General features: G+C 47.0%; 1 protein-coding gene across 1 annotated transcript; it reads left to right on the forward strand.

Annotated features, from left to right (window-relative positions):
• Nucleotides 1–6226: 6226 nt before the first annotated feature.
• On the forward strand, nucleotides 6227–45279 carry ETF1 (eukaryotic translation termination factor 1). Its single transcript, XM_065409425.1, has 10 exons — nucleotides 6227–6328; nucleotides 29007–29182; nucleotides 30330–30469; nucleotides 35593–35731; nucleotides 36781–36971; nucleotides 37521–37650; nucleotides 38911–39066; nucleotides 39705–39769; nucleotides 41150–41297; nucleotides 43119–45279. The coding sequence occupies exons 1-10, from the start codon at nucleotides 6243–6245 to the stop codon at nucleotides 43199–43201; spliced, it is 1314 nt and encodes a 437-aa protein (XP_065265497.1). The 5' UTR covers nucleotides 6227–6242; the 3' UTR covers nucleotides 43202–45279.
• Nucleotides 45280–71761: the final 26482 nt, after the last annotated feature.

Below are 71761 nucleotides of genomic sequence, written 5' to 3' on the forward strand. Positions count from 1 at the left end.
TCTGCCAAGGAACCTCCAGCAGAGGATTGGCAAGTGCATCCAGGAAAGTTTCCTAGAGATCTTTCTGGAGGATTCCAGTGAAATCTCGGTGTGCATCAACATCCTGTTCTGCCATAGTGTTTAGCTGCATGGGGAAATGTCCAGCACACAGAAACACAGCCAGCCTTGTACATGTCTATGCCCTCAACCCACCTGCGCACTTCACAAAGCAAAACCACTTATCGGCGGTCTCCTCTCCTGCTTCTTGCTCGCTGGATTGCAACTGCCGAGACTGGCTAGACACCTCCGGGGTGGAGAACAGCTCCTGACTGGACGAACCACTGGGCAATCCTGCCTTGGTCTCCACATTGTCATCCTCCTCCACCTCTTGGTCAGTGACTTCATCCTCAGAGCTAGGTCCACTTTCTCCCCGCTCCAGCCCCACCGAAGTATCCACAGGATTCTTGGCGGTGGAGGTGGGGTCGCAGCCAAGGATAGTGTCCAACTCCTTATAAAAATGGTTTGCCTTCCTTACCTTCTGATACGCCTGTGTCAACTCCTTGATCTTTGCTGTGCAGTGCAGTGTGTCCCAATCATAGTCCTTTTCGTGCAAGCTTCGAGAAATCTGCCCGTAAGTATCATAATTCCTATGGCTGGAGCGCAGCTGGGACTGCACAGCCGCCTCTCCCCAAATGCTGAGCAGATCCATCAGCTCCCCATTAGTCCAAGCATGAGAGCGTTTGCTGCGTGGAGCCACCATGGTCAGCTGGGAAGATGAGCAAACAGGAAGTGGAATTTCAAAAACTCCCGGGGCTTTAAAGGAGGAGGGGCGGACAGTTGCTTACCTGGCTTCAGGGCAGCAGAGTTGGAACTGTTGACCAGAGCAGTCATGATGGACATTGTGGGACACCTTCTGGGGGCCAATTATAGCAATAAAATCAAGTGTGGTGTCTACACTGGCACTTTGATGACTAAACTTGTGCATAAAAAGCTTATGACTCTCTTTGAGGTGGCTTTATTTTGTCACCGAAACTGAGGAGTTTTGTCACCGAAAGTGGCACTGCAGTGTATACACATCCACTGTTTTGTCGCCAAAAGCTGCCTTTTGGCAAAAAAAGCTTGGCAGTCTAGACAAGGCCTTAGATATATGCAAGGTCTCAGCTCTCCCGGCCCCTGCTCTGATTTCTCTGACCTTAGAAATTAACATGGACACTTATGAATAAAAGCCTTCATCAATCTATTGTTAAGATTGGAATTTAAACTCAAAAAGCCAGGAAATTCAGCAATCAAAGGTCAATTCCTTTTTCTTTCATGGCATCTCCACCACAAGAGGTTTCCAGCCATGGTGGCTCATTCTGTACGGTCCTCTGCTAATCTCTTTGTGGATGAATGGTTCTTTTGATCCACCCAGGTTTCCATCCAAGATCTTCTTTTTCTGCAATCCCTGTAATTGCCAAATTCACACATCTGGTTCACACTGAGGGTCAATCAGCTTGCATGGCAGTTGCGGATTACTAGATCAGGTTATCACAGTATAACTTTGGGGCTAATCCTGCACAAGGACCCCAAGAATCAAGTGTAGACAGTTTTTGGGGGTTTGAACCCTACTCTTCGCCCCACAGCCGGCTTATTGAATGGCAGCCTGCACTCGCTGTGTCACAGGGCCAGCCTTGGACATTTGTACCATTTTATAGAGACAGCAGTGGCATCTGTTGCTCCAGTGCACCCTGTTAGTACTGGCGTCACTTGTTCATGACTGCTCATTTGACAGGTTCCCCTGCTTATGTCACAGCTAGCCGTCCGATCTGGGGGCGTTCCACGGAGGTGCTCAGTGGCAAAAGACACTGCCCAAAAGGACTGCTGTGCACTGGACTTTGGCACCCATCAGGCCCAGCCATGGCCATCCTTGCCCTATGCCCACACAACGACCATGCATCATGGTGCAAATCTAGGAGGAATGGGGGCAGTTCAATAACATGTGCAATGTGGATATCTGGGGAATAAATCCCTCTGTCCACTCGCTCTGCCACCCTGCACAGGCTCTGTGGCAAGTTTGTCTGCACAGCGCAATGGGAAGCAGTAGGCAGTGGCTAGTTCACAGCAGGCTATAATATAGTAAACTGGCCCCGCTGCCATAAGAGGTCAGACGCCTTGAATTTAGGATCCAGTGTTGCAGAGCTCAATCCCTATCCCAGGAAGTCTTTAAGGCTTCCAGAAAGAAGGGGGGGTATTCTTTTGGGCTGATGGCAGCTATTGAGGAACTGCAAAATCTGTAAGAACTGCAGAAGCAGGAGCATGAGAAAAGAGAGCTCATTAACATGAATCATTATGGGCTGCTGCGGAGACTGAAAACCCGCTGGACTGATCCCATGACAAAACTCTTTTGCCAGAAATGGAAAGAACGTGCTCTCTACAAAATGGAATGGTGTGGCATCGACTTGCATTCGTGGAGGGATGGACGAGGACAAGCCAGACAAAGGTGACAAAGGTGATAGAGGTTGACCTGTATCCCGTGGAACTTTACAGCCTGACAGCAGAGATACCGAAAACAGTACTGTACTCTGACAACTCAGAGCTCTGGTAGGCTTTCTGTGGGGCTAAGGAGGGGAGCCTGTGGGAGGGACTGATTTGCAGAGTGGGGGATTGATGCTGGGGCTCCTGGGTTGTATTACTAAACTCTGCTGCAGACTCAGTGCACGACCTCAGGCCTGATTTACACTTAAAAGTTAGGTCGCTATAGATGCATGGGTCAGAGGTATGAAAAAACACCCCTTGAGTGCCATAGCTATGCTGATCTAACCCCCAGCATACATGCAGCTATGTTGACAGAAGAATGCTTCCGTCGACGTAGCTCGTGTCATTCGGGGAGGTGGTGTTCACTCACCAATGGAAAACCCCCTTCCATCACTGTAGTCTGCATCTACACTAGGGGGTTAGGCTGGCATAGTTACGGAGAACTAGCTATGCCAATATAGTCTCCATAGTGTGTATATACCCACAGACAGACCTCATCGGCATTCATCACTGCATCTATCTGTGAAATGGATCTGATAGGATTGGGGTTGTGAGCCTGGTCTACACATTTTGTGCATTGCTTTTAGTCAGCTGGCTTCTGAACTGATTACATTAACTCAGTGTAATACCCCTAGTATGGACACTATTAAACCAGTTTAAGAATGTCCACACTATGGGCCTGCCTACACTGACAAAAAAGGTGAATTTTTCAGTCGAGTTAGCTGAATGCCATTGAACCCCCTCCAGCAATTTAACACCTTTAAGATCCTTTGAACTGGTTGTGTTGTAACCTAGCTGGCAAGTGTTTTGTGGACAGGACTGAGGGGGTTACACCGATTTAACTCAAAGTAGTTAAAAAAGTGTACAAACTGGGAATAGAGCATCCCTTAATTATGAGTGTTTAGAAGTAGTTTTGAGATCCTGAGCTGAAAGGCAAAATGTGGTTCTTATACAGTATTTAAACTAAGAATGCAGGAGTACGGCCTGTAGGAATGGCTGAGCTCAGCAGAATATTGGTAACTGATAGCGACCCGGCTGTATGGATCTACAGAATAAAAAAGTCCATTAAGATACATGTTTGGCTCCAGTGTCCTGTATTGTCCAGCATCCCTCTTCCAGGACTGGTACTGGGTATGTTACTAAATATACCAGGTTCTTAGCAGCACACATAACACTTTTCCATGGGGCTCTCATCCAGATGCTCTGGGGAGCGTAATGTCAGGGCAAGCTGCTGTCATCTCAGATCTCAAGAAGAACATGGTCCCATCTGTCTATGGTCACTGTCCACACTCAAAAGCAATGCCCCACCTGGCAGACATTAGCCACGAGTGCGGCACACCACTCCAGCAGTGGTGCTGGGAGCCTGACCAGCCCCTACTAGTGAGCAGTGTGACGAGCAGCTGACCTCAGTCTCTGGGTCTATGACACCTTGCAAAAGCCGCCTCAGGCACTTCAGGATGGTTTTTAAAAAATTAGCAGAAATCTATTTTTTTTCTGAGCAACTAGTGAGCAACTGAACATTTACTCTGGCTCCCATTTTGAGATAATGGCTTGAAAAGACGCTGACACCAAGAGACCGATAAGAGTTCCCAGGGAATTTTGAGAGTTAGGCTGTTTCACTCCCAGTTCTCACTGGGTCCTCAAAAGACTAAATGAAACCCACTGCTGCTGGGAGCTGTAGCAGGAAGTGTGGAATAAATACTCACAGAGCATTGTGACTGCAACAGTGTAGTGTAGTGTTATGATGGATGTGGGTCAAAACTGCAACCATTTGTCTCCCAAAGCAGATTATGTAGAGACAGTACACTGCAGGGTTGGTACCTACAACAGTGCTCTTTTACTGGTTCAGCTACCAATGATGCAGTTTTCCAGGGCAGACGCAGCCTGATTTGCGCGAGGTTATGCAGGTTGTCTAAGGCAGAGCTAGGAGCTGAAACATTTCCTGACTCCCAGTCCAGTGTCTTCACTGCAAGACCAAGTTTCCTCTTGCTCTGCTCAGTAACTTAAGGGCCAATCCTGGACAAGGAATCTTTGAGTAGGACAGCCTTTTGTTGGTCATATATAAGTTGAAATGCGCAGCTGGAAAATACAGGCCCCTGCTGCATATTCCTCTTACTCCTGCAATGGAGATGAATTATTGTGTGAAGTCCTCTGATCTGTATGATGCGGTGTCAAACTAGATGATCATAATTGTGACTCCTGGCCTTAATGAATCTGTGGTGCAAGGATAATGGTTTTCCAGCTGGTGTGTAGTCATTTTGACATAGGGAACTTGGTGCAACTATGTCCCTGTCAGGCCACATTAACTGTCAGACTAGCTGTTCTCCAAGTATCAGTGACTGAGTAGGTGTGTGACACGCTTCTGTGGATGTTTATGAACATAAGAACGGTCATACTGGGTAAGTCCAATGATCCATCTAGCCCAGTATCCTGTTTTCCGACAGTGGCCAATTCCATGTGCTTCAGAGGGAATGAACATAACAGGCAATCATTGAGTGATCCATCCTGTTGTTATCCACTACCAGCTTCTGGCTAGAGACAGCCAGAGCATGGTGTTATGTCCCTAAGCATCTTGGCTAATAGCCATTGATGGACCTATGCTCTATGGCTCCATGTGTGGGAGACAGTAGCTCCATATAGGTGGAAAAGTAGCAACAAGAGCTCCGGTTTTCATGCAGAGGCCGCTGGGAAGGAATGATGGTAAATAATGACTAGCGAGAACGAAGTGGCATTCCAAGTATGTGCTCTGTGCCCGTGACAGCATGTTGCCTGAGCAGCGTGATTCTAACGTGTGTGTGTGTGTGTAGAGCTAGGTAGGCCCAGCTCCTCAAAGGTATTTAGATGCTTCGCGCTCACTGATTTCCATTGGGCTGCATGGTTTCGCTGCACTCAGCTAGGCACACACCCGTGAGGAGAACAGGAGGGTGCAGGGGGGTCCGATCCTGCCACCTGCTCTCAACCCCGTGGCATGGGGCAGCCAGGCTGGCTCTGGCAGCACAGGGCAGGATCGGACCCCGCCTGCACCTAGGTGGGACGGGTGGCACTGTTCCAGCGGGGCTGGGGCTGGCGTGCAAGGCTGCTATGTCCTGGATCTTCTCCCATAGCTCCCGCCACGTGGGCAGAACCCCGCCCTGGCCCGGCAGCGAGTCCCTCCCGCGCCAGCTGATGCTTCCCCACACGTGCGCCTTGCCCTTTAAGAGCCATCGCTTGGCCTGACGCGGCATTGCTGAGACATCGCGAGATCCGGGCCTCTCCCTCTGTGACCAGCTCTGCCCCCTCGCGGCCCAGGGAACTACAAACCCCGACATACGCTGCACAGGGGGCGGAGGCTGGCTTGAGTAGCCAGCCAATAGTGATGGGGAGAGCGCGGCCTGGCGGGACCAGCCAATGGCGGAGAGCGAGCTGAAAGGCGCCGATTGGCGGAGCCGGAGGGTCCCGCCCCCTTTTATCCTCCCCGCCCTCTCCGGGGTCCCTCGGAAGTGATGTCACAGGCCCCATGTGAGCGGATTGCAACACATGCAGCGCGGAGAGGGGGAGAGAAGCCGGTTTCCGACGTCAGAGCCGCCGCGAGCCCCGAGCCGCCCCCGCCGCCGCGCAGGGAGGAGCCGCCGCTGCCGCTGCCGGGGGGACAGGGCCTGAGGTGAGCGCCGCTCCGGGCGGGGTCGCGGGGCGCGCGGGCCGGGACTAACCGCTGTGCTCTGTGTGTCCGCCGGCCCGGCCGCCGCAGGGAGGAGGCGGAGGAGGAGAAGATGGCGGACGACCCCAGCGCTGCCGACCGGAACGTGGAGATCTGGAAGATCAAGAAGCTCATCAAGAGCCTGGAGGCGGCCCGCGGGTGAGCAGCGGCGGGGAGCGGGCGGGGCCTGGGCGGGGCCGGGCCTGAGGGGGCCCGGGTGGGGTCTCCCCCTGTCCCGCCTGGGAGGAGGCGGGCGGCCGCCGCTCCCGCGTGTCCCCGGCGGGGTGGAGGCTCGGTCTTCTCGTTCCGTTGGTCCTGGGAGGGCCCCGCCGCTGGCCTGCGCGGGGCAGCATTTGAACCGAAACCCGGGCCGGGCGCGAATCGCTCGGGGCAGAGTGAGCCCCACCTGGGTGGAGGGGGCCTCGCCGGCGCCAGGCGTCCCGGGCAGTGGGCCCCCGAGGCTGCTCCGCCCTGGACGATGAGGGTCAGGGGGACAGGTTATTAGGCCGCCCTCCTCTCCCTGTGCGTGGCTCCCACGGGCTGGGAGCGGCACTGCCGCCTCGCTCGGGGAGTAGGGCGGGCAGCTCTGCCAAGGCCCAGTACCGGGGCGATCGTGTTATGCTTATCGGTGCTGGAGCCCTGCTGACGGGCCGGCGGCTTCCTGACTGGAAGGGCCACTGCTTGGTGGGATCTGAAAGCAAAGGTGTCCCTGTGTGAGGACGGCCAGGGTGGCACAAAACATGAGGTGGAATTGATCAGGGTAATTAAATTTTCGTGCCTTGGGGTTTAAATCAATGAGTCTTCCCATGCGGACAAATGACCCCATAATAATCCTTTAAGGGTGCCCTGCAGCTTCCTCTGAAGAACTAAGTACTGAGCGCTACTGTACAGGATACTGGACTGGATGGCTCCATGGTTTGATCCCATGTAAATTCCCTGTGTGTCATGGCATTCTCCCTTAAACATTTGCATAGGCGTCTAGATAAAGTTGGGGATCTAGGACAGTTGGCTCTCCAAATTGCCCAGGAGTTCAGAAATGTGCAACATGTGATGCTTTGGGAGTCAAGATACAAAGAGCATTTTGATGATAACTGAGGGGAAAGGAGGTTTAAGCTGGCTGTGATACCTTAACTAGCTGCTGGCATATACTAATAGCAACTGGATACTTTCTTGGCAGAAAGTAAGCTATCCTAGCATTAGTAGCTTGTAACTCGAGACGTGCACATATCACTGAGTAAGTCTGGCAGTTGCCATGTGGTATGCATTTTGGTTAGCCCTGGTTTGAGATGAAGTTCCTAAAAGCTGGCATTTTCTCAGCAGAGCTAAAATGTGGGGGAATGTTAGGTGTGTATAGTGAAGTAGCCATTTCATACCCACACTAAGCTAGAACACTGAATGTCTGTTCCAGCTCAGGGAGCTGTAAGATACTTTCCCTTCCCTTGCAGTTGTTCCAGTATCACCAGCTGGGAAGGGGGTGGGGGGGAGGGGGAAGGGAGGCAGGGAATCTTTAGCAGCCTCTAATAATGTGTCTAAACAGACTGTTGAAACAAACAGGTGCCTTCAATGTTTCAGTTGATTTGGGCTGAAAATAAAAATCTGTGTTTAAAGGCTGGAGTATTTTAAATGCAAGCAAGTGGGGCTGGAAGGGAGAGTGAAGTGCTCCCTGTAGAGAGACACTGATAAAACTTTAATCACAAAAGTAAAGCATGGAATTTATTTATTTATTTATTTATTTGGGGGGGGGGGTAAAGAGAAGTGCAGTATCTTCCTCAAGGCACCATTGTGAGCCTAGGAAATAGGTTTGTGTTGCAGTTGGTAGGTCTGTGACTTGCTTCATTAAGCAAAAGCTCTCTACAGCTGTTTGCCCATGGAAACACCACAGGTCCTCTGTGTTTTTCAGCACTGAAGACTAATCCTGCGCATCTAAGGGAAGCGGGGAATCGCCTGAACGCTGCCTTTCCTGGTGGCTGCAGAGCATCAGGCTGAGCATTCCAGGGGCGCAGCCCTCCTCTTGAATGGGGTGGAGCTAGGAACACCTAATGGCCCAGTTGTCATGTCAGCTGGATTTTAAGAATGTCAGCTTCTAGTCTGTGGGGTTTGCGGAGGCTTGTACAGACAGTCCTATTGCTGGGTTGGGTTTTACCCTAGATGCAAGGGCAGTCAGGAGAAAAGGGGGCTCAGGGCTTGACTTTTGCTCAGTTCTTCTGCGGTCAGCTAGGTAGAGCTTTATATACTGCCTCTACTTTCTTTGGTGTGAGTGACTAATGGGAACTTTCCTCTTTACTATCACAGCCAAAAAGTGACTGACTCCCTGTGAGAGAACGAGGACCCCTGACTCCCCCAAAAGCTGGCAGCTAACCCTTCTCAGAAATGTATGGTCATATTATATTATAAGCCACTGAGTCCATCTGTGCCTCAGGCCCTTTCTGCAATGTTTTTCCTTAACAATTTCAGTGCAAAAAAAAAAAAAAGGAAAATTGTTTGAAGCTGCTTGGCCTGGATGTTGAAAAGAAGTCAGAGTTCTTCACCCCTTGTTTGACTCTGATGATCTTACAGAGACCAGGTTGGTGAGGTGATATCTTTTATTGGACCAACTACTGTTGGTAGAAGAGACAAACTTTTAGGTGTGTATAGTGAAGTAGCCATTACATACCCACACTCATCTAGAACACAATGTCTGTTCCAGTTCAGGAATCGGTAGGATTCATAGATTCATATTCATAGATTCTAGGACTGGAAGGGACCTCGAGAGGTCATCGAGTCCAGTCCCCTGCCCGCATGGCAGGATACTTTCCCTTCCAGTTGTTCCAGTATCACCAGCTGATACTGAGCTCTTATTCAGAGCTGTATGTTTACCTGGGGGTGGGGGGTTGTTATGGTCCTGGGTTAATGTGACTAACCAGCATATTTTTGCTGATTATATAGTCTGGCTCCCTAGGAGCCTGAGCTATGTCTACAGTGCAGCTTGGAGCGAGCCTCCTAGCTCAGGGGGAGTCACTAGTGCTAGCTGTGTGAACATTGCAGCCCAGGCAGCTTGGATGCTCAAGCCCACAAACCCCCCCAGAGTCTGAGCTCAGGTGGCCAATCCAAGTCTCTGCTGCATTTTTAACACACTAGCTCAAGCCCTGCATGGTTGGGAGAGCGATGGGTATTAGAGCGCTTGTGTAGCTAATGAAGACAGCTTGTTTCTTTGAATTCAGAATGCAGTAGGAAACTAAGCAGGTATGGGGGGTAGTACAGGTGTGCACTAGAGTTTCCTGTTAAACTGCTTGTGAAGTCAGCCACTGTGATTTAGTGTCCCTCACTGTTTAGAGAGATGCTGATCATAGCTGGGCTGCATGGAACATTTACTAGCCATCATGTACTACTAGCATTCTGGTGCTCAGAGTTTCAAAGTATGTTGGCATAAGCAGGTTTAGTCCAGAAAGGCAGTTCTTTGGATTTTCTTTGTTTGCAGTAGATGGCTGTTGCAAGGGTTAGTAGTGAGAGATCTCAGCTAAGCACAGAAACCATAAGCCTCAGAAAAAAGGCAGCGTGGAAACCAGCAGAGTGAATGCAGTTAAGGAAAAGAGTTTTGCACAAAGGATAATATCCTCTAACTAAAGTGTTGGTGCAAAGCACCAGGCTGTGGACTAGAGAAATAAGGGACGCAGTGGATGGAGGAAGAGGAGCGTGTTGTGTTGGCTAATGTATAGTAAAATCCTAGTGAAGACAAGGTAGTTTAAGTTAAACTTGTGCTAGCAGGCCAGGGAAACACCGGATTCTAGGATTCATCTAGCTCTGCAACACGTGTTAGAACTGCAGCTACCATGTCTTCATTAGGATTTTGCTTTGGCTTGGTCTGCACTTAAAAGTTGTTGTCATAGCTACGCTGGTCAGGCTGGTGGGGAAAAAAGAACACTCTGACCGACACAGCTATGCCAACAAACCCTCTAGTGCAGATGTACTCCTCTACCCCGATATAACACAAATTCTGATATAACGCGATAAAGCAGTGCTCCGGGGGGAGAGGGGGGCTCCGTGCTCTGGTGGATCAAAGCAAGTTCAATATAACGCGGTTTCACCTTTAACACGGTAAGATTTTTTGGCTCCCGAGGACAGTGTTATATCGAGGTAGAGGTGTAGTTGTGCTGGCAGAAGAGGGCTTCTGTTGATGTAGCTAACGCTGTTCAGGGAGGTGCTGTTCCTATGCTGACAAACTTCTGTGGGTGTAGGCTGTACCTATGCTATGAGTATGTTGACGGCTATGCTGGCATAGGCTCCATAGTGTAGACCAGGGGTTCTCAAACTTCATTGCACCGCGACCCCCTTCTGACAACAAAAATTACTGCACGACCCCAGGAAGGGGGACCGAAGCCTGAGCCCTGCCGCCCTGAGTGGGGGAGGGCCAAAGCTCGAACCCCACAGGCAGACCGAAGCCGAAGGGCTTCAGCCCCAGGCAGAGGGCCTGTAACCTGACCACTGCTGCCCAGGCCTGAAGTCCTCAGGCTTTGGCACTAGGAGGTGGGGCTCAGGCTTCTTCCTCAGGCCCCACCAAATCTAAGCCAGCCTGTGACCCCATTAAAATGGGGTTGCGCCCCACTTTGGGGTCCTGACCCACAGCTTGAGAACTGCTGGTATAGACATACCCATGGTGTGTGTGTGTGTGTTACCACATGTTAACTAGAGGGTCTGAGACTGAGATAGGTCTTTTAAAAATATGTTAACTAACGTGTTGTAAAGAGCCTAGTGTAGACAGGACAAGTTATGCTCTAATGTGTTGGTTGCAGGAACCCATAAGTTGATCCCTGTTGAACACATTGTATCTTATACAGCCCCTTAGATGGGGATAGGCTCAGCAACTCTTCTCGACCTAGGAGCGCTAAGTTCTTCAGCACAAGAGAATTGAACCAGTGGAACAGGCTTTTCCTGTCCTCAGGAGTCATTTCCTTTCCTTGTGAAGTTGGAGGACCAGCTCTGAGAATTCTAGGATGGGTGGGTGGCAGGCATAGTCCTGGAGAAACAGGGTGATGCAAAGGGCAGGGACTCAGAAGTGCATTAGTAAGAAAGGGTGGAGATGCGGTAAACAGTAACCAAAAGCAGTGTCCTAGTTCCATGTGCTGGGTGTTACTGAGGTGGGTCTAGGTCTGTACAGCACAAGGTAATAAGTAGACACATGATGGCAAAGCTATTCTGGCTCTTCTTTGACCACTTGTAACAGCTCAGTGAAATCTGCAGGGTGTTCCCAAAAGGGTTAACAACTGAGTGCGATGCCAGGGAATACTTTTATCATGTCTGTGGAATAGATGAGGTAAGCAGCAGGGATGTGGCCAGAAAACTGAGGGAATGGAACACAGGACTCCATATTTACCAGATGCTGACTAGGCAGAGGCCAGTACAAAAGAGGGGTCCCACCAGATAGGTCTAGGGCAACATTCCAGAGAATACCAGCTCCTGGGAAGGTGGTGGAATTCCTGTCAAGGTGCTGTCCCTGGACCCTGCTCTTTCTCATCAGCATCTGGCTAGTAAGTACCCACTGAATCAAATTTCTCTTCCCTTTGCTGCTGGAAGGGAACAGCTGTGGTCAGACACTCCCTGACAGTCCAAACTAGCCATGTCTTATTATTAGTTACTCCCCTTTCTTCCAAGTTAGATGAGCTGCAGATTGATCTTGTAAAAGTTAATGAGGCAGTCTCCTTAGGGAGTGATGAAGGAGGGAGAGTAGCTATCTGCTTCTTATTGTGAGAGTGAGAGCAGGCAGGGCCTGAAAACCTAGGTACTTGTGACCCTGGTGACTAAACTTCTACTAGCCAATAGCAGACAGGGGCTGGGGGCCAGTAAGGTGAATGCAGTATCTTGGAGAGAAACCCAGCCCCTAGTCATCTCCAGCTGCAAGGGAAGGGGAGAGTGCTGAAATTCTTACCAAGGTGCAGTGCTTGGTCATCTTTTTGGATCATCTTTGGCTATTGCATTCTTGTATAACTGACTCTTCACATCCTCCATGTGCTGGGAGAGCAGCTTTCTTCTTTGAGCCTCCTGGCTGCTGCAGCAGTGGGACAGTGTCTCCACTCCTCTAGCCATTCCTATCCTCTGTAGTCTGGCTGCTGCAGAGGGCAGAAGAGAAATGGTATTGGCCACTGTACTCCTCCCTAGCCTCTTTTTATTTGGTTGATCCTCTTTCATCCCTCCCCCTTTGAATAATTCCCTTGCCTGCCTCTGTTGCTGCTCACAGCTTTCCCATTAGCAGCATAAAGCTGATACGATATTTGAATTTTCTTGGTGACCAGGGTACTGAACTAGATAGCTGTGAAACTGCCAGACTCATTAACTTCAACTGCTGCTTCTTGGTAAACCTGAATAGTGGCTCAGTTTCTGCAAACCGTCTTGATCACGCTCTTATTAAACTTAGGTGATGCCGCCGTCCCCTCCGGGGGGGGGGGGGGGGAATGGATTTTCAAACCCAGAGTAAGGGAGTACAAAGGAGTACTGATAGAGGAGCTGTCCTTCCTATAGAAAGCAGGAGCACTTCTAATAGTGCCTGTACAGCAGAGCCTGATGACATGAGCATGTTGGCCACCTAAAACCATCAGATAAACTGAGGGTATTTTGGGGGAAGGGAGATGATCGTGAGGATGAACACTGACTAGCTAGCAAATCATCTTCAACAACCGCATGCAGGACTGCTGAGCCTGTGAGCCCTTGTGTGAATCCATCGTTATAGGCTGGAAGAGAAGGGTGATGGAGGGACAGCTGTAGTGAAATTGCTCCTGCAGGGCTTATAAGCTCTGCTCCGGCCAAACATCTGTGCAGCTCTGCACCCAAGTAGAGGGATTCCCTTTCAGGGGAAATAGTTCTTACTAAATGTTGAAATGGGGGGCAAAGCAGAAACGTGGAAGGAGTGTTGTGGGGGCTGATGTGGTTTGCAAACACAAGTAAGGCTGACAAATGGGTGGGTAAGAGTTGAGGGCAGTAGCTGGTGAAGTGACTGGAATACCCATGGCTCTCCAGGATTGTATAGTCGCTTTACTGGCCCATGATTCAGGTTTGCATTTCTTCCAAATTAAGTAAATAGCCTTAAAGAGAGGGGTTCACTTGGGAACTAAAGCAGAGACTTCCTTTCATAGCAAGAAGAGAAATTGACCTGTTCAGAAGCAATTCTGCAACTAATCATAAGAACTAAACCAACCATGGGGGTGGGGGGGAGGCTTAGTGATCGGTATCAACTCCATGAAGGCAAAGCAGTGCAGGCTCTTGCAGGAAGATGGATGCTATCCAGCAGGTCTCTTCGTGTCTTACATGTAGGAAAATAAACACAGGGTAAATACAAAGTGAGGTAAAAAGATTGAGGTTCAAAGGTGCATGCAGGAACGTCTGCAAAATACCACACTTAAGAGCTGACCTGTTTCAAAACTGGTTATACTTGAACACTAGCTGGGTGACTTATAACTTAACAAAGGTAGTACCCAGTATGTGTTGCAAAAAGCTGCCATTGTTTCTGAATTTTCCTGTGGCCCATCAGGCAACTTACTGACCCATGTGGAATGGCTCAGTTACAGGAGTAGCCTCAGGCTGCCATCGCTTTCCAGCCCTGTGTGACACTAATTGAAATCCGTTCTGGGTAACGGCACACTGTCAAAGCTGGGAGGGCTTGAATCAGATTTACATGCATTGTTTTGGTGCATGCTTGTACCATGCCAGTCTTGTGAGCTGGCAAAACTTTGTGGGCCCTTTGGAAGTTCACATACCCTGCTGGCTCTGGAGAAAAGGTAGATTTAATAGTGTGATATTGGCATGATGGGCCTCTTAACAAATGACCCATAACTTCTGTTAAGTAGTGGGGATTATGCTGCATAGTACTAACCTTGAACGGCTGACATTCTGCTCCTGTATGAATGAATGGGCACTCCGTTCTGAGTGAGAAGTCCCTTTACACTTTGGCCTAGTTCCTGTCCTGTGTGAGGACAGGGCTCTAGCTAAAGGAAAAGGTTCAGTAGGGGCATGCTGGCATTTTGTTGGTGTGCACTGGAGAGACAGTCTTGTGTCTGTTTTGATGAATATAATAAAGAATATATCAAAATTCAGCAACATGAGTATTTAAACTACTTATTGAAACAGCTCTTCCTGGCTGTAAATGGTCAACTCTGCCAATAGCAGGCATAGCATAAGGCCTTGTTAACACTGCGTTATTCTGCCTCAACTACACTGGTCTAGTTAATGCAGTACAGCCCTCCCTAGTGTGGATCCCCCCTGGCTATTCCTGTGTTGGGCGGATGGATAGGAGAACTGGTATAAGGCACCTTTTTATCAGTATAATTGCACCCACATGCGGGTTTGTACTGGTATCGCTATTTCAGTAACACCCCCTCCCCGCAACTGACAGTTATACTGACCAGGCCTAAGAAGGAACAAGCTGCAGTATCCTTTCTCATTTGCGCACACACTTTTGGCCATACACCAAGTCAATGTCACTTAGTGCTCCACCTACAACCAAAGCCCTTGCAGCCTGAATTGGTATCCTCATTTCCATCTTGACCCTGCCCCACCTCTGGATCCTGGTGAGCGGGAGCTGGAAAACTCACTATATCAGTTTGAATAGGAAACTTTCCCAGTCCTGAGTCTGCAGCTTTCCCTGAATGTCATCCACTTCCGCAGAATCTAAGCTTTCCTCTTAGCGTCCGTTGTGGAAAAGCTCCCAAAGGTGAGTGGGAGTGTAAACAGTTCTGTCTTCCTGAGCCTGCACTGCAGCCATCCAGCTCCAGTGCCCGTGCTGCTGCTCTGTCAAAATGCAGCAAAGTGCAAACTGACCAGAGCCTTGTCCATTGGTTCTGCTGCTGTGCATACCCCCAGGTGTAGCTGTGAAACTCGTTAAAAAAGCAAATAGGCTTTACCTTGCTGCAGCAGGTCAAACTCTGAGCAACAGAGGCCAACAGCGACAGAGTCCTGTGGCACCTTGTAGACCAGGGGTCAGCAACGTTTGGCACGCGGCTCACCAGGGTAAGCACCCTGGTGGGCCGGGCCAGTTTATTTACCTGCTGACGCAGCAGGTTCGGCCAATCGCGACCCCCACTGGCCGCGGTTCGCCGTCCCGGGCCAATGGGGGCGGCGGGAAGCCACGGCCAGCACATCCCTCGCCCGCGCCGCTTCTCGCCGCCCCCATTAGCCCGGGACGGCGAACCGCGGTGAGTGGGGGCTGCGATCGGCCGAACCTGCCGCGTCAGCAGGTAAACAAACTGGCCCAGCCCGCCAGGGTGCTTACCCTGGTGAGCCGCGTGCCAAACGTTGCCGACTCCTGTTGTAGACTAACAGACGTTTTGGAGCATAAGCTTTCGTGGGTGAATAAAACGTCTGTTAGTCTATAAGGTGCCACAGGACTCTTTGTCTCTTTTTACAGCTCCAGACTAACACGGGTACCCCACTGATACTAGAGGCCAACAGTAGACTGCTCACTGAGGAGAACCTGAAATCTGAGACTGGGGAAGGCTGGGTTTGCAGACACCTCATGCAGCGAGTGGAAGAGCTTTGGGGGGGGAGAGGATCACATAGAACAGCAGCCAGAGGTGGGAGGGAGATATCTGTATCACAGAGGCTACAAAATTGTCTGGGGATGGCACCCTGATAGGAATCCCAGCACTCCTAGGACAGTGTGGTTTGGCTTATCACCTAGGCGCTGCTCCTGGGCTATATAGCCCCTTATTCCAATGTAATCTTGTGCAGATTAGGTGACAAACTGCACTCTCTGTGTGAGGGGTGGGTTTGAGTGGGAGATGGAGGGGGAGAGATTAGCAAAGTTAGAAGAGCAGGGTTGAAAATTCAGGGGAGGGAGGTGTAGAAGGCAACGTATGGTGGGGAACAAAAGGGGTTTAAGGTGATGGAGAGGAAGGATGGACACTGGAAATAGCAGAGGAAAAGATAGTACCAAGATGTGAAGGCAGGAAGGAAAAACATATCTAATGGCATGTGTGGGGTGGTTGGAACAGGCTGGATTTTAAAAATGCAGTAAAAAGTTGACTGCAAACAGGACACAACTGTCATCCCGCAGCAGGACTTTGGGAGAGGAGTGCGGCAATATGCACATTCACTGAGGCTACTTTCCAAGCCCTCTAGTCTTCCCTGTCTCCCTCTCTGGGCTCAAGGGATTTGCAGCCCCCATCACAATCTGTCTTGAGGCTTGCAGGGTGGGGGAAGGAGGAGGAAGCGGGACGCTGGAATGTCTGTGTGGCCAGAGGAGTGCAGAAAGGAGATAAAGGTACTCCCGTCTGCACAGTCTCAGAGCATGCCTGCTTCCAAGCATCAAGCTTTAGGCATCGTTATCTCACTAACTGAAACCCCTCCCATGCACTGAACAGAGGAATCTGGAATTGTAACATGGTGGGATCACCTTTAATAAAACCCCCTTTGCCTGTACTTGCATCAGGGTTGGGGCAGTTCCAAAGTAAATGACTCCATATTCAACCTGAGAGAGAAGGCTTGAGTTAGGTCCCAAATATTATACATATATCTGCCAGGAATACTACATGAGATTTATCTTACTGAAGGGAAAATAAGTCTCTTGTTTTGGGCTTTCAGTCAAGTCTGTAGCATGTGAGAAGAGTTCTATGTTTCCTATTTCTCCTGAAGGCTCACCTAAATCTGTTCTTTAATAGAGATGTTGCTTAACTTCTAGGGAGTTCTCTGAATATTTACAGCTCTGGTATATGAGAGAAGTGCATTAAAAGTCGTACAATTGACGGTGATGACTATTAACCTTAAGGAGAAGCTTTAGACTCCATAACTTAAGTTTCATAATCATTAACCTAATTCCTGTCCCATCAGTCAGCTTTTTGGCATCTCTGTAAATCTCTCTGCCTTTGCGTACAGTGTCTTGCTGCTATGAGCTCTGTAGGAGGTAGCGCAATGGTTATTGTCCTGTTAGATGTTGCAGGTTAGCAAGAGACACTTTCTCCTTGAAGAAGAGGTAGAGGACTAAGAAACTGACATTCAGCACGTGCTCTCCATGTCAGTTTCCCTTGTTCCTAATAAACTTGTCATGTTAGCTTGAAGCAGAAGGGATCTGTTAAGAGAGGCACCAATGGAAGTAGACTTCCTTACTTTATGGTTACTCTTGTGCTCTGTGTTCTAATTGGATTGCTAAACAGCTACTTCAGTTACAGTGTATAAAGAGTGCTTTATGAAACCTGATGTTGGCCAACTTTGACCAGAGAGCCCATCAAACCTAGGCTGTTTACCCCAGGCTAAAGAGAGGGCTAAATGTATGTTGTGTGAGCTGGCCCACTCTTGATAAGAGGGAGTGTTTGTAGAAAGGGTATGGCCCTTTTGTGGTAGCCAGACTTCAGATTAGAGGAGGAGTTCTCAAACTTCATTGTGCTGCGACTCTCTTCTGACAACAAAAATTACTACAAGACCCCAGGAGGGGGGACCGAAGCCTGAGCTTGCCTGAGCCCCCCCGCCCTGGGTGGGCGGTTCAAAGCTGAAGCCCAAGGGCTTCAGTGCTGGGGAGGGAGAGCTATAACCTGAGGCCCGCCGCCCTGGGCAGAAGCCCTTAGACTTCGGCCCCAGGCAGTGGGGCTCAGTCTTTGGCCCCAGGCCCCAGCAAGTCTAACAGCAGCCCAGGCGACCCTGTTAAAATGGGGTCCCGACTCAGTTTGAGAACCGCTGGGTTAGAGCAAGGTTTTGCATCCCTGCCCCTCCTGACTAATAGGCCTTGATGGACCTATCCTTCATGAATTTATCTAGTTCTTTTTTGAACCCTGTTATAGTCTTGGCCTTCACAACATCCTCTGGCAAGGAGTTCCACAGGTTGACTGTGCGTTGTGTGAAGAAATACTTCCTTTTGTTTGTTTTAAACCTGCTGCCAATTAATTTCATTTGGCAACCCCTAGTTCTTGTGTTATGAGGAGGAGTAAATAACATTTCCTTATTTACTTTCTCCCCACCAGTCATGATTTTATAGACCTCTATCATATCCCGCTTAATCATCTCTTTTCCAAGCTGAAAAGTCCCAATCTTATTAATCTCTCCTCCATATGACAGCCATTCTGTACCCCATTTTTATTGCCCTTTTCTGAACCTTTTCCAATTCCAATATATCTTTTTAGAGATGGGGTGACTACATCTGCACACAGTATTCAAGATGTGGGCGTACCATGGATTTATAGAGGCAATATGATATTTTCTGTCTTATCTTTCCTAATGATTCCCAACATTCTGGTCACTTTTTTGACTGCCGCTGCACAGTGAGTGGATGTTTTCAGAGAACTATCCACAATGACTCCAATTACTCAGGAGGAGTGACACACATTGAGTACTACGCTTGCTCTTAGCTTATTTGGTCATGTGTATTGTTACCTAGCTGTGCACCTAGGTTACTTGGATGCTGGCCCTTGTGTTGTCCTTAGGCTTAGGAGTTAAATATGCAAATGGCTGAGTGTCCGCCATTCACCCCTGGGAGCTGATTCTGTCTAAGGCAGCATTACACTCTTTTATAAATGAGAGCTTGCCTTCTGCAGTCTGTCATGGAGCTGGATAAATATAAATCCATGGGGTGGGTGTCTGACACCCCTGTTCTAACTAGTCTTCCAGGACAGCAGTTTTCCTTGTGCCATGTGTTATCCAGAAGGAACTTGTAACTGTAAAGGGGAGCTGGCCATTTGCCCTTTCTTGTCTGTCAATTTCAGAAGTGTTTCTTTAGGCTTTTTTCTTCCCCTGCTCTTCATTTTTCTATTGAGCTATGCTAACAGTGCAGATGTGCTCCAGGACACCTTGTTGCATGTCTTTCATAGCTGATGCATTGGCAGTCAGTGTAAAGAACTCTCTGGGTGCATCTGATCGCTAAGCTCTGATGCCTCTGGGTTTGGGAAAACTACACCACATGATGTCAAGGAAAGGACTTTAAGACAAGCATTTGGAGTGACCTGTGTGCCCTGTAATCTTCCTTCACAATGGTGCATGAATCACTACCAAACAGCATGGTTCTTGCACAGAGCATTATTCACGAACAGATCATCACTGGAACTGACTTTTATCTGAAAGATAGACACAGCGAGAGGTGGGAGTGGGAAACTGAGAAGGGGACAACTTTCTGTGCTTACTGGTGAGTGCTTTGCAATCAGTTCGCTATTCCCCGTGTACCCCTGAGGCCTAAACATCTGAATATGCAAATCTGGCTGCCTTGCTTCAGTCATTCAGGGTACATCTTGCACCAAACTGACTGGCCTAATAGTGTAGTGCAGCTAAAATCTTTTGAAGTTGGAAAGTACAGTAATTGGTGACAGAGTATGGTGGCAGAACTAAGTCTGCTAGTGAGTCATCCGTGTCTGAAGTATAAAAGTGTTCACATGGGTTACCAATATCTGCCTCACTGCCCCAGGAGAACCCTGGTGCTCCGGGCCTGCAAGGTTCCTCTCAGAACATGCCCATACCGTGATGCTTTGAAATCCTTGGCTGAAAAGTGAATACAGCAAAGTGGCAGTAACTAATTCAGCTTCTGCTCCCCTGTATGGGAGCTATGGGATATAGAGAGAGCACTTTACCCACCACTGAAGTGCAGTGACCACGGGCAGATCAGTGGTTCCTTACCATCATACGTCCGTGCTCTGCAGTACATGGGCAGCCAAAAATGCCATAGCCCACTGGAACGGCAGGGCATTCAGGGCAGCAAAATGGAATTACCTGAGTTGGGATCTAGTGAGGAGACAAACTGGCAGTTGTCAGAGCAACAGTTGCAGCTTAGGGACCTCCAGAGGGGTGGGTGAAGGGAAGAGGCCAACCTAGAGGCTGCAGAGGGGAGTTGGTGGGTCTGACATGTCACAAGAGCCTAGCAGTGACACCTGGCCTAGTTCCTGCCGGATGGAAGTATGAGGAGGTATATGATCTGGTTCTTCTGTCACCTCTTCCACTCCACCCCCACCCTCCCCAGAGATGAGCCATGCATGCTGAGTGCAGGAGTCAATGCTGGCAGCAGGCCAGAAGCTGCTCAGGGGAAGCATTGCCTCTGGGTAGCATCTCACTGAGTGTAAGCAGTCTTGCCTCTGCTCCTTCACTCAACACCCACCTGACGCATCCTTGTGGGGCTCTCTCCCATAGGCCGGAATGAGGTCCCTGCCTAGACAAGGCGTTGGGGGAGAAGAACCTTGCCACTTAGTGTCTCTTGCTTGTTGGTCTCAGTGCTTGGCTCCCCAGCTTGCATCCAAGGGTTGTACAGCAGCTGGTGACTGTTCCCCCTGCTACCCTCCAGAACTCCCCTCCGTAGGGGGAGCATCTCTTCCCTAAGGCAGTCCTTGGTGGGACAGAGGAAGTGGGGGAGCTTGGACAATCCAAATGGTCCACGGTGTGGCATCTGTTTAGTGCTGCCTGATCTGGCACATGGGGTTGAGCAAGAGCAGGGATCAAGTTTACAGGGCTGGGGATGAGAACTATGTTGTGAGAGACTGGGCCCAAGCTGTCACTTCAGTCCACAGTGCTGTTAAGCATTGCAGCTCCCTTCAGTGCTGCTAAGCTGCTCTAGTTTGCCACAGGGTGGAGTGGGGCACTACAGGGCAGCTGGGGTACTAGCTTTGCACAGATCAGAAGTGCCTTTCAGGGCAAGGAATTCCATTTCCTTCAAGTTCCCGTTCTCCCTCATTATACCCAGAGCTACAGTTAGAGAAGGAATGTATCAGACTCCTGCCACCACAATCCCAAGCAGGTGGTCCTTCTCTTTCCCAACTGCTGTCGGATACTTGATCCCAACTTCCTTCCACCTAGCAACTGGCCCTTTTCTCGGTAGTTGAGCATAGCATTCCACCTGGTCCAACAAAGATGCTGCACAGAACGCTAGCAGCTCCTGCAACCTTCCTTTGGAAGGACGCTGTCCAGAACGTGGGGTGGTGCTCTGCATCTTGGTGCACTTGAGAAACCCACACAAACGGCAATGTATTGATGCAAGAGAACATGGGGCTTTTACTGAGTCTATATTGAGAGTTGTAAAACGTTTGCCACTTAGTGAATAAATGCTCCGGATGACCTGGGTTTGAGCTCAGCCTGCATTTGGGGCCCATCAGTTGTTGCTTGAAACTTGCACTGTCCAAACTGTTAGCTAATTTCTTGGCTCTCTTTAGATATCTTTGAATCGTTTGTCTACTGCTCAAGGGACATTTCAAGATTCTGATTACTTGGAATGGATCACATGGCATTTTGCCTGTTCCTGATTGGCTGAGACCATCTCAGGAAGGGCCAGTTCTGTAGAAAGCATTTTCACTTCCCTTCTTGGAGGTTGTGTTAGTTCCTCTCTGGCAGCAGATTATACCAGTTACTTGAAGACTGAGCCAGGGCTTTCTATTATTGGGTGCGTTTCAAAGTGATGTTGGTCTATCAAGCCCTGAATGGGTTTGGGCAGTGGCTACTTGAGACTGCTGCTCCTTGTTTCTGTGGCGGTGCTGGCGCCTACCTGGGAAATGCTTGCCCTATCTGCATGCACCCCAAAGCATGACATTCAGGGTACCATGTAGGTAGGATAGCATTGTCAGGTACTCATCCTATAATGCTAGGTGCAGAAAACAGACTGAATACAATTGGGGTATTGCCTAGTTGAGGGTGTGACTATAGGTATTCAGTAAAATGGCGTATGTGTATAAGACAGATTTAACAAGAAAACCAAGACTAGCAATGATTTTATTGAGATTTGTTTTTGCAAAATCCACGTTGAAGAACACCCATCCAGCGCTCTGAGCATAGGAATGTAGAGGTAAAGTAAAACTCCACCAGAGCGGCAGCAGCACCTCTTCCTCCCACCCAACCATAAATCCTTTGATTCTGAGCCACATGGCCAGCATGCGTTGTACTTTCCCACTAAACACCAGTCCAGCCCTCAACCCTTGCTCACGCAGTCTCTACTTTGTGCCAGGAAGGTCAGCAAATTCAGGCTGTTTCAGACCTTCGGGGGGCCAGAACATTCCAAAGGAAAGGAGGAGGCCTTACAGGACTACCAGCAGCTCCTGAGCAAGGGGATCAAGCTCAGGGGCCTCATTGCAGCTGTGGCAGTATGGCATGGGGAGAGGCAAGGCAGTATCAAGTCAGTGAGTTTCCAGATATTGTATACACCTCTACCCCGATATAACGCGACCCAATATAACATGAATTCGGATATAACGCGGTAAAGCGGCGCTCCTGGGGGCGGGGCTGCCTGCTCCAGCAGATCAAAGCAAGTTCGATATAGTGCGGTTTCAGCTATAATGTGGTAAGATTTTTTTGGCTCCCGAGGACAGCGTTATATCGGGGTAGAGGTGTGTGTGCAGAATCCTGCCTTTTCTGAGCCTTCCTCCCCCACTAATGTAGCATTCCTTGTTTTTGCCGTATTGGATTCTTGAATTTCATGGACACTTGTTGAGCCTCAAACACCTGGAGGCCAGTTGTGCCTATTGATCATTCAGAAATGTGGACGTCTGGATGAATGTGTAGTACTGACTGATGGAAGCCGTGCACTAAAAGTTTCAATCTCCCATTTGGCTATGGGACATGTGCCTCAGTGAGGCATAACCTGCAAGTCAATTATGTATGGCAGTGGGGAGTTCTTCTGCCCAGCCCATTGCCACCACATTAAACATGGAGGGACTTTGCTTGTATTCTCTAGTCCTTTTTTGGGGAAGAAAACACACAAGTACATCCAGGAAGGTGACTCTTCTAATAGCAGTATCTGGGCTTGATGGTTCCATAGAAAGTCTTCCAGTTACAGTATGTAGCTAGGATCACTTATCTGCATATCTTGTTTGTGGTAGGCTCTCTGCAGGCTCTTACAGTTAAAGAAATAAGGGCTTAGAGTAGCCCTTTGAGAATATTGCTCCCAGCTTTTATTACCTTCAACTAAAGCAAGCCAACTCTGCACTTGACTGACAGCATTTAGTTATTGGAGAGACATGGTGGGTGAAGGTAATATCTTCTATTGGACCAACTTCTGTTGGTGAAAAGGGCAAGCTTTAGAGCTCCCCACAGCTCTTTGCCAGCTCTGACTACTGACATTCCTTACATTTGCTGATATCTGCTCATTACACCTTGTGATATTAGAGTAAAACCATCTATTGTGGAACAGCTACTGCTCAATTGCTTTTTCTGTGTATCTAACAAAGGTTCCTCTGATATTTCAGTGTAGGCCACTAACTCCTATTTATTTAGCAAGGTTGGTTATAAACAGCTATAATCCTCCCTTGCCAGCATCAGGTCAGTAAGGCAGTCTAGAGTGAGCCTAGCTCCTCAGATTTCCACCTGTGATTGCTACTTGCTGTCCTAGCACTCTGAAAGATCCTGAGATGAGAATCGCTGTCACTACGAATGATCTGTGTGGTACCAAACCACATTGGAGTCTAGGGCAAGAGGCAGCCAGTTTGCTGAGGGGAGGCTGTGTGCCCCTTCTGGAAGAGACTAAACTGATTGCCAGCTTGGCTTATCCGTTGAAACTTGAAAATGTGAAAACCTGTTCAGCTCTGTCTAGAAACCAAATCCCTTCTCAGCAAGATGGCCGCCTCTGGTAGGAAGCTCAAATGCTGATCATAATGAAAGTAACCGTCTACAAGTACAGAAGGCAGCTTGCTCCAATGAAATGTGCCACTTGTCTTGTGAACGTTCATATGCTGGCTGTGCTCTTCCTTCAGACTGACTGGAAAAGACACAGAAACAAGTACAGCTTGGAGTTGCAGCTCCCCGGGCTGGACCAATTCAGCACAGCCATGCCAAACTAGTTGTCTAAAATGTCTGCTCTGGAAGTTTGGAAGTTCCACTGTTGCTTCACAAAAGAGCCCAGAAGACATTTTTTTCTGGCCCTGCAGATTCCACAACAGCCCCCAGAGGTTGCAGCGAGATGGATGAGGCACTTGGGGATACTCCGACTGGGAGGTGCAAGAGGATTTTATGGGGAGCAGGAATATCTTTAAGTGCAAGCTGTTGCTGAATGCCTCTATGCCTGATCAGTGGGACGCAAATCTGTGCTGCTCACTTTTTCATTTTTTTCTTTTCTTTGCAGAACTTGGCTAATGACCAAATAGAGCACATCCATTACTGGGAGTGGCAAGTGTTAACACTAACCCTGATGTCTTCCTACAGTTATTAGACTCTTGTATAGCACCATGTGGCCATATAGAAATTCCATGATTGTAATAAGACTCCAGGATTAGTTACTCTCCGGTCCCTTGGAGCTTACCATTTAAAACCTTAAAACAATTTGCTGTGTATAGGGAGAATAGAAGACATGTTACACTGTCCTAGTGACTTAATTCCTGGCAGTTGTGTCATAGGATCATGTTGGATCCTCAAACCTGTAGTGATTGGGGAAGGGTTTCAAACTCTGGCCCTTCTCCGGGTTCTGCTCTGGAACTCCTTATGCTGACATCTACTTAAGCCCTGGCCACACTTAAGTATGAGTTAATTGCTGATTGCTGACATGGTTGGCACACCAGGTGATAGGATGCTATGGTTACTAATCAAGTCTTAAGTGTTTCCTCCTTGTCAGAGGCTGGCACATGGCGGCTTTCCTGCCATGCAGTGTGGACAGGAGCCCCCTAGTATGTCTCTTTGGCTGGTCCTCACCCTGCTGCCCAGATCTGGAGGAATCCTGAGTTCATTGCCTCATCTGCTTCTCTACATGCATGCTCCAGAGAGCGCCCACCTCCTTGCTGAGCAAATGTCCCAGAATACTTCAGACTGAGTGCAGTGATATCACTGCTGAACTGTGACTACAGATGAACAGATGCCATTAAGAGGATGACAGGAAAGCTGCTGTGCAGACAAGCTGACCTGCCCGTTAACAGGAGACACTGTGCCTCTAACAGCTTACAAATGCCTGGTACAAAGGACCTTAGTACCATCCTTCTAGCAGATCTAGTATAACTTTTGTTGTGGCTCACTAAAATCAGAGGGGAATTCTTAAAATAACTGTCTTCAGTTAAATGAAAAGTCCCATGTGTAGCTAAGTAGGAGGGAATCTCTCTCTTCAGTCTTGGCCTTTCATGGGCGGCTATGAGGGGAAGGGAACAGGGAGAGTCAGCCGGAGTTTTAACACAGTGGTGCATGCTTAGCAACCAGTCTGAACACTCCATTAATTCAAACAACTTTCATGTCTCATGCCATGGCGTTGATACTTAAATTTCACTGTATTGAAAACTTTATTGTGGCGATCACTTGGTGGAGCACAGCTATTCTCAGCTACGGTAGGGGGTTCATGCCTTGCCGCATGCCATCTAGGTAGGAAATACAGTTACACAGTCATGTAATCAGTTGGTGGACTTTGTGCCCCTGTTTAGATTAGACCGCGTTCCTACCTGGATTCGCAATTGGCGCGCTTTCCTATACATAATTTCCACAATAATTCTGTCTAGAACACACAATTGGTATAGCAGTCAGAGGTCCAGTAAGATATGGGGTATTCAGAAATATTTGTCTTCTGGTGCCAGGGCAGTCTCGCTGTGACAGTATAGGGGTTGCTAGCAAACGTGATTTTCTGAGCCCAGATACAGTGCATATCACTGTAGAAAGAAACACTGTCTTCAGTGCATCTCAGACTCTGAGCTCAGTGTGTTAAACTGTAGAAAGAACAGTGCTTATCTGAAGATGACTTATCTCACATATGATTTCAGATTTACAGGAATAGCTTGGCCATGTAGCAGCATGACGAGTTACAGATATGTAATCGCTCTGAGACAGGAAAGCTGCTTTCCTGTGGTAAGCTATTGCTGATGCAGGTGAGAGTTCTGAGAACTTTGTCATCAGGGTCTTATTACCACTGTAACAGCCACAGCTCTCCAGCCACCATGGGATGACTCTTAATACACGTTCCTTTGAGCTGGTGTCTTACTGGATTTCTAGTTTCCTAGGTCCACTTAGTATTAAGTTACAGAAGCTGATGGTCCTGTCTCTCAGAAGCATTCATGGATCCCAGTTTGGGCAAGTGAAACTACTTCAGAGCAAAGAAAATCATTCTGAACCCAGAACGTTAAAACTTAGTGTGTTTGGGTTGGCTGTTGATCTTCCATGCCTTCCTTTTTAATGAAAAATAATTTGGCTGCTTTTACTCACTTACCCAGCAGATGGCAGCAGAATGCTCAGCATAAACTACTGAGTGGACCTGAATAGACGTGATAGTGTTGAAAAGAGATGGCTCAGTAAACTGGAAAATGACAGTTGAATAACTGAGCTGTCTGTCTTTCCATGCCAGCTTCAAGCTCAGACTGTGCCATGCCTTTCTAATGGCAAATCGTGAGCCTGCTATCATACGTGATTCTGCAGGAACCGCTTAACACTGAAATGGCCTTCACTGTGTGAATGGTAGTGAAGCATGTCAAATCAGAGGAAAGCACTTAGCATGCTTTCACATGAACAGGGAAGGCAGAATTCATTAAAGTGCTCGGTATAAAGCAGAGTATTAATGCTAATCAAACTCTGGCTTGAGCAGAGCAATTCAATGTGCCTTCTCCCTCCTCTTCGGACGCCTTTGCTCTTGTATTGCTAACTGCAGTAGCAGACTACAAGGATCTCTGAAGCCGGCTGTGCCATTATGGCCAAAGATAGTGGGAAGCTACCCACTGTCTCATATGTTCTAGTCTGTTTTGAATGTGGCCACGAGTGGTTCATTGCAACAGGATTCCTTGCTGCAATGTTGAGATAGGATTTACAGGTGGCACGGTAGTTTGGCACTGTACTGTAGTTTCCCCTATACCCTTAACCATGGGTTGTCCAAACAATCTGTCATGCTAGCGTGAACTTGGATGGGTAATCCAGCACGCAGCGATGGCTCCTGTCTCAGGGAAGCCTGCAAGATGTGGGATTGCCTGATCTGCTTGCTGCCCTAGCTTATGTGAGGGAATGGTAGCAGGAAGTGGGCAAGCTGTGCCAGTATGTATGTATGTATAACAGATCTTTGTCTAAAGCTAGAATAGGAACAATGGCATGCTCTAAGATAGTGTGTGAAATTCTAGGCAAGGGGGGGCTTGAGGAACAATGGGTTGATGGGGAAAGAACAATGAAGTTACAATGTGAAGGCTGATCTCCGCCATACACTCAAGAAGATCCATCAGTGATGGATGATCTCGTACCAGGCCAGGAGCACACTTATGGAACCTCCTAAGTGCTCTCTCCATATTTTGTTCTACACCAGGGCACTTTTCTGCATCAGCCTATTATCTCTTCCCATCGCTGTTCTCAGTGGAGGAGAGGGAGAGAGACTTGTGTGAAATCTCCAGGACTCTGCTGTTAGAAAGGAGTGCACAAAGTGTATGGACCTGCACATGGCAAAAAACCTTTTCCCCCTGTTGGAGCAGGACTATTCTTATTTCATGCCACAAATAAATTGTCTTCAGCTAATAGTGTGAACTAGGGAGATTTCTAGTCTCCAGGTGTCTCAGGGTGCTTTCAGAGGAGATGTGTATACCTTTTCTAAAGGTAGCATTCACTGGAGTGAGCTCCTACCCAAGACTGAAAACCCCCTCTTCCATTCCCATCAGCCTTTCTCTTAAAGAACCAGCTGGGAGTGTTCGACCATTGTGTCTCCCGCAAGGTTCATGCCATTCAGTGAGGTAGCCAATTGCTTGAAAGAGTGGTATGAAGTACTCTGTGGCTGCAGTGACCTGGAAGTCAAAGCTGCACTTGAAGATCTGTCGCTCACGTTCCCTTCGGGGAATAACTTGTATGCAAGTGACTCTTCACAGCTGTTTGATTCTGTGTGGGGCGGTTATGGATATTTAAAACCAATTAGTCCTCTTTAAGGTTGGGGACTTGTTTAAACTTATGCTGTTGGGTCAAACTTGGCCCAAAATGTAGGTCTTGGAAAACACCAAGGACACTTGTACATTCAAAGGCTAATGGAAAGTATGCTTTTTTTAAAACCTTCCCCTGTGTGTTTGTAGCTCGGCACTTTGGAGGACTATGCTAGTGCTTGAGACACTGAAGAGAAAGATGATGAGAAAATGACATGCCTACTTTCCCTCCCAAACTGAATTGCAAAAACCAGTCTGGCTCTTAAACTGTTCTTGCTTGGCAAAGTCAGTAGTAACACTAATTATAGTTAAAATAAAGGGATGTTCAGATTTTCTGGTAGTCCACTCATTTAGATGCTGCATGCATCTCCTGTTTGTCCCAGGCAATTACTAATGGGTCAGTTTAAAAAAGAACAGGGGGATGGGGGTTCCAGAAAAGGGGAGCCCCTTGTACTTAGCACTAACTCTCAGGAGTTTGAATCTCATGATACTTGGTATCTGTCTTCAAGCCCCAGCTCCTGGATTCCTGTGATTACATGAGAATCTCATTTTCATTTAAAAGTAAATTTTCAGCCCTTGTGGTTAGAGAAGTTCAAAGTAAACCCCAGAGAGCTCAACCCAGAAGACCAAATAAAAAGGAATCCCAACCCCATTTAAAGCCAATCTGTGATTCTTTAGGGGGCCTGTTTCACGATTTTTTTTATTTTATTTATTTATTTTTTTTGAACGCTTGGAGTTAGCAATGCTGAACTAGCAGACATGCTCGCACAGTCTAGTAGCTGCTTCGCAATCTCATATTTGTTTAAAACTAGTTATCTTAAAATGGCTTCTATGGTTGTGTGCAATGTGAAGGGGCTTGTAGTTACTCTGCAAACAACTGTTCTTTCCTGAGTCACTTTCACTTCATACTTTTGTATAAAAATTGAAATGGAAAGAGCCCCTCCCACACCCCAAACCCCTCATCCCCAGCTCCGTTGGATCATGGGCAGCAACAATTTTCTTCAACTGGGTTGCTAGGAAAAAAGTTTGAAAACCACAGTCCTAGGGTATTGTTCATACCAAAGACATTCCTGTATTCTCCCCACCCTAAGCAATATGTGCTGTCTTACTTTCTGTGATTAACCCAATTTTTTTTCCTTCCTCAGCAATGGCACCAGCATGATTTCGTTGATCATTCCCCCCAAAGACCAGATTTCACGAGTGGCAAAAATGTTAGCGGATGAGTTTGGTACCGCGTCAAACATAAAGTCTCGAGTGAATCGCCTTTCAGTACTGGGAGCCATTACATCTGTACAGCAAAGACTCAAACTCTATAACAAAGGTAACACATGGCCTGTATGGGACTCCTGCTTGCTAAACATTTTCCCAAGGCAAACTGTCCTTACTACGATATTTGCTTGGGCTGTTGCAGCAGGCTGGCCAAGGCAGACCGTAAGTTGCTGTTAAAGCATGTTGTCTATTGCTGCCTCTCACCATCCTTCTGCTGCTTTGCACTAGTAAATTTCCCCTCTGCCATAAAGATGTTTAAAGCAAGTCACCCTTTTGGTGGGGGGGGAGGGGTGTGGCTCCTCCAATCCACTGCTTTGAAACCCTAGCCCCTTTTGTAAACCTATGCAATCTCCAGTGTGTTGGTACAATGGCCAGCACAGTGGAGCCCAGTCCTCAGTGCGAGGACCTCTGAGCACTGTCATGAGTGGGCTCCTGGTTGCCTTTCTTTCGCTGTCTTTGTGGGCTTAATTCTGAAACTTGAACAGTTTGAAAGGGTGTGGATTCTTCAATGTTAAATCCATACTTTCTTGCTTAACTTGGCCTTGGTTTATCTTTTAGCCCCTCTGTGTATGAAATGTGACACGGATGTGCAAATCTGGGGAGGAAATAAAGCCTGCCATCAAGGTGTACCCTCGAAGGGTCTAATTGTGCAGCTCTTATTCAAGCAAGTAGTCTGACTCCAGTAGGACTGTGCACACAAATAAGAGCTGCAGGATCAGGCCAGCTGTAGGAGAGCTGCCATGTAGGAATTGATAGTCTTTATGGAGTGATGCTGTTTAACTCTCTTCCACGCCGTAAATATTTGCCTTCTAGCTGGTTTAAGAGCTGGGTACATGTTCTTAACTTAGTCCCAGGGAAGTCTTTGTCATCATAATGCAATGAGTTGCCAATAAATAACTCTCCTGTTGGCAAGCTTACTCCTTTTAGCTAGCTTTTAGAAGTGCATTTGTGCATTGCTCCCCGTGTAGCTATGATGAGAACACCCAAATTAGTCCTTTGGGTTTCTTGAAGGAACAAGTGAGGTGTGGGTAGTGGGCTGGGGGTGGGAGGGGGAAGGGGAACTCCTGTAGTAGTGTGGGGAAATTTTGAAATTAAATCCATATGTCCTCAGATCTTGGAAATCCTAGTGTTCATTGTAAGCAATACTGAATGTAATATTTGGTGATCTAAAACTATGGTACTTCATGTGTCCTTTACAGTACCTCCAAATGGTCTGGTTGTTTACTGTGGAACAATTGTGACAGAAGAAGGAAAAGAAAAGAAAGTGAACATTGACTTTGAGCCTTTCAAACCAATCAATACATCGTTGTATTTGTGCGACAACAAATTCCATACGGAGGTAGGAGAGATCCTGTACTGCTCACAGGTCTTGCTGTAACCAAAGCATGGTGATGCATTTCAAACAGCTGTGCTAGACTTACTAAATAATTCATATCGTACTTGTATCCAGACTCCCTAGAGCAGTAGATCTTAACAGAGGAAACCAGCCTCTTTGTGTAAATGCTGTGGGGTGACTTATAACTGGCTTGTGTTCAGAAATGCATGATATTTGCTGATTGGGGTTTTGTCGTGGAGAGATCCAGAGTTCTCGTGTCCTCAAACTCTGCTGCAGCTAAACTTAATAACCGAAGTGGATAACTTGGCTGAGTTTGTATAACCCACAGGCTTTTCTTTGGAGTTGGTGGCAGGCCTTGTCTAGCATCAGAGTGCTGTGACCTCGGAGTATTGGTTGATCACAGGATGACTGAGCTGCCAATGTGATATGGCTGTTAAAAAAGCTAATGCAGTCTTGGGATGCATCAGGCGAGGTATTTCCAGTAGAGATAAGGAGGTGTTAGTGCGTTATACAAGGCACTGGTGAGACCTCATCTGGAATACTGTGTGCAGTTCTGGTCTCCCATGTTTAAGAAGGATGAATTCAAACTGGAACAGGTTCAGAGAAGGGCTACTAGGATGATCTGAGGAATGGAAAACCTGTCTTATGAAAGGAGACTCAAAGAGCTTGGCTTGTTTAGCCTAACCAAAAGAAGGCTATGGGGAGATATGATTGCTCTCTATAAAAATATCAGAGGAATAAATACCAGGGAGGGAGAGGAATTATTTAAGCTCAGTTCCAATGTGGACACAAGAACAAATGATATAAACTGGCTATCAGGAAGTTTAGACTTGAAATTAGACAAAGGTTTCTAACTATCAGAGGAGTGAAGTTCTGGAACAGCCTTCCAAGGGGAGTAGTGGGGGCAAAAGACATATCTGGCTTCAAGACTAAGCTTGATAAGTTTATGGAGGGGACGGTATAATGGGATAGCCTAATTTTGGCAATTAATTCGTCTTTGACTACTAGTGGTAAATATGCCCAATGGCTTGTGATGGGATGTTAGATGGGGTGGGATCTGAGTTACTACAGAGAATTCCTTCCTGGGTGTCTGGCTGGTGAGTCTTGCCCACATACTCAGGGTTTAGCTGATCGCCATATTTGGGGTCGGGAAGGAATTTTCCTCCAGGGCAGATTGGCAGAAGCCCTGGGGGGTTTCGCCTTCCTCTGCAGCATGGAGCACAGGTCACTTGCTGGAAGATTCTCTGCACCTTGAAGTCTTTAAACCATGATTTGAGGACTTCAATGGCTCAGACACAGGTTTGATATAGGAGTGGGTGGGTGATATTCTGTGGCCTGCATTGTGCAGGAGGTCAGACTAGATGATCATAATGGTCCTTTCTGACCTTAAAGTCTATAAAGTCATTCTGAGCCATGCTTGAAGTGAGGTTTAGTAAAGTCAAGATACATCTGTGCTAATGTCACTAGTTCTCATACATGTCTTGCTGCCAAGCTTTCCTAGCTCTTCTTGCTGGAGGAAATGGAGCAGCATGTTGGGTGAGGATTACCACACACTCGGGGCCGAGCCATTCAGGTTTATTAATTCAAACCTTTGTTTGAACCAAAAGCATGGCTTTGTATTGTATTTACAGTTACTATAAAAGCAATGAATGACAGATATATAGAAAAAGGTATCAATCAGTTACCTTCTCCTGAGGTCACAATGGATTATTCTTCGAGGGTCCCTCTATTCCCTAACGGTTCAGCATATTTATACCTTTCCACATTATCTGACCATCCAATCAACATTAAACATTCTTACATAACCCATACAGTATGCATGAGCAGGCTTCAGTTTACATCACTCTTGCTGTCCATGCAATTTTCATGTCTCTCTCCCAATCGGTTTACTTACTCGCATCATACCATTCAGTGCAGGGACTTCCCTGTTTTTCCCAATACAAAGACTTTTTGTCTGTAACTTTTGTGTTTTTGTTGTACTGATTAACTTCCTCTTATCTATGGCTTTCAAGACACTACAAAGCATCACCTTTATCCTACATAGCAGCTGTAATCATGACTTAAACAGCTTCATAAGGATGAATTTAGCAGGCAACATTCAAGTCAAGCAAAGACCAGGCTGAAGCCAGTTAGCTTAGCATAAGTATTACCCTGGCCTGTCTAAACTCATTACACTTCTAGCAAGCACCACTCTATCCTCTGACAGCAGAGGGTTAATTACTACTCGGGCAACTGCCCTAATGAGTTGCATCAATGACTTAGGAGGCAGATTGCAGCCACCCTTCTGAAAACAGTGCTGTGGTCCCTTCCACCTGGACTAGGAGGGAGCATGGCATGCTGGAACTTATAGTCCTTCCTGGCTGTTTTCACTTTGCACAGGCCTTAAAGTTCATGGTACAGTTCTGGCTGCTCTTTGCACTTGTGAATTGTGCATGCATCTTTCTGAGGTATACTTACCTGGCATCTAAAATGAGAGCATGCGTCTGAAGTAGGAAGTCAGTATTTGGGGGCATGTACATATCAGTGACTGGAGTCTCACCGCAGCTCTCCCACTTGGTGTTCACACTTCCGAATGGTGATAAGGTCCATTGCCAGCCTCATAGTGAATTATAAACTCTCTGGGGTGGGGACTGTCTTTTTATTCTGTTTGTACAAGATGTGAGATGTATCTTTCCCACCCCTCCTTTTGGGGATATACTCCTGGGAGGACTCCCAAATACCCCTTTGGCTTGCCAGGAGTTGCTGGCACTGGCAGCAGTCTCCCTGCCTAGGTGGTACACCAGCCTACAGTCCAGGAGAGGCAGTGCTGCTAGAAGCTCCAAATCTCACTCATCTGGGGCAGAGACCATGTGGAAGAAGGGGAGGGAAACCACAAAAAAGAATAAAAAGCAAACCCAGGGAAATGGGAAAGACCAGGAATACAAAGGCATGAGACATGGCAACTGCTTCAGCATACTGTGTGGGGACCCGGAGGTTTGAGACCGGAACAGTAGTCTGCAATCTGTCACAGACATTGGGGGCTCCAGCAAAGTTAGAACCTTCGGCTTCAAGTGGGCTAAACCCCTTCTGAAAAATATTTGCTGGGCTGCAGCTACAACTTCTTAGCTGGCGTTGCATTGGTCAGCAAGAGAATGTCATTTACTTTGGAAAATTGTAATAGACAGACAGTGACATGATAATAGCACCTTGTTCCTTGGCCTGTCTGCTTCACCCGTCTCCACTGAGTAGTGCTTAGTTCCAGTTTTCCTAGCTCTGCTTGTGGTGCAGAATCCGTATACCTATGAAAGAGCATGTTGTATTCTATTCTGTAATGCCAATTGCCGCTGACGTCTGGATGCCACAATTGCTATTCATTTTGATGGTTAAAATGGAAGGTGCAACACTTGACTCCTGTGATCCAAGGTGGCACCTTTGTTTTGGCAAACAGAAGTGGATGGAGGTCATGGAGTAGCAAGAGAGACCCAGGCTGAAGGAATAGCCTGAACAAAAGCGGCAGGGCTTTTGTTCAGGAACAATAGAATCCATGGCAGAGCAGTGATGAAGGGGAAATCACTGGTGACCATTTGATACTTATTTTAAAATAAGAATGAATCAAGAACACACAGATTTTAGTCACTTACCTCTTGGCAATCGTGAGATCTGATAAGATTTCCTCAAGCTATTTTATTGCATGTGTGAAATTGAAGTAACTTCCCAAGAGGGGTTTGAACTCTGAAATCTATGTCTAAGTAGTGGATTTATGAAGACTTTTTGATACCTTGGCTGGAATGCTCTTCCTGGTCACACAATTCGCTTGGCTCTGTCCCAGTTAAATAGATTACATTGTAATCGGCCACTACTCCGTCTCATAAATTAATTTAAAAAATACTTAGTTTGGCCAAAGTCCTCCATTAAACCTTTATTTCCCTGATATTTAGCTCAAAAGCCACAGGCTTGATTGTGTGGATTTTGGATAAAGGTGGCTGATGCTTTTTGTTCCATCCATTGTCAGTCTACTCTGAGACACATGCAAACAGCTTAAGCCCTGTGATAGCAAGTTAACAGCATCACTTCTCCAGCATTCAACAAGCTGCTGAGAACTTGTCAACTTAAAATTTAATTTCAGGTACCAGTTACAGATTCTGAAACTCCTGAATTAGGATTGGGCAAGAAACAGTCTAACTTCAAATGCTAATCTTTACTCACTGTCTACTTGAAATATTCCTCCCTGCTTTCCAGAAACTGGAAATGGAAGCAGCTTTTGGAAGGAAGCAACTGATAAGGTCTAGCCAGTGAGCAACCATTATATAAGGCTTGCTGGCTCAGAAGGGAACAGTCAACTCAGAACATGCTGGAGACTCAAACCCTGCTTAACCTTCAACACTGCAGTAGGAAGGAGGCTCGAGATACCTGATCTTCCAGTAGATGTTGTCTGTCCCTCTTCCGCTCATAGCTAATAAATCAATAGAATCATTACGAATCCCCCTTTAATCTGTAAGGCTGAGTTTTTGTCACAGTTGTCATGGATTTCGTAACTATCAACACTGTGAATCTCTTGCTGGTAGACATGTGATAAAGTTGAAATTCCTTGATAGTGGCCGAGCTAAAGTTTGGGTTGGGTTGCATTGGTGACTAATACAGTAAACCTAATAGCACTGCACGGACAGAGCCAGATCAGAGGACTACATGAGACATAATCCCCCAGACAGGACTATTAGGAAAACTAGCTCACCTTCCTCTCCACACATCCAAGCAGAATAGGATTTTAACTTGGAGAGCTAATTTGGATACACAGAGGTAATCCTCCTGCTAAACCTGTCCCTTTAAGCAATGAACAGTTGATCAATGGCACTGCAAATGGTGGGGACAACTTGTGTCTGACTCAAAGCACTGGCATCTTGCTCTAGCACTCAGTGGTACCGGGTACAAGACAGTAACCAAGAATCAAGAATTTTCTCGGGTATTTTTGTCAATTTTATCTTGACTGCTTCATAAAAATATCCATGATTACCAAACCATTGTTTCAGTGATCTGTATTGTGCCTGCTGTTCTCCCTTAATGAACTGCTGCTCTGCTGAGTAGTCAGACCAAAGTGCTGATGTTGGCTGATAGTGGTTATTGCTAACCATGTTGTGTTCACATTTCAGGCTCTGACAGCACTACTGTCTGATGACAGCAAGTTTGGTTTTATCGTAATAGATGGTAGTGGCGCACTCTTCGGAACTCTTCAAGGAAACACAAGAGAAGTCCTGCACAAATTCACTGTGGATCTCCCAAAGAAGCATGGTAATGCAGTAACAAAGATCTTAACTGCCTCCAGCAGAAAGGGAATGTGGAGGCAGGGAGAGGAGTGTAACGTAGTTAGTGATGCCGAGACAGTGTGTAATTCCACACTCAGGAAACTAACTTAGACAATGAAATATTAAGACACAGGTACATTGGAAAGAATGAAACCGGTAACGTCCAAATCCTGCAGTCCATTTCCCTGCCATCTTATGTTAGTCTCATAAACTGTTAGCAAATCAACATGACCATATAAAAGGACACTTTCTGGCCAAATTTGACCCCAAACTTGGGTGTTCACAAATGAATTATCCAAAACAAAGACCAGCAGCTCTTAAATTGCAGTGGAAAGTGCCTTTGAATCTTGCCCTGAAAGTGTGTGCATTTCAGACACTGACCTATTGCATGAGAACCACAATGGAACTGACTTGGCCCCTTGCACTGTCAAAGCAACAAGAAATGCCAAAAGGTTTAGTGGTACCGAGTTCAGTAAACCAGACTTCTAAATGTTCAGTCTGGTGTCTGTGATGTAAGCAAGGATATTTAACTTAAATATCTTCCTTTTGTCTCTAAATATTTGTGAATTAAGTACTTAACCAGCAGTTGCCTAGTCTTAGTTAACTATCTTTCTGTTTCATCTAATTTTGCCCCAATCATATCCACATTAAGGAAGTTTGCCCCGATGTAGCCAAACCTGTACAGACCTCTACTGCAGAGGCGCACCGTGCTAGTATGTAGCAAGGCTTAAATTAGTACAGCATAGTCTGGTGACATACCAAAGTAAACTGCGTTGGTGTAAGCCTCACATCTCCAGATCTTTAGTCATTCTTCAATGATTCCTTGTGACATACTTTCATGTGGAAGACATGTAGAAAGTCACCTGATGGGTGGGTCCTGCCTGTTCACTCTTTGCTGTTTTAATTGAATGCCCTTATCCCTACTTGTGGTAGACTAATTTGCATCATATCTTGGGTTCTGTTGGGGCCACATGCCAACAGTTTCTGTGGCAGTAGACCTCAAAATGGCTACATCCCATCTGTTCTCCCTTAAAGGTAGAGGAGGTCAATCTGCCTTGCGTTTTGCTCGTTTGAGGATGGAAAAGCGACACAACTACGTGAGGAAGGTAGCGGAGACAGCTGTGCAGCTGTTCATTTCCGGTGATAAGGTGAACGTGGCTGGTCTCGTTTTAGCTGGATCAGCTGACTTCAAAACTGAACTAAGTCAATCTGACATGTTTGATCAGGTAAGTGAAAGTGGACTTCCTGTGCTAAATGAAACCCACAGCCTGCCTGCTTAAGGACTGTGACTAATGTCCTCATGGTGCTAGTGGTGGCAGTGGTTCATGGCTGATGCATGCTCTTCAGGAGAAACCCAACTAAAGTATCTTAAATTAAGAATACAATTAAAATGTAAAATTGTTGTTGTATTCTATAGAAAGGGAGCTATATCCTGGTGACCTGTAAGGAGCTAGGATTTCACTTAGTAATGGAGCGTACCTAATGGGATACTTGTCTCTTCTGGCTAAAAGTGGAATTCATGTTCTTTGGTTATATTCCAAAGCGAAAAGCAGAGGCTTTAGTAGAATTCAACTCCTCCTCTCTGGCCCTGCACTCTGAAAGTTGTAGTTACACACTGAATGTTCAGAACTGTTTTGTTTCACTTGCATGCAGAGCTTCTGAAGTCAGATTACCAGTGTAGCTTGTCAGGCATTTTCATTCTGATGGGTTTCTGAAGTAGTTTTATGGCAGTGCTGCTCAATAGGTTGGCTAACACTGACTTTCTTTGTATGTAGCGGTTGCAGTCCAAAGTCTTGAAACTAGTTGATATCTCATATGGTGGAGAAAATGGATTCAATCAAGCAATTGAGTTGTCCACCGAGGTCCTCTCCAATGTGAAATTCATTCAAGAGAAGAAACTAATAGGTATGAATAGACCTACATAGCTAGCCTCTCATGAGTTGGATATCCGTCCTGCTTTACTACTCACCCCTAGCTAAGTCCTCATGTGAAAGTTGGGCAAAAGGGGATGTCACTGATGACTTCCATTCTCCAAGCACCACCTCAAACACTGCTTTCCGCTTAGAATAAATCCTCCACTCTTTCTGCCTTGCCACAAAAGTGCCCTCTGAATGCACGTGGTGTGAAGTGAGACATCGCAGCAGCTGGCCTGGTATCTCTGTACATACGCATCTGGTCGGGTCCACTGTTACACACTGAAGTGCTATCAGTTGCTGCTTTAGTCAAGGACCACCAAGTGTGTCAACATATGGAGGACTGTGAGAGTTGTGGTTTGGGCACTGGACTTTAACTCTAGTGACCTGGGTTCAATTCCTGGCCCTGCTACTGACTTGCTGCGTGTCTTTGGGAAAGTCGCATCAACTCTGCCTCAGCTCCTTCTGGCTGTAACATATTGTTCATAGTGTCCGAAAAGGAGTCCCGGCCTGTACAGACTAAACGGCTCGTTGGGTATTACCTGCCTTGATAACAATATTATAGACTGACGTGATATTGTGAATAGAGTGCTAGGGAATGACTGGATCCTTAAATACCCTTGGAAATACAGCTGGAGCTGATAATGGAGATTGCTCTCCCTTTCCTACCAGTTTGCCTCCATTGCAATCTTTCCATCCATTCCACCCTATTCTTTATCCTTTCATCAGGGCCAGCTTTAGTTTCTCAGGCCTCCCATGCAGTCAGGGAAAACAACTCCTCTGCTCTGATCTCTCCCATCTCCAAGAAAATGAGGATTAGACTTTTGCTTTTCTTTGAAATGGCAACAGAAATGATCCTCTCGTCACACACCAGTAGGAAAGCTTAGTAAGACCCACTCTGGGGGACGGTAACAGTAGCTGCCTTACACTGAAGGGGAATAAAGTTTAGTGCCTGCTTGTGGTTGGTGGCTGGGTGTCAGAGGTTAACCTCTCTGTCTCACTTCGCAGTGCTCCTGAGAGAGCTGCCTAGCTGGCACTGAGACTTCCTAGCTAAGAGCTCTGAGTGACATGTTGCCAGCTCCCTAGCAGGTGATGGATAGTTAATTCTGCCTGGCATACTAGTGTGTGGCCTCTATAGCCAGACACAAAACAGTCTCACTTTACTGTAGCTTTTCTTCAAATAAGGCTTAGTAAAATTTCATGTGACATGATCTGTGTTCACGAGTGTTTCTCTGCTGTCTCCTGAATGCAGGCCGATACTTCGATGAAATCAGTCAGGACACGGGGAAGTACTGCTTTGGTGTTGAAGATACACTGAAAGCTTTGGAAATGGGAGCAGTAGAGATACTGATAGTTTATGAAAATCTGGATATAATGAGATACGTTCTCCATTGCCAAGGCACGGAAGGTATGTCATAATTCAGAGCTGGACTAGGAGCCTGGAGGGGATTAGCTGTTCAGTGTTCCTTGGGAGAACTCTGCTGTTAGGCGGGAGCTGTGCTTTAAAACCTCCCTTTAAGGAGTTTTTCATAGAAATCCTATAGACAGTCACTAGCTTGTCACTTCCCACTTGCATGATGATGTGGGAGGAGAAGCTGAAAACAAGCAGAGACTGGGTGGGGTAGCATAGCAGTGCTGGGAGGGGGCTTGGCTAAGCAGGCCTTGAAGATATAGTTTTGTGAAATAGTGTTAATCCCTGCGTTGTGATTGTATTTACACTTCCATAATACAGTGGGAGATTGACTTGATCCCGCGGCATCTAGCCACCCACCCATTTCCCACCACCACCACCCACATTCCTCCATCCTCCTTTTAGCCAGATGCAAAATTCTCTTCCTGCCCCAGCAAGGGCATTACATGCCCAAAGACCTTTTCTGACTTTGCACCTCGTGCTCAGTGCCTCCATGTGCAGCCTTGACTGTGCGACCCCAAACAGAAAGGAAGGGATTCAGAGACCTTGTAGACCCCTGTGTTGCACTGGCTTCTACAGAGTTTCTAGCCTGCTGCTAGTTGCATCAAATCTCTAACACTGTTTTTCTCTCTCAGAGGAGAAGATTCTATATTTGACACCAGAACAAGAGAAAGATAAATCCCACTTCACAGATAAAGAGGTATTTCAACTCCTGGTCTTGTAGTACACTCAGAAAGGATGATTATGCTGTACTGGTGCAGGGCTTTGATTGACTCTAACTATGCTTAATGCTCCACACTTAGCTAATGCTCGAACGTTTCGCACCAAATTATGCTCTGGCTCCTTTACAAAGTCTCGATTTGATGGGCTGTGCTGCAGTCTTTCCTGTTGGCCTTGAATGTTACTCCAGAGTCTCACCTTGTTGTTTTTTTCCTAATTGATTTCCTTGCTGCTCAGTCTTCATTCTCAGGTCAAATGAGCTTGAAAGATGAAGTAAAAGGGACTAGTTGAACACAACTGAACCTAGCTCTTCTCCTTGAGCACATGCTCCGCACCTGGTGCAGCAGTCTACACCAGTGTGAAACATCACCATTCTGATTGGGTGGCATTTGTACTGGTCTAAATGACTGCACAAGGTGCAGGGCAATGGAGAATCTCCCTCTAGATATACTAGGGTTGATGGACAACTTGGGGGATGCCTCCCCATCCTTAACTAGAGGACGCTAAGTGCTCTTCCATATAATTTTCCCCTTTCTTGTCGTGAGTCAGGCAGGACCCTGTCCCCTTGGAAAAGACAGCACTGAAAAGAGACTGAACTGCTGCAGTTTGACCACATGGCTAGCATAGCCACTCCTGTCTCTCTTTGTTTTGCTGTTATGGTTGCCATTTAGAGTGCATGCTGAGGTCCCTAATGGTAATGGTGGCACAAGGCTCACAGCTGTGGTGAGAGTGGTCAGTGGTGGATAGGCACATTACGCCTCCGCCCCCCCCAACCCCTTTAAACCACTGATCCCTCTGCCTTAGTGCTCATCTAGGACACTCTGTTCTCTGCTCTCACTAGCATGCCCAGCACCAGAGCATCTGTTCAGGCCTGTGCCATGAGCATGCCTGGATGCCCATCAGCTACATGCTTAAACAATGGTGTGCCTGCGGAGCCAGGACTCTGACAGCACCACTAGGGCTTGTGTTTGTGAGACCAAAGAGTGCTTCTAAAGTTAATGTGAATTGGGAAGAAAGTGACCCCTCAGTAGATGCTGTGAAAATTGAAGTCAAAGAAACATCACTTAAGCCATACCTGCTATCGTGGCACAGCTATGGCGCTGTAGCTATGCTACTGTAATGCAGGCGCTTCCTAGAGCAATGGGGTTTTCTGTCGCTGTAGTAGCTCCACCTCCTCTAGTGATGGTAGCTAGGCTGACGGAAGCATTCTTCTGTCAGTGTAGCTGGGTCTGCATCACTGGTTAGATCTGCATAGCTGTGGCACTCGGGTGTGTGGATTTTTCACCCCTGAGCGCCATAGCTGTTAAGCTAACTTTTGAGTGTAGACCAGGCCTTACGTTTTTTTTTTCTTTGTCTGTAGACCGGCCAGGAACATGAACTGATAGAAAGTATGCCCCTTCTGGAATGGTTTGCTAACAACTACAAGAAATTTGGAGCAACGTTGGAAATTGTTACAGACAAGTCACAGGAAGGATCCCAGTTTGTGAAAGGATTTGGAGGAATTGGAGGTAAATTGCAAGAGGAAAAAGTAGGCTAAGCTGAAAACATTGGCCCTATGTAACCTGCTGTTAATCTGGTTCTGAAACCAGAATAGGAGAGGCTACATTCCCATAGTGTCATGTTTCTCTCTGCTCAGTGAGTCAGTGACTGTCTTCAATTATCTATATAGTAAGGACCCCATTCAGTAAAACAACTTTGTGTATGCTACATCATATAGCAGGGATCTCAAACTGCAGCCCAGGAACAACTGGTGGTCCACAAAGCGCATTTCGGCTCTCAGTGGAGAGTTGGCTGGTCACATGATGCTTGCTCTCCTTGTATCCAGCTGCAAAATGTCATTACTGCCCTGTCACTCAAAGAAGCTGCTGTAGTTGCATGGGAATGTTATGCCCTCATGAATGGGAAGGAAGGTATCTGAGACAATGGGGAGAGTTTCAAAGGCGCACCTGCATTTTGGGTATCTGCCACTTTTTCCTTTGAAAATCTGTCCCCTATCCATCTTCCCAGTCCTCCAGCTCCTGTGCGAAAGAGGCCGTTTTCTCTCTGGGTAAGTTTGGAGTGCTGTAGAAGTCCAGGAGCTCTTAAAAGTTTGATGGACCTAAAGACTTAACTCCCTGGTGGGATTTTATTGCCCACTGACTGCTGTGCTCCAGTGCCCATAGTCCTAGAAGGATGGACTTCCTGATTATTGTTCACTTAAGCAAGCATTGATAAGGATCAGGGCCTTCAGAGCACTGTGGGGAGGGAACTACTTTGTGTCAAATAGAACTCTGCTCATGATCCCCAGTGTGAGCCATTTTACCTAGTCCCTTCTTGGGGGGGAGATGAATTCAGAGCTGATGGGGTGACTCTCAGGTGAAGGTCTAAATCTAAACGATTTCATACTGCAATAACTATCAGGGTGATTTCTTTTATAGGTAGTTACACCTTTGCACCCTTCCTCATGGACCCATTTATGCCAGTACAAAGGTTTCTTACACCCAGTATAGCTTCTTCCCCTTAGTTTATTCCCATACAGAATCACAATATAACGGCATCCATGCCAAGGAGTTGTACTGCTTTAGCTATACTGGTGCAACTTGTCTGTGTGTACCCTGTCTTATAGCTGCAAAATGTATAGTGGGGGTCACTTCCACACTAGGCTCCCTGCCCTGTACAGTCTCAGAGAGAAGGTCAGTCTCAGAAACTGCCAGCAATGGTGCTAAGTGGAGTAGGGTTTGACAGTTGTCTGCCCCTCTTGGGACTACCAAGTCACTTCACGTTGCCACGAGTACTGATTAGCCCAATGTCTTTCAGTTACGGGGTCTCCAGCTGTACTGACAATGAAGCTCACTCTGCTCTACTGCTTCTCTGTGCCAAGAGTTCTGTTCCTGGAAGTCTAGTGACTTGGAAGCACATGAAATATTTGGAAAATATATTAATTTAAAAATTCTATAGCAGGGGTAGGCAATTAGTTTTTGTCAAGGTCAAGATTTCTTGGTCAAGGTCCAGACTCCAGAGAAACGTTTTTCACACTGAAATAAGAATCGGTAAATAAAAAGACTTCATGGTCCATTGGCAGTCCGGATTTGGCCTGTGGTCCGCCTATTGACTACCCTTGTTCTGTAGCATCTTAATTCCACACAGGCCAAATACTAGACTCTCTGTTGTTAAAAATCATGGTCTCCATCTCCATGGTGCAAGTCAAAGTTTGAGATGACGTGATCCAGAAGTTGCTGACTAGCACATATGTTAAATAGGTCCACAGTGTATTGTAAGATATATTTTGTACTAAGCCCTTTCTAGTACACTGAACTAGGAAGAAGCTAAAAGGTGTCTTGTTTTTACAGGTATCTTGCGGTACCGAGTGGATTTCCAGGGAATGGAATACCAAGGAGGAGATGATGAATTTTTTGACCTTGATGACTACTAGGTAGTCGACCTGGGTCCGGCAAAACGTGCCTCACCCCTCCAGCATCCAACCCAAGGAGCAAATGGTGGAAAACACAACAGATCCCTGCCTTAGAATTGGAACATTTCCAGAACTTGATCCATAAGCATTGGATTTAAAAAAACAAAACCCTACACTTTGATTTGTCATAGTGTCAGTACAGCAGCAAACTACTAAGTTCCTATATGCCACTTTGGACTAATTTAAAAGAATCCCAGTTTTTACTCTTACTCGATGGTGAAATTGGTTGCTCTTGTATTTTATGAAAATGATTTTTTTAACCGTCATGATACATTAACTGCTGTAAACCTTCTTCCTTCAAAAATTAATAGAAGTAAGATCATACTGGTTTGTTTCTTTTATTTTGATTGGAGAAAATCAATTGCTGCATTTTGCAGTGACATGACCCATTTACATGGCATTCTCAGCTTAGACTGCAGAAGAAGAAATGTAGTGAGATATTGGAGCCACTGTTTCTCTCTATTTAATATTGGAAGAATAAGAGGAAAGGCACTCTTTGAGTGCCAGCTGACAAGGTGTGGCTGGAAAATTCAGATAGCTTGGGGAGCTGCTTTGACAAGCCAAACTCTTACCTTAATCCATTTTGCAAAAGCACTACTTGTACAAATTAGGAAGCACACTTCCTTGATTGCAATGGAAATGCTGCCAGAGTCTTAGGAGGCTTAATTTGGGAATTGAGTGGTGTGGCCTTCACTCTTTTTTCAGTCTTGACAGAAATAAACACATGATGTAAGGGAAGTAAGGTGGAACCCCTTTGGGTCTTTTTTTGGTAAGATTTTATTATTTTTGCTTTAGGACTGCATAAAATTTCCTTGATTATGTGAATTTGATTGTTGGTGAACCCATAAATGGAAACAGGTATTTCACAGGAGCAACTAACAAGATGTGACTGTGATTAAACCCTTGGCACTGGTGGATTTGGAAAACTTGATGCTACTGTTGAACACTTGGGTACCCCATTGGGAAATCCCAGCTCCCCAGCACCAAGGACTTCATAATGGATCAGCAGGTGGTCATGTACATCTGAGACTGAACTCTAGTCTAGCCTTAGAAGTGGGTTCAAACTTCTGATTATACCTAGACCCTCAAGCAATGTCTTTGTAATGCCTGTTAATAGAATGCATTTCGAAACTGTAAAAATGGTTACGTTTACCTAGAGCCAAAGGTTAAAATCTGCATTGGCACGAGACCTAATGCACAGAGCTGACCTTTCTGTTCTCTTGGGATAGCGGGTTTTCTGATGGGTACTCTGACATTTTAGTGCCTAACTGCTGTCCTTCACTGATTCTTCCTCAGTCACTTTTAGCATGTTGGTTGGAAGCAGCTTTTTGTTCCCAAGTGGCATACTTGCATATCGTTCCAATAATCCTGTTTCACTTGAATGGAGGGGAGTGTTTGTCTTAAAACATAGCTTCTGACTGTCACACTGTACTCCTAGAGGTCCAAAATGACTGTCAATGTGAGCAATATAACTTGTACCGCTGTTTTATAACCCAGCAAACAAGGCAGTGTTTGCCATTGTCTACAACAGATGTTCCCATCAAAGCTGGAGTCTCCTATGAAAGTTTTGCAGTTGGGTCTGCTATAGATTTGCACAAAACCCAAGCGCCAGTGAGTTTGCGGTCTTCAAAGCAGTATGTTTGGATTTTGCCATTGTAAATGGGTCTAATGTGACATGACAAGACCAGAAAAATTGGATGTAAATTTACATTTTTGAATATACTGCTTGTTGTTTCACATGATACATTTAGGGTATGCAGCTCCTTTTTGTAGTTTTTATTTTTACTATTTAAGTTTGGAAATGATGCCAAATTTTTGTATTTCTTTAATCAATGTGTTCTCTTTGGTGATATATATTGCATTATATATTGATGTGTATATCAATATATACTGATATGTATTACACTTACACATACAAACACATTAAAAGGTGGGTGAGAAATCCTAGCCTTCGCATACTATATAGCCTCTGCAGAGAGATCCCAAGCAGTGATATCTTGGTGTTGTGATGTACAGAAATGGAGAAGAGTATTAAACCATATTTAAGAATATAGCATGGACTCTTGATTTTCTTTTAGTACAGTAATTACTCTTACAGGGGGCGATGTTGCTTTACTGGCCTCATGAACTCTCAGCAGAGGCCACCTAGTCAAACAACCTTACTCAATTCTCAAACCTAGATAGAGAGCATCTTGTTTCCATTTAGCACAAAAGGTTCCCCAACTGGCAGCCCAGAGTGCACAGGTCTTTGTTTGGCTTCCCTAATGTTGAGCTGAAATGTAGAATATTAGAAGCATGAGAGGAAAAACCAAATCAAATTCAAGCACTCTGGAACTCTGAAAAATGCCGTTCTTAAAGGTTAGCTGCTTGTCCGTGAACTGAGCATGGTAAGTGTTGGGCAGTGCCTAGGACAATTGCAGAACAGTTGGTCATCTTGTTGAAAGAGATGCAGAAATCATATTCCTACTAGTCTTGTATCAAAGCAAACTATCAATGCTTTCTAACAGCCTCTTCCTCTCTTTCCCCTGTGTGTTAGTCTGAGTAAGGTAAATTCAGTTCAGGATAGTGCCCATCCTTGCTTGTGGGCCATCCTGTTCCAGTGGTCAGCAGTGTTCACTTTCTGTCCTAAATTGTTACGTTAAACGGGACCTCCCCGTAGGTGATCACATTTTCAGTAGAGGGGGAAGTGGATTGTAAAATAGCATAAGTACTCTTGGTTGAAAGGTGCTTTCATTTAAGCTTCCCTGTTTATGATGAAATGCAGGGGCCTCAGGAGTTTGTGTTGTACTCTGAGTTAAAGAAACTTTTTTGTGTAACTGCAATTGAAGTTTGCTAGCATTGGCCAGCTTTGTTTTGATATTAGGCTGCACTGTAACTTTTGAGTAGTGCTATTGTCATGCGTTAGTTACCTTACTGCAATGTGCTTTCCCTATTGAAGATGAGCTGGCAGGCTGGGGTTCATTAGCCAGGACTGCTGTCCTGTGTTACTGACTTCATCACCTGCTACAAATCTCTGGGTGAGTGAGGCTTGTTTTCCTAGCACAGCAAGGGTTTAAGGAACAGATACCAAGTAATTGACATGATAGCTTGGAATAGTGGAAAATGGGATCATTTTTTTAATAGAAGATGAAGGGGAGAATGCATCACTGCTGTGGAACTTGTCTGACGGTGGAAGGAGACTGTGCAAATTATTATACCTTCAAGGAAGGGAAAGTAGCATGAGCTGAAACAGCACAAACAGCTTTCATTGTCAGGCATGGCATTACAGCAGCCGGTTGGGTCTTCCCGAGCTATTCATTGACACACCTCTGGCCAGGTGCGAGATTGGGCATTTCACAACTAAGCAGCTGGCTGTACAGCGCTGAAACGTTTCAATAACATGCCTTGTTGAGTGAGTATCTAATGTTTCTTAAGTGCATTGTAGTGGTAGCCTGAAACTTCTGGGGGGCTTACCTTGGAAATAAGAGATCACACTGTAGTTCTTAGTGATTCCTTGTCATAAAAATACGAGCTACATCTCTAAGGGAGCTAGGGCTGGCCTCTGAACTTCAGCTTGGCAGTAACTTTTCCCTTACCACTAACAGCCATCAAAACTGGTTGCTAGACCAGCCTCTTGTGGCAGACTAATGGTGACTTCAGACTACTGGCGTCATGGTTCCTTTATATCAGCACTCCAAACCATGCATTGCTGATCCAACTAATCTCACTCATCCAGCCTTGCTGTTTTGCAGTGGGCTTTTCCTCTGCTCTGTAATCTGAGTCAGAGTCAGACTTGTGAGTTGCCAGTAAGGGCTTGGCTCCCGCTTCTAGAGAACTCTCCAGTTGGATCCTCCTCCTGGTGGCAGCAGGTAATTTCCAATCCCCTGATCCCAACTCTAGAGCAGCAGAGACTATTAAACTACCAGCTTGGTTCCAAAATGTCTTTTTTCTCTTCCTGCAAAGAAATGTACCCTCTGACTTGCTGGGTTGCCTTGTTCCTCACGCTGGGCAGACATGCCCACCATGAGGCACCTCTTTGTGCTTATGGCCTGCTGTACTCCAAGCAGCCTTGCCAGGCAAGGAGACTTGCAACTTTTCTTCCACCAGTTTATTTTAGCCCCTACTCATTCCCACCCACTCTTTGCTGGGAGCAGTTTCCTGGCATTTGCCGCCTGCACCTGGCAACTCCATAAGATGACGAGCACTATCCCTGCTTCACCCTCTGCTACCCAGCAGAGCAAAAACAAACGGGGGAAGATGCAGCTGAGATCTCAAGCGCAGGCATTTGTTCAGTGCTGGATCAGCAGGAGGACTTGGTGGCCCAGTCAACACCAGCTGCTCCTTGGATCCTAGCTCTGGTAGGCCACCAGCCCTCTCCTGAATCAAACATATAAATGAGGTTCCCCTAATCCATAGAACTCAAACCTGTGCCTCAAGTAGTGCCCTGTCTCGCCCTCTGGTCATGCTGCTGCTGGCTGCCAATGCATCTCTGGCTGGGGATATGAGCTGTTCCTTATTGGTCCTCTCCCCATCAGCAGAGGTGACTGCAATGGCTCATGGTCACCTCTTACAGGCAACAGTATACCTACAGCTTTCCCTAATCCCTTCTAGCTGCCTTCCCGCCACACACGTGCAGGGGCCACATGTGGCCTACTCAAGCCAGGCTGCCTCATGCTTCCTTGTGGGAGCTATAAAGATGGACTCCTACTTCACACATTCACCCACTCTTAAGGCAGTATCAAAATCCAATTCTGCCTGCATCCCACTTTCCACTATTGCCTTGGAGAACTTGGTGCTTGAGCCTGATGGCAGCATCCTTAAGTCAACTACTTATCTTCCAGCTCAGGGATGATTTAGAAGTCCTTGTCTTTTTCAAGTATGTGGGTCTAGGAAGACTCTGGCAACAGCATGGATATTTGAATGGAAACAAACAAGACAGTCTGTTCCACAAGGACACCTGGCTATGCTAGTCTTGATCTACGAACCCTGAGTAACAATTGACTTCATAGCGCAGAGTAGAAGAATCAAGATGAGATCAGCACAAATCCGTCAGATCCTAGAAAATGTAGTTGATGGGCTATTGCTCTCCAGAAGAAGGCTTCAGAGTTTGTACTCCACTGCAGGTGTCAACAAGATGCGGTACATTTAATCACATCTGTATGTCACATGGCTCCCGAAAGTCGCATGTTTGCAACATGACCCAATTTTGTCAGTGACACTTGTTACTCTGAAGTTCGTGAAGACTGGTTGAATTGTGCAATGCAGAGGGAAAATAGCTGATGTGGCTGAGCCAGGTATCCTCTCTAGGTTGGCACTGGGTCACAAATGATCCATACCAGATTTATTCTGAGTATCTAACTTATTCCAGCTACGGTTGCTGTTTTCCCCTAGCACTAATTCAGTTGGCAGGGGGCATAATACTCTTCACCTTAGCACTTCAATGAAAAAGCAAAAATGCAGCTCTATGGAGCTGGGCAAAGGTCATCTCTATACACACATCTAGCGGCCCTCCAGCAGAATAACAATGGGAATGTATGTGCTCCTTGATACAAACTTTCCAGAAGCAATTAATGAACCAGCAGAATCAGGATGCTGTAAGGGGTTGGGATGGAATCCTATTCAAGTGAGTGTACATCTGTGCTGACACAAGGCCATGACTCCTGTGACCCACAGTGATGGTATCTACCAAAGGCAGGTCCAGAGAAGATTTGTTGGTCTCCCATATGCTGGGGGTAACTGTTACAGCAATCCATGTCAGTCTTGCTTAGAGCAAGACTTGCTGTAGCTCCAATGCAGCTTGGTTCTACAATCCCTCTGAATCTGTTGGGTGGCATGCATTGTTTAGCTCAGAGGTTCTCAACCTTTTTCTTTCTGAGGTGCCCCCCCAAAATATGCTGTTAAAAACCTCCATGCCCCACGTGTGCCACAACTATTTTTCTGCATATCCAGTAGATTAAAAGACAGGGCTGGTGTTGGGGGGTAACAAGCAGGGCAAAGTTGCTTAGGCTTTGGCTTCAGCCCCATGTGGCTTGGGCTTTGGCTTTCTGCCCTGAGCCCCAGGGTGTCAAACACTGGCCCTGCTGTCTGGTTTATTTTGGCAGACCCCCTGAAATCTGCTCATGGCCCCTCCAGGGGGCCCTGGACACCTGGTTGAGAACTGCTGATTTAGCTCACCAGCAAAGCAATATCCAAAAGTTGACTGTCCTCAGACTTGTGATCACTGGCATATTTAATCTGCAGAGCTGGCAATGCTTTGGAAAGGGACCCAGACTAGAGTCTGATGAAATGCAGGTGAGTGTACACACTTCCAGACAAAACTGTATAGAATCCTAAAGCTTACGGTCACAAGGGACCATTAGACCCAGTGTAGCCTCCTGTATGTCTCAGGTCACTAAAATTCACCTGTACTGAGCCTAACATGTTTGACTAAAACACAACTTGTTTGGCTGATGCACGTCTTTCAGAAGGCATCCAAGCTTGATTTGAAGCCATCGGGAGATGGAGAATCCACCACTTCCTTTGTCCAGGATGACTAGCAGAGCGATTTACCTCTTGCCATGTTGGGAACTTCTTGTAGAGCATCCTGAGAGCATTTTAATCCACTGTGAAGGCAGTGGAATCAGGCTGGGATCTGAAATCCTGTACCTATCATCTTTTTTGTATGAATACCCTGTTGAGATGCAGAGATTTGAAAAAGTAACTCAATAGTCTGTCTCAGATCTTCCATCTGACCTTAAAATAACCCGGGCAGTCTTCTGAGTATGTGTTGCTTATTTGCTTCTGCTAGGGCTGCTAGAGCTGCCTCTAATGTGGCATGTGCCTTCTGATCAATCATCAGGTACGGGTTCTTTTACAGAATTGGTTAGTAAAGGTGAGTTCCTCAGACTCTGTGTTACTTTTAGATAGGGTAAACTGGCCATCTGTAGCACTTGTACACTGGCTCCTTTCCCTGGCAGGTTTGCGTCTGTTTAATTGGGCATCAGATGAGAAATGTTCAGGCTTTTTGCTTTAGTCTACTTTCAAACTACCTGAACTAGTCAGGAAAGAGGTCCATGAATTGGATTAGTCAGCTAGTCTGCTTACCATTGTTTAAAAATGTCCTGCATTTCAACTTCTTGTCCACCTGCACCACCTTATGTCCCTTCTGCTAAATCCATGTCCTCTTCTGATACGTTGCAACCTGGAAATCTGAGAACACTTTCGCATTTATATGTGAATTGCTTTGGGAGGCTTCTGCAGGAGGTAATGGGAGGTGCTGGAATGGCCTTAAACTGTATCCCAAATGTGAGAAGGAAGGGGGTTGGACCGTCTAGGAAAGAGGAGCCAGCTGCTGAGGGGATCACTGGAGAAGCTTCCATTAAGGGCTGGGGTGGAGGGAAACACATGGTACCTTGAGGTACTGGAGTAGTGTTAGGAGCAGAAAGGCTAAAAATGGGGGTGGGGCTGTTTCTTGGGGTGTTTGGGATGGTGGTGGTGGGGTGTTATGTATATGTGGGAATTGTTGCATCTCTGTAGGTGAGGTGTTGAAATGTTGGCAGCACAACCCTGCATGGTATTTAGGTGGTGTCCGTTATTGGGCTAAGTGTACCCCTGCTCCTCCCACCCTCAGGCTGGCATCTCAATAATTTTCCAGGAGGGGGTCTTGATAGGTCTAAGATGCCTGTGGCCACCTCGCACCCCCCCACCGCTGCAGGGTTCCTAGAAGTCTGGCTGTCATTCATTCCTTCCCTTAACAAACCATTTCTCCCTCCCCATCTCAAGGGCAGAGTCAAAAGTTGTTTTGAGTCAAGTCCTAGCCTGACGAAGCAAAGTTTGCCTCTTCCTTGGATATAAGGGCCTCAAAAGAAAGTTTTTTCCTATTGGCTGGTACTTACCCCTAAGTGTTTCTCTGAAGGTTGCTTATCTAGATCCACTGTGCTGCTTCCCTGTTGGCTTTCCCCACAGCCCCCTTCTAAGCAAGATCAATGAAATCATACAGGCATGTCTTAAATCCGATATATACTCATTTCGCCTCCCTGCCCAGGTCACATACCATGTTCGTAAAACCATTACACCTTCCTATGCTTAAATAATTACATAGCCTCGCCACCGATGGCCCAGGATGTAGTTCTGCATTAAGGCAGAGCGCATCCTTAGGCATCTGACTGCCCAGGGCAATTCCTGTCCAAGAAGTGGATACATGTCGTGACTGTGGCTGCCTAGACTTTTCAGCTGTTACTGGATCTGCATATCACGGCTGCAGTGTACTTGTTCTGAGCTTTGCCCGTGGGAAGCAAAAGTTCAATGAAGATGTAACCTCTCTGATTCAGCAGCTGTGCACAGGTTTGGTTGCACACTTGTTTGAAACCCAACAGAGGAGGGTTTTCATACCCAACCCTATGCCAAAGCAGGTCTGCAAGAACACGTACTGGAAGAGAAATTGGGAACATTAAGAGGGAGACCTAAGGGGCAAAGCTCTGAGTTTGACCTGCTTTGGGGCAGCCTCGTTCCAGGATGAAGTTCAGTTCAGTCCATCTCTGAAACTACCCCCTGCTGGGAGACTGTCTAGGACAGAGGTAGGCAACTAGAGCCCACAGTCTGCGTCCAGCCCGTCAGATCTTTTAATCCAGCCCTCAATCTCCAGCTGGAGAGCAAGGTCAGGGGCTTGCCCCGCTCTGTGCGTGCCATGGCTCCGCGCGACTCCCAGAAGCAGTGGCATATGCCCCCTCTGGCTCCTACACATAGGGACAGCCAGGGGGCTCCACGCACTGCCCTCGCCCCAACCGCCACCTCTGCAGCTCCCATTGGCCGGGAACTGCGGCCAATGGGAGCTGCAGGGCGGTGCGTGCGGATGAAGTGCGCAGAGCCTCCTGGCCATACCTCTGCATAAGAGCTGGAGTGGGGACATGCTGCTGCTGCTGCTGCTGCTGCTGCTTCTGGGAGCTGCTTGAGGTAAGCGCTGCCTGGAGCCTGCACCCCTGAAACTCCTCCCATGCCCCAATCCCCTGCCCCAGCGCTGATCCTCCTCCCACCCTCCAAACCCCTCATCCCCAGCCAGAGGCCCCGCACTCTGAACCCATCAGCTCCAGCCTGGAGTCCCCTCCCACACCCTGAACAACTCATTTCTGGCCCCACCCCAGAGCCTGCACCCCCAGTTAGAGCCCTCATCCCTTCCCACACCGCAACCCCCAATTTCATGAGCATTCATGGCCCGCCATGCAATTTCCATACCCAGATGTGGCCCTCAGGCTGAAAAGTTTGGCCACCCCTGGTCTAGGAGCTAGATGGCAGAGGTGGAATGGAGCAGCACTGCACTGAACAGAGGCAGCTGGGAGCGCAGGTAGAAGGGGTAAGATTAAGCAGCCAGAGGGAGGAGAAGAGAACATTCCTTTGTGGCTGAGACAGCTGGCGGGCCTCTGTCTATTCAAGGGCCTATTTTTGTTCCCTCTCCAGTCCCAGCCCTCGTTGAGTTTTCCCGTGTTCGTGACGCTGCGTGAGTTGCATGCAGCTGCCATAAAGCAATCTCCCTTCGACATTCCTGATCCCCACCCAATGGCAATTCTCCAGTGCTGAATACAACCAACTTCAATATTTTCTCCTCAAAATACTGAGCAGGTAAGTAGGACAACACTGCCTGGTTAGGTCCAGTATCCTCAGCTGAGCAGAGGGGAACTCCCAAGAGTCATCCAGGTGGAGTCTGGACAGACAGACTCACCTTTGTGGCAGCTGGGAAGTACCGTCATAAGAGTCAACGCCTCAGGAAGCTGCACAGGCAAATACCAGCTGATGTAGGCTCCTCTACTAATTGCTTCCTGGCCACACGCAGAAGACCTAGTGCTCCAGCTCCTGCCTGATACCAGTCCTCCTCGCCTGAATGTGAACGCCCTACTGCTGGTTTGACCTGGTTGTCAGGCTAAGTGGGAGATCAGGCGCAATGGCTGGGAATGCAAGGCAGCACCTACTCTACATAAGAGTCTCAACCCATCCCAGCAGCAGTCCTCTTTGACCCAGATTAATGCTCCATAAACACCCTTGGAACACCCAGTTCCATGCCTTTTGCATGGAAACTTCAGTGTTCTCGGGCTTTCGCTCCTGTTGATTGTATTTCTGTGGATAGAATGCCATAGGTGAGAGAGATTGTATTTTTAATCACAGAACTAAGTAGGTATTAAACTCTGCTGTGTGTGCACTCATCCTCTCAGCGTGGCTTTGTTCTTGTCGGAGTTACTCTCCCTCTGCAGAGTCTCCAGTGAACCCAGGTGCAACCACACTGGAAACAATGGGTGGAGGAGACCCAGGTGTGAGACTGCATGATCCAGCGCCATGCATCTACAGCAAAACAAAATGTTGGTGAGAAGGGACTCTTCTCCCCCCCCCCCCCTCCACACACACACCTTGTGGTTTCACCTCCTGTGAGACAACATCTATGGCAACCGAATGCCACAGTCCTGGGCCTGATGTAGACAGCTCTCCTTTGCCCAAGCCTAATCCTGAAACGGGTCTCTGACCTCCATGCCCTGGGAGCAGAGGGAGTGTTGGGGCCGTGCTGCTGGCTTCACTTCTCCCAAACACAGCTTAATGTGGAATCTCCCTGCATTTCAGAGGAATCACTTCCTCTGTCTTGATTCAGGCCCCTAGAATGAAACTGAACTCATGCTGGCCCTTGAAAATGTTTTCTGGTCATCACATGCCTTCAGCGGGTGTTAATGATCTGACCAGCTGAGGGGTCTTGTGAGCACCAAGGAAAGTAGAGACTCTGAATCACAATGCAGTATGTTATCCACCGTAATTACTTGTACTACAGGAGCAGCCAGAGGCTCCTATTTTGCAAGGTACAGTACAAAGCCAGATGAAAATATGGTCAGGCCCTAGAAAAGCTTAACTGTTTGTGTTGTCCTTTAGCAAACCAGTCTGCTCCTTATTAGTCCATTTCTGGATGATCATGTTAGCTCAGAGTGTTGCCAGTGCTTTTATATTGTAAGTTAATATGGGATCCATTGAATTTAAGCATTATGCAGAAACTGCCAGCATGCTTTGGTCACTGGAGAGTGTTTGAAATATCTTGCAGGGCACCAGAGGGAGTACTTGTTTTTTACGAACATTCAGAGCTAAAATGTTCCCTGCAATACATTGGAACAGGATATTGAAATGCCTGTTGTTGTTTTTTGTTGTTGTTGTTTTTTTTAAATCTATTTATTTTTTGTCTACATGCTCTCACTGCCGGTGTTCCCATTAAACCAATCCCTTTAACGCTCCACCTCCCTTTTCCATGTCCCCTGCTCATACATGAACTGGGAATAGGTGGTGGTCAATGGGGTTTGGTCTCAGGCTTGGTTTTTAAATGATCTAGAGCAGTTTAGTGAACCAGCACATGAGCATGTACATGCTAAGCAGTAGCAATAACCTGGCTGGCCTGCTCTCTAATCCCTTCTGGGAACATGGGGTAAAGGGAAAGGCAGATTCCATCCTCTCTGTTGCTAAAGCCTCTTCTGGTCAGGGACATGAATGACTGGATCTCCGATACATAAATTTCTACTCCGTCTGTATCAGCCAAGCCTTACCATCCCAGCTCTCCCCTGCAAGAGGCCTTGGCATTCTCTCAATCCACTCCGCTCTTTCTTCCCCCCCCGAGTGAACAGCACGTCCTCATGACACTCAGGAGCGTCTCACGGGGGCTCAGTTAAGTCCAGAAACTGCTGGAGGGAGCTTCTGTTGGGTTGGTTGTTACAATAGAAATAGAAGTTTTATCTCTACTTCGTTGGTAAGATTCTCTGGATGACCGTTGAACTGGCGGGGTTGTGCCAGCAGAGCTGCCATGCAATTAAACCTCTCTAATACAGAGGGCTTAATTTGTCATGAGGCTATTTAAAATTGTCGGATTCCCATTTACACTAAGGCCCCTTTACACCATGGTGGCAGTGTTGAGGGGCCTAGTGTAACTGAGAATCAAGCCCTTTGTCTCTGGTTTGGCTAGCCCCTACTGACTCAAATGCCTGATTTGATCTCCTTTGGCCCTGCAAAGGAGGCTGTAGGCTCTGCCACACAAGCAGTGCTGGAGACGTTGCATTTGGGCAAGTCAGTCCCTAATTTAGGAAGCTCTTGATTTCCTTATTGACCATTTTAACTGACATTTGACTGACTTGAATTCAGTCTTTTGAAAAGAGTAAATAACTGAAGTGGGAGGAGTCCATGGAGTGAGGGTTTTGTCTTCAGTTGTTGTGTATCTGTTTTTAATATAGTGCTGAGGGTTCGGACATGATTTGTTGTTTTATCATTCAATTTCTTGGTGTCTGTGGTTTGTGATTTGATAGTTGGATGCTGCTGAAGCGCCATTGGGCAACTACAGAGCAGAGGCATTATGACCAAAGACAAATCAAGAGACGGGTAAGCATCCAGTGCAGCCAGCTCTCTGCAAACCACACCAGCAAGTGCTCGGCAGAGCCCCAGTTGGACATGGGCTACAGTTTGGAATCGTATAGTCGGGTGTGGGCTGATCACTTGCCAAGCTCAGGAAGCTGTTTCCCCACCATGTAGATAATTGCCCCCACTGACTAGCTGTAATGTGGGTTAGTGCTGGTTTTGCAATCCCCTGAAACAACAGACACTGGAAGCTGCTGGAGACAGGAGCACTGCCTAGACAACCTGACCTGGTGTGGTAAGTCCAAAGATCCTATGTAAATAACAACCATGACACAAAAACAGATTGGTCTCTAGACTGAATGGTTCCAATTAGCTGCTCTCCTAGAGGAAGTGCCTCTCTCTTTTTGCACTAGTAGGCAATTTTTGAGCACTTAATTTGTTTTGCTGCATTCCCAAGGGCTGCTAAATTGGTCCTGGTCTCTTCACTGAGATGTAACATTAGTGGATATGACTTTGATAGATTTTGATGGATTAAGCCACTTTGGAAAGGCTCCATGAAAAGCAGCATCCAGGATACAATTAAACAAAAGGGTATAGAGGTGGATGGGGCCAAAGATACAGCTCTAAAAGCAAAGCGTTTCAAAGTGTGGACACCCACAAGAGACGTGTCTCCATTCCGGGAAGCAGGTGTCTGTCCCACAAAGCTCTCTTGTTGTTCTATAGCACTCAAGGTTTGCTAATGTTGCAAGATACAGGCCGAACAGGGCAGGGGCAGCTCTGCTGAAAACAATCAAAAGAATTGGGCCTGCTATCTGCAAGCCAATTTGGCCCACAGCCTTGTGTTACGATTATAAATGATGGGACCCCCTTGCTGGCCAGCCAGTGCCTGGGATTTTCCTAGGGTGATCAGATGTCCCAATTTTGGGGTCCTTTTCTTATATAGGCTCCTATTACCCCCCACCCCGTCCCGATTTTTCACATTTGCTGTCTGGTCACCCTACATTTTCCAGACCTCTGATGCTCTTTCCTTTTGCTAACACTTCTTGTGTGCAGCTTTCAAACTGCCGGGATCCCTGCTTTGCTGGTGAGGAGACGAGTCCCCTCACCTGGTGGAATGAATGGTCACTAATGGGGGTGTTCTTGCTCTCTAGATGGTCTCACTAGGGCCCCTTTGAGCTGCTCCTGTGGTGTAACGGGGCCCCATAACTAGTTTGTCAGCAGAGGGAGGGAGTGGCTAGGGAGCACGCTGCAGTGTGGCTCTTCTTGGCTCACTCAACAGCACCAAGTTGGAGCAACTGTGAGTAGGGTTGCCAACCCTCCAGGATTGTCCTGGAATCTCCAGGAATTAAACATTAATCTTTAATTAAAGATGGTCATGTGATTAAATCTCCAGGAATTTGTCCAACCAAAGTTGGCAACCCTAACTATGAGTAGCCCTGACTCATACATTCACAGCTCCTGGACTTGTGCGGATATCACATAATTGTATATTCCTCCAATGTATTTTAAGCCTGAATCTCCGCCTGGACTAGGTGTCAGTGACCAGTCGTTCTGCAATGAGGATAAGCTAAGCTTTGTGAAACCCTGCTCAGTTGATGCTTCCCTGGGTGAGCAGAACCAGTCCTGCAAAATCTCAGCTTCCTTTGAGTTTCTGCCACTTTCGGTTGCAAACTTAAAAAAAAAAAAAAAAAAAAGAGTACAACCAATGCAGCAGCTGCTGCGGTTATGCGGCTCGGCCTATAGGGGGAGCTTCACTCACTCTGTCTCCACTCCCCAACAGCAGGGAGGGGCATCTGCCATTACCTTGGCTGCATCCTCCATCTGGGCTCCTCCGAACTCCCCTCCCTTGGGCCAGGCCTGTTTCCTGCCTCCAGCCAGATGAAGGTAAACCCCAGAAAGCTGCTGCTTTGCCACGCTACAGTCTGCATGACCAGATACAGCACCCCCCACCCAGGCACAGGGAAAGGAAGAAAAGAGATCCCAGCAACTCCCATGGCCCCCACCTTAAGCAAGGAAGGGCTAGAGCAGCAGAGCCCTGGGCTTCTCCACAGCAGCTGCTGCCGTGGTGCTGCTTGGGGTGTCCAGGGGGAGCACAGAGGCACCTGGCACAGGGGAAGAGACCAGGCCTGGCTGGGGAAGAGGAGGCAGCTGCGAAGAGCTGCTGCTGGTCTGAGGGGAGAGTAGAGGAATTTGGTGGTGGTGGGGGGGGGGATGAATGGTGACTCAATCAGGGTCTGGCTGAGCAAGGGGATTGAGTAGAGTGTGCAAGGCAAGGGGTGTGTGTGTTATACAGGGTCAGGTTTACCTGTGCCCTCTCTTTAAGGATTGAAGGTCTGCTGAGGGGGCCAAAGCGGGCAGCTCTGGTTGTAGCAGCAGAATTGGGTGTGCTCCAAGGGTACATCTACCCTGCAATTAGACACCCGCAGCTGGTGCGTGCCAGCTGATGGGCTCCCGGGGCTCAGGCTAAGGGGCTGTTTAATTGTGGTGTGGACATCCGGGCTTGCCTTGGAGCCTGGGCTCTAGGATCCTGTGAGATGGGAGGGTCCCAGAGGTCTCCCAAGCACTGCACTGCAATTAAACAGCTCCTTAGCTGGAGCCTGAGTCAGCTGGCATGGGCCAGCCGCGTGTGTCTAATTGCAGGGTAGACGTACCCTGAAAGACCTGAGAAGCAATGGGGCGTATGCAAGCTGGGTGTGTTTGTTTTTCATACTAAGTTAAATAAAACTACAAATTTAAAACTGCCCCTAGTCTGGGAGTGTAACATGCACTTTAGCACCTATTGAATTGTGTGTGCACATGCTTGTGAGAAAGTCAATGTCTGGGTATGCATGTAGTATATATGGGGGCCAGTTGTGTGTTGATGTTTGGGATGGGCTAGCAGATTTTTGCCCTGGCTGGTACATTTTCTTGCCAATTTTGCAAGACTATATGTACAAATAAAATACGAACACTGGATGCTGATAGGGTGACCAGACGTCCTGATATTAGGGCCTTTGTCTTGTACACGTCAACTATACTTCCCCCATCCCTGCCCCTGAAAAAGTGTCTAGATTTTTCACACTTGCTATCTGGTCACCCTATATGCTGAAGCTTATCTTCGGTGAGCAGCAAAAGTTGGGTTTCTACTTGAGGCTGGCTTTTAAAAGTCAAACACTTATACAGGAATCCTTGGGGATACTTTATAATAGCTACTTAAGATTTTTGCCTATTACTGCAGATTTTATTTTTATATAATCAGCTGCAACTAAGCATCCTCTGGTGATGTGGCACACAGGATTCACTTGGCTGGAAGGGAGGTAATTTGGGGGGCCTAGCCAGGTTGGTTTGGGGTCTCTTCAAAGTCAGAGATCTGCAAGACAATTTAGCAATTGCCAGTTCTGTTCCTTGCTCACAACGTATTTTGGCATTTTCCAAGCAAACCTAGAGGGGATCATTCTTTTGAGTTTGAATCTGCTCAGCAGCTGCCGCTAGATCTCCTCTTTTTTAACATACGCAGCAGCATATTTTTTTAATTCCAGAAGTTCAATAAGCTGCTCTGTTGGTTCACTTCCAAAACCAGGATGCATAGCACTAGATTAAGTCTCCACATTGCTCTTGTCCTTTGTTTTATCTCGTTTCAAGGAGGAACAAGCCCCCTCTGCATCTGCTTTTTAAGTGCTGGCCACAATTTCTTTTACAAGCAGTTCTTTCATTATTCATTTTAATAATTGTATATTTATGTTTTTTGTGATCTTCTGCATGGGGATTTAACCATTTTAAGAACCAGCCCAACAGGTGAACTATCCAGTTTCTCAGCAACTCAAGAAAAACTTAAGGCTATATGTTCCTGTGGCTTACATGCCAGGAAGCTTACTACAAAGCCTGCCTCAGTTCTGTGCATGAGTTAAAACCCGTGACAAGGTGTGGATGCTATAACAGTGGTCCCACACAGAAGATAAGCAGTGGTACAAAAGTGGATTCTGTGTAGAACTGTGTTGCCCAAACTCCCAAAAGCTGAGCTGACGTTCAGGAAGATGAAACCAAGAGCACTCTGCTTCAGCCTCCCCTGTTTTTAAATAATTAGTCACTAAGGGCTGGTCTACACTGGGGGGGATCGATCTAAGATACGCAACTTCAGCTACGTGAATAGCGTAGCTGAAGTCGAAGTATCTTAAATCGATTTACCTGGGGTCCACACGGCGTGGGATCGACGGCCGCGGCTCCCCCATCAACTCCGCTACCGCCGCTCGCTCCAGTGGAGTTCCGGAATCAACGGGGAGCGCGTTCGGGGATCGGTATATCGCGTCTTAACGAGACGCGATATATCGATCCCCGATAAATCGATCGCTACCCGCCGATACGGCGGGTAGTCTGGACGTACCCTCTCAGTAGATTGTGTCCATCTTCCTAATTCATCTATCATAAAGCCAGAAGCGACCACTGTGATCACCTAGTCTGATGTATATAACCATAGAAATTCATTAATTAATTCCTGTTTGAACTAAGCAGATTTTTTAAAAATCCAATCTTTTTTAAAAAATGGCCAGTGATGGAGAATCTAAACAACCCTTAGTAAATTGTTCCAATGGTTAATTACCCTCACTGTTAAAAATTATTGAATGGGGTAGTTTATTCCTCAGCTATTGTTTCAGGCTCTCTGCAAACTCAGGCAGACAAGCACTGCATTGGTTACACACAGATCATGTTTTCAAGGTTTCTTTGCAATTATAACAGTGAAAGATTTACTTAAAAAAATAAAAAGAAAGGTGAGACTCTGGAGGACAACCAAGAGATCAGTGCATGTCCTCTGGACTTTGGGAAACACTAACAAAAGATTCTCCTCTCCAGCTCCAAAAAGGGGGTGTATGGTCTGAACAGATGTGTGAGGAGTAGGGTCTAAGCCAAACTACTGCAAATGCTATACTCAAAAAATCAAAGGCAGTTACTATCAGAAAACTGAGAGTGAGTTAATGTTGCTCTGAGCACCATGCACTCTGCCAAGGTCCTACCCTCAATGAATCAGAACAGAGGATATCTAAGAGCAAGACTAGTGATTTTGGGTGCCCAACTTTAGATACATTAAAGAGCCCTGATAATGAGAGAGTGCTGAGCATCTGCTCTCTGAAGATCAGGCTCCTTACAGGGGGTCTCAAGTTGGGCACCCCAAATCACCAGTCACTTGTGAGAATCTTGGCCTAAGTACAGTAGTTGTCAGCAAATGGTGGGGGGGCTGTGGGCAAGAGTGAAATGCTTGCTGTTCATTTCCAGATTTTCATACCGTTGAGGTAGAAGAATTGTTCTATAGAATGAGATTGTCTAGGTTTGGAAGAACTCCATTGTTGCACCAACCTTAGCTGCTGCTTAACAAAGCTTTTGTTTACTAATTGTCTCGAGAATCTAGCAGTCTAACTATCTACACAATGTTCCTTAGCATAATACATTGTGTATGGCATACTGTATAATGCACTTGAACTCTAGCAAGGAAAGAGAGAATGTGTTGGTTGACATGATTGACAAGGTGGTGTGAGACTTACCATACATAGTTGGGAGGAGGGCTGCTGGGACTAGAATGCTGGTCCTTCAGCATCACAAACACAGGTAGAGGGGATCAGGTGACAGTAGCAGGCCCTTGATTCTCTTGGGGGGGGGGGGGAGGAGAGGGAGGGAGGAAGGGGCTGAATGCTGCCTCAAGTGTCTGACCATTGGACTTTTCTCACCTTGACAATTTGAAGCATAGTCAGATTCAAATAAGTGTAAAAAAACAAAAACAACCCTCCCCCCAAGAACAAAGAAACAAACATCCCCTTAGCGTAGTGGCGTAGCTACAACAGGAAAACTGGGTGATCCCAGCTTTCAGGTGGGCGGGCAATGACAGATGCAGAATAGGTTTTGTAGACCTGGCTGGGCTATGACAACTGGGGGTCCCTCCCCACTCCTTCCGCAGCCCCCTCTCCTGCCAGGGAAGTGAGATCCAGGCATGGGGGCTTGCCCCGCTTCCCCCCACCTGGCGCTCCTGCTGGGGAGCATGATTGAGGCACAGGGCTTGCCCCACTCCCCCTGCCCAGTGTTCTTCCCATGCCCCGACCCACTCCCTGGCAGAAGCGCCGGGCAGGGGGAGCGGATCGGGGTGACCGCGTTGGCCCAGGGCCAGTGGCTAATCCGCTATGGACCCGGAACCAGACCCACTCCCCTGAGCCACACCCCTAGCTGGGGTGGGAGACCAGGGCATCAGCACACGGGACCAGCAGGAGAGGGACACAGCTGGACACTGAGCTAGGATCAGGAGTCCCCAGCCAGGGGATTGGGAGGCTCTGCCCCAACTTTGGGTGGGCCTGGATGCTAAGTGGGTGGGCCATGGCCATGCCCCTGCCTTAGCATGACCAAGGTTTACCATCCGGACATCCCTTTGTCCTGCCGACCTTCCCAGCTCCCTCCAGTTTTTTCCCTCCTGTGCTCTCTTTCCTCCCCAGACCCTCTTACAGTGAGCAAACTCCACTCCCTGCCCATCCCTCCCTCTGCCTGTTCCTGCAGCTGCCCCGCACAGCTCCTAGCACAGCTGTCTGTCTCTAGTGACCACAATTAGCAGCATGAGAGGGAGTAGTGCTCAGCAGCAACTCCTGCTCATTGCTTGCCCCTCTTCTCTTGTTGGTTGCTGATGGCAAACCCGAGTGGTACTTCACCTGGAGGCGCTCAGGAAATGTCAAGGCTAATTTACTGACTAGAGCCAGAGAATGATAAAATGAAATCATTTGCTTCTTTTCACACAGGGGCTTGGTGGGGGTTAAAAACAAAAATATACATAATAAAACTCATTTCATGGATGGAAGAAATAATACAGAAGGAAATTAAGATCAGGTCAAAATAGGCTATCAAATTCCATGATCAGATGGTCATCAATAAGTGGGTAAAACCTGGAATGGAAACAATTGTGAAATAAATGCAGGGCGAGTGGCCTAGTGGGTTAAAGTATGGGTCAGCAGAATGGAGCAAAATTCATAATTTTTGTCCTGGTGGAAATTCTGACATTTGGTTTTTGTCCCAAATTGGGATGAAACATTGAAATTTTACATAAAACAGAAATTCCAAAATATTTCATTTTGCTCAAAACAAAATGAAACGTTTAGACATTTCTGAAATTTAAATGTTTGATTTCAGTTTGTTGAACTTAGCCAAGATTCTTTATAGTCTGTTCAACATTAAAAGCAGCATTTTCCCATTGTGGTGCATTGTCTCATGGGAGTATAACAGGTGCCGGCTTCCTCCGGGCCGGGGGGTGCTCAACACCCTGCTCTGCCCCAGGCCCTGCCCCCACACCACCCCTTCTCCCAAGCCCCTCCCCCGCCTGCCTCTTCCTGCCCCTGCTCCAACTCTGCCTGCCTCCTCCCACCTAATTCCACCCCGAACCGCAAGCATGCCCTGGAGCACCCATGGAGTCGATGCCTATGGAGTATAGTTCAAGAGTGATTCTCCCTAAGGGTCAGGTTGCCTGGCTGGACTATATCTCCCATGATGCACCACGCAGCTTGGTTAGAGAATGAGGGCCTTAACTACAACTCCCATAAGGCAATGTGCTTATAGGAAAATAGATTAGAAACTAAACCTTTTGGGTCAGTTTCAGAGAACAAAATATTCTGATTTGGTTCAAATTGCCACAAAACAAAATATTTATTTTTAATTTGCCCAAAAGAAAAATCAAACTATTTCAGCAAAAGTTTGCAGAAACTGCATTTTTCTGACAGAAAATCATTCAGACAGAAAATTCCCAACCAACTTTAGTCAAGAGTCATGAATCCTGGATTCTTCTTCGAGAGATGTCCCTGTGGGTGCTCCACTCCCAGGTGCTGGTGCGTCCCCACACCTTCGCTCAGATTTGTACAGCAGTACCCGCATGGGCTGCGCACGCGCTGCTGGTGCCTTAACAGTACGTGCATGGCCGTGACTCCTCAGTTCCTTCTCTACTGCCCGGCCTGAGATGGAGCTCAGCAGTCCTGCTCAACATTTTCTCGCTTTCGCATACTTCATTTGTTAGTACAATTAGTATAGTATTTTAGTCAGATAAGTTTTATTTTCTTTTACCCTTTCTTAAGACCTATTTAAAAGGGTGGCTAGTGAACTCAAGATCACTATGGAGGAGGTGTCAGAGACTCAACATGAAGTGACAGACATCTTGCAACCTGCGGCCTCCTCCAAGATTGCCCTCCCAATCAATGGAGCTGTCATGGATCCGGCCAAGAATATCTGGCAAACTCCAGCCACTATACCCCCAACCTGCAAGAGGGCAGATCGGCAATACTATGTCCCCTCCAAGGGCTCAGAGTTTCTTTTCACACATCCAGCACCAAACTCACTGGTAGTGAAAGCGGCAAACCAAAGAAACAAGAAGCAGCATTTCCGGTCTACTACTCCTGACAGGGACAGTAAAAGAATGGATTTATTTGGCTGCAAGGTTTATGCAACTTCCACACTGCAATTCAGTGTGGCATAGTTTGCCACCCTCCTAGCCAAATATGACCATAGAAATTACGGGCAATTAATGGAATTTATTAACAATATTCCAGAAGAAAAGAGACCGCAATTTAAGGCAGTGGTCTCTGAAGGACAAATAATTTCCTGCACGTTACTCCAGGCTGCCCTTGATGCTGCGGACACCATAGCCAGGTCCACCGCTACAGCCGTTGTTATGCATCGGGCTTCATGGTTCAACTCTTCCTCTTTCCCACGTGAGATACAGAACACCGTGGAGGATCTCCCCTTCAATGATGAGAAATTATTTGCAGCAAAGACGAATGAGGTTCTGCACACCATGAAGGATTCCAGGGCTACGCTGAGATCTCTAGGCATCCATACACCAGCCTCTAAAAAGAGACAATATAGGTATCAGCCTTACCAATGCCCGCGATACCCGGCGTACACACAACAACAACAACGGCCATACGATCAGCAACAGCATCAATGCCAGAGACCTAGGCCTCAACGCCGCCTCCCCCCACAATCAGCAGGATCCCAAACTCCTCCACCTAACAAACAGATTTGAAGCCCTGGTCGAGGACATAGAAGACCTCCCACCCACTCCTGCGCTCACACTAATTACTCAACCCTTTGGTCACCGTTTGCTCCCATTTTATAACAACTGGCGAGCCATCACTACAGACAGATGGGTCCTAGAGGTTATCTGATTGGGCTATACCATCCCTTTTGTGTCCATACCCCCCCACCCACCTCCCCTCCCTGTCCCTCTTCAGGGACTCCTCTCATGACCACTTGCTCCACCAAGAGGTACAACTTCTTCTGCAAATAGGAGCAGTGGAGTGGGTACCCAATCAGCAGAGGGGAAAGTGTTTGTTTTTACTCCCATTATTTTTTTACGGAAAAGAAAAGTGGGGGATGGCGACCCATTCTTGACCTCAGGCAACTCAACAAGTTCATCAAAAAGCAAAAATTCAAAATAGTTACCCTAATGACCATTATTCCAGCGCTGGAGCAGGGAGATTGGTTTTCAGCTCTCGACCTGCAGGATGCTTATTTTCATGTAACTATACACCCTGCCCACAGACGTTTTCTTAGATTTGTTCTGGGAACAAACCACTACCAATACAGGGTTCTACCCTTTGGCCTCTCAACAGCACCCTGTGTCTTCTCCAAGATCCTCGTGGTGGTTACCACACATCTCAGGAAAAAAGAAATAATAATCTTCCCTTACCTGAACAATTGCCTCCTCAAATCGCAAACTCGTGAGGAAGCCATCCGATCCACACACATGACCATTGACTGCCTTCAGGGTGTTGGCCTGCAAATAAACACAAACAAATCCACATTAATCCCTACTCTACATCTGGAGTTCATAGGTGCACACCTCGACTCCACAACTGGCCTCGCATCTCTTCCAACTGACAAATTCATCACCATAAAGAATCTGGTTGCCAAACTGCAGAACAGCCCACAGGTCACAGCTCATGACTGCCTACAACTTCTAGGCCACCTGGCCACATGCACTTTTGTGGTCAAGAACGCATGCCTGTACTTGCGATGCCTGCATGGTTGGCTAGCCACAGTCTACAAACCAAATGTACACAGACTACACAAACTTCTCACCATGCCTACCAATATCAAGGACTGACTCATATGGTGGACTCGACCATACAACCTCTGTTCCGGGGTCCCATTTTTACAGGAATCCCCTTCAATTATAATCACTACAGACGCATCCCTCACTGGTTGGGGGGCACACATGGGACACCATACCACTCAAGGACTATGGTCTCCTACAGAAACCTCACTACATATAAATCTTCTAGAGTTCTGAGTGGTCCGCAACGCCTGCTTCCACTTTCTCCCACTCATCAAGAACCAAAAGATCAGGATCATGACCAACAACACTGCTTCTATGTTTTATATAAACAGGCAAGGGGGGAGCCCGATCCCATTCACTTTGCACCGAGGCTATGAAACTTTGGAATTGGTGCCTCCAACACAATATTGATATCTCCGCCTTATACCTGCCCGGTGCACAAAACACCACAGCGGACGAGCTCAGCCGATCCTTCCCACTCAACCACGAATGGGAGATAAACAACACCATCCTAAACAACATCTTCAAAACCTGGGGTTATCCACAACTGGATCTCTTTGCTACCGCGATCAACAAGAAATGCCTCCAATTCTGCTCCAGAGTGGGTCTGGGGAAACATTCCATGGGTGATGTGTTTACGATCAGATGGAATGACAACCTACTATACGCATTCCCACCGATACCACTCCAAAGTAGTATTAAAGATATGGACAGAGAGGGCCAGAATCATATTGATAGCCCCTACATGGCCCAGACAGCTGTGGTACCCACTTCTAACACAATGTCCACTTGTCTGCCAATCTCCCTTCCCCCGCTCCTGAACTTATTGTCCCAATGCAGGGGCCATCTACACCACCCAAACATAGGAATGCTCCACCTCAAATCATGGCTCCTCAATGGTTCTCCTACAAAGAACTAGGCTGCTCCGAGCAGGTGCAAACTGTAGTATTACACAGTAGGACACAATCTACACGCATCACCTATATCCATAAATGGTCTGGGTTCATAGCGTGGTGTTCTGCCTGGCAATCCGCTCCTACTTCCTCACCTTTTCCAGTCATACTGGACTACCTTCTGGAGCTCAAACAATCTGGGCTCTCCTTCAGTTCCATAAAGGTACATCTGGCAGTAATCACAGCATTTCACCAGAAGATCAGTGACACCACTATCTTCGCCCACCCTATCACAAAAAGATTCCTCAAAGGCATCCAGACCCTGTACCCGGACATCAGACTACCTACTCAACCCTGGGACCTCCACTTGGTCCTCACATGTTTGACACAGTACCACTAGCATCCTGCTGTCAACTACACCTATCTCTGAAAGCTGCATTCTTAGTGGCAATTACATCTGCCAGATGTGTAGGAGAACTTGGAACTCTCATGACTGACCCACCCTACACTATCTTTAAGGATAAAGGTACGCTCTGAACTCATCCCAAATTTCTCCCAAAGGTACATTCATCCTTCTGCCGTAATGAACCTATCCATCTACCAATGTTCTTTCCTAAACTGCATGCAAACTCTTTTGAAACAGCAATGCACACACTTGATGTGCGCAGAGCATTGTCTTTTTATTTGGCTAGGACTAGGCCGTTCAGGGCTTCCCCTAAACTTTTTATTTCAATTGCAGAGAGATCTAAGGGCAAATCGATATCCACCCAGAGAATATCCAACTGGATATCAGACTGCATCTGTTTATGCTACCAATTAAAGAAGATACATCCTCCAACTTCTATTAAGGCACACTCTACCAGATCTGTGTCAATGTCTGTTGTATTCCTATGTAACATTCCCCATATCTGCAAGGCTGCCACCTCTGGGCTTCAGAGCACACCTTTGCCAAACACTACACCCTTACTCAGGGACCCTTGACTGACACTCGAATGGCCAGAGCTGTGCTGTCCATGGCTTTCTTACCAGATTCGAAGTCCCTGCCATCGTAGAGATACTGCTTTTCAGTCACCTGGAGTGGAGTACCCACAGGGACATCTCTCTCTCTCTCTCTCAGAGGTTACTTACCTGTCCACTACCCACCCTCCTCCCCTCTACTTCAGAGTTTGGAGTGGTCTCCATTGTAGAGAAGGAACTAAGGAATCACGGCTGCACACACGCTGTTAAGGCACCAGCAGCGCATGAGGCAGGCACTGTGTGCATGTGGCCCGTGTGGGTACTTCTGTACAAATCTCCGAGCGAAGGCGCAGGGATGCACCAGCACCTGGAATGGAGCACCTGCAGGGACACTCACCTCAAAGAACGTCAGTTACTGCACAGGTGAGTAACCTCCTCTTCTATTTCCAGCTCTACTACTGACTTGCTGTGTTGACTTGGGAAAGTTATTTAACCACTCTGTGCCTCAGTGTTTCCATCTGCACAAGAAGGATAAGGCTCATCTCCTTCTCAGGGTGTTGTGAGGCTTAATTAATGTTTGTTCAGCACTTTCACGTCCCTGGGTGAAAACTGCTATGGAAGGGCCAAGTTTTATTATTGTCTGAGGGCACTGCAGACTCCTAGGTTGGGAGTTGTAGTGAGAAGCCATGGATTGTGGTGCCTTCCGTATGCCCATGACATCCATGCCTGTCTTATCTGAACCTGATGTGCTCTACATGGGACTACACCTTAAGACTTCAGAGACTTGGACTAACATGGCTGCTTGTTTGTGAAGTGTGGCATCTCCATGAGCACTGTCTGCCAGTTGATTTCCTGGTGGAGTTCTGTTTATGGGTCTTAAATGCTTTGTGTCCTATCTACTTGGGAGGTCCCCTCTCCCTATGATTGATATTGGCCTCAGCAGAGGTGCCTCTAACAAGGAGGTGGCTGCTGCTAGGTATTTTCTACAGAGGGCCCGGGACTTTGGAACTCATTCTTGGCTTAATTCCAAATAAACCTGAAACTCTTGCCATTCAGGACGCACTGTAGAGCCCATCTGTTTCCTCCGGCTTTTGAGGAAAGGGGAGAGGACTTGGTGTTGAGATGTAGAGGGACAAGAGAATTGATTGTTTCTATATTCTCTGGCTTAGCTCAGTGGGTTGGGGCTTTTTACATTTTTATGCCCTTTGGGCCAGATTTTCAAGGACATCTAGATGCCTAAAGATGCAGATAGGTACCTAGTGTGATACTCAAAAGCACCTAAGCAGGTGCTTTACTCCCATTGACATCTATGGGACTCGGACACTTCTCTAAATCTCACTAGATGCCTTGCTGCATCTTCAGGCACCTAAATCCCTTTGTAAATCTGACCCTTTCGTGACTAGATATTTTCTAAGTTGTGCAAATGCCTAGAGCTCTGAGAAATAAATGAAAATGGGAAACACTCAGACAAGAGCTTTCAGAGTAGCAGCCATGTTAAACAAGAGCTTGTTTAACATTAAGGGCTAAATTCATTCCTGGCATGACTCCACTAAAATCCATACAGTTGCATCAGGGTGAATTGGGCTTAATGTATTTCCTCAATTGTTTGGCTATCGTGATGTCTCTTTTTGTAACTCGCCCAGCTTCATCATATGTTGAAATGCCCTCTGTCTCTTCCATGCTGGTCTTTACCTCCCTACTTGGCCACTTAAGCCTCTAGTCCCTTGTTAGGTTTTTGTTTTATTTGACTGGGTTGGATTTGGATTTCATCTTCCCCAGCTGGATCGTAAACACTTCCCTCTTCTGCATTTCATGTTTCTTGCAGGCATGAAATTCCATCCAATTTGCTGTAGCTCACTTTGCATTCCTTAAACATCTGCTTTCTTTAAGTCCAATGTGTGTGACTGATCTTTCTGCAGACCCTCCTTTACATTTCAATCCTGATATGATCTGATCCTTGCTGATCTTCAGCTTCTGCCTTGTTTATTAGAACTGGCTCATCTCCATTTAGTGGATCAAACTCAGAGGCGATGTGTAAGGTGATGTTACTGAAACTCACTAGGGCCGTGTCTACACTTATGGGGACATGTAGAGTACAGGCACTACACGTGTAACTACATGCTGCAGTGAAAGGCAGGCTGCATCCACATTTGTAGCTGCATACGGCAGTGACACCCACCAGGGAAAGGCTTCGGCTGCCCCCTTTGCTGTCGTGAGGAAAGGCTGTGACAATAGGGAGGCAGCAAGATGCTACACTGCTAAAAAATAGCAGTGTAGATATGGGAGGCACCGCTTGGGAGTGTAGAGAGCCATGTAGGGAATTACACTCCCAGCTAGAAGTGCAGCCATAGCCAATGTAATAAAAGCCCAGATTCTCTGTTGTGACAGTTTGGTGCAACAGAGGGATGAGTATGAGTGTGGTGGGAGGGCGTTAGCCAGTTACGGCTACCTGACATTCTGGCCATTTCTGCACCAGCCTCAGCAAAATTTGGAGCAGCATCGGGGCTGCTCTAAATTATTTTAACTGGCAATGATCCTCCATGACCATCCTCCAGCTGGGAAGCACAATGCTGTGGCCACAGATCTACTTCATCCCCTATGTTGGGACCAAAAGGAGGGGCAGCATAGGAGCTGACTGCCAGCTCTACACCTGCTGGGAACTCCCTGTTCCTACCCCACACTGGGGAAATCCTGAGCAGGGGAGATAAAAACAGTCTCTGACTCTTTACATCTCCAGAGTAACACAAAGGGGACAGAGAAGGGCAGAGAATGTGGCCCAATATGTTAATTAGGAGACAGTACCTCTCCAGTTCAAGTGCAGATTGTGTAATTCAAACAGGCACTGAATCCATTCCAATGATTCGGGAATCCAAACCGCTCCTCCCTACACCAGCCAGTACAGTCTTTAATCTCCTTCATAATCCAGGTTATTATGGAAATTAAAGAGATGCTATAAATATGTAAAAGTACACTCAAGTCTGCTAAAAGAACTGGCATTCATTTCCAAAGTTTCCATCTGTTTGAAGGTGAGACCTGTGGTTGCATGCCAAAAGGGGCAGTGGGGATCTTACGTCTCAAACTGCCTTGGATTTATTTTACTCCGTGGGCATTGGAAAAAGACTTGATGCAATCCAGCTTGCATTTGTTGCGACAGAAGAGATGTTTAATGGGTTTGGTTGAACACTGCAGGGGTCTGAGAGAAGCATGTGAGCAAATCCAGGGCAATAATCCATTGCAAAGTTTAATAGATGAAAATAATAACGTGAAAAAAATAGCTCAGACTAAGAAAAAAAAATAGGCCAGTGTTTTTTCTTTCTCTTACGAAGATCCACAGTTGGTTTAATCCATCATTCTCCTGGTGCTCTAACGAAAGACTTCACATGCTAAATTGCATTTGTTTTTCTTGTGTCCTTTTTCACCTGGCATCCGAGCTACTCCCATGAACTGTTACTGTTTTGCTTTGTAAGGTGGATATGCCTAGTGCAGGGGAACTTGGCATATATTCTTCCAATCAGTCAGTGGAGCCTCTCTCAAGAGGTGGGTCACATAGACATCTTATTACATCTGGCAGGATGTCTTGTCCACCAGCTACACAGATGTTAAGTGGTAGTGTGTGGAGTTAGAGGGATGAATTGCCAGTGCTGCAATATGAAGGATTTAGTACCATTCAACATTCTGACGTTCATTGGCCTCAATGGAACTATGCTGACTTATGCCAGCTGAAGATTGGGCTCCCTGTTTGCACAGCAAGACCATACAAACTGCACTAGAGGAGTGCCTACCAAAAAGAAAAAGTGCTTTGTGGAGGGGCCTGCTCTTTTCTGGCAACTGGTAAGACATACAAATCCACAAATTCAGGGTCATTTAATTACTAGCTTCCAACAAATCGTTCCCAGTCCCTTTCCAGGTATGTCATGCCCATATCTTGGTCAAATGAGCAAAGCAAGGATTAAAGGACTTTGTGTCCAGGACCACAGGGGCTGGGGAGATAGACTCCGTTCTCCTAACAAGCAGGCAGAATCCTGAGTGACGTAACATCATCTACATGCTGATTACACACATAATTAGGACCCTACCAAATTCATGGTCCGCTTTGGTCAATTTCAGTTTTAGGATTTAAAAAATAGTCAATTTCACCATTTCAGATATTTACATTTGAAATTTAATGGGGGGGGGGGGGTCCTGACCCAAAAGGGAGTCATGGGATTGCCACCCTTACTTTTGCCCTGCCTGGGGAGAGCAGCGGCTGCTGGCCTGGCACCCAGCTCTGAAGCCAGCGTTGCCACAAGCAGCAGTGCAGAAGTA

This window comes from Emys orbicularis, chromosome 8 (assembly GCF_028017835.1).
Source record: "Emys orbicularis isolate rEmyOrb1 chromosome 8, rEmyOrb1.hap1, whole genome shotgun sequence".
Taxonomy (NCBI): domain Eukaryota; kingdom Metazoa; phylum Chordata; order Testudines; family Emydidae; genus Emys; species Emys orbicularis.

Bases quoted from the DNA above. Each gene is read 5' to 3' on its own strand.
- ETF1 (XM_065409425.1), top strand. From the start codon at position 6,243: ATGGCGGACGACCCCAGCGCTGCCGACCGGAACGTGGAGATCTGGAAG. The intron at 35,732-36,780 runs GTAATGCAGTAA...TCTCCCTTAAAG, and splicing joins GGATCTCCCAAAGAAGCATG to GTAGAGGAGGTCAATCTGCC. The intron at 41,298-43,118 runs GTAAATTGCAAG...TTGTTTTTACAG, and splicing joins AGGATTTGGAGGAATTGGAG to GTATCTTGCGGTACCGAGTG.